This window comes from Perna viridis, chromosome 8 (genome assembly GCF_037379345.1).
Source record: "Perna viridis isolate PV_CMFRI_1.1 ecotype Kerala chromosome 8, ASM3737934v1, whole genome shotgun sequence".
Classification (NCBI taxonomy): domain Eukaryota; kingdom Metazoa; phylum Mollusca; class Bivalvia; order Mytilida; family Mytilidae; genus Perna; species Perna viridis.
The window spans coordinates 18,824,368-18,876,907 of record NC_142452.1 but is presented as its reverse complement, the minus strand read 5'-3'; the positions used below and the strand labels follow the sequence as shown (position 1 = coordinate 18,876,907).

Genomic DNA, 52,540 nt, shown 5'->3' with positions numbered 1-52,540 from the left:
ATATGGTATACAGTTATCAGTATTTTTTTTTTAGATTGTAGTCTTTTGCATCATAAACAACAACTCTGGAAGCTTTTGAATGGGAATCAGGGACCTGTGGCATTTTTGGGAATTCACTGGGTCATGTGATGAGACTATAAGCCCTATTGTCTTGCTTCATCACACTCCAAACTGTTCTATTTAATAGTGTCTATACCAGGCTTTTTTAACCAACAATTACAACCTATTTTAAATCAATTTTCCAACTGGCTTTAAGTTTCTTCTTTCTCAAATGTACATCCAACTGTCTTTAGGAATGAATTATGTCTCCCCTCCCCAGTAGTTACTGCATATAACCGGAAATTGATGATTCACTGAATTCTGTGTGAGTTATACTCCCTTGAACTTTTGAAGAGGAGGGAGAGGGAGACGTGCCTTTTTGTAAACAAAAACCAACTTAGATTTCCCTTCAGTTAGTCATTGTTTGTTCCAATATTTTACTTCACAGTGTAAATATATTATGAAAGAACAAGTGTTTGTTCGTCAAGTATAACTAAGTTCTTAATGTTAAATATAGAACTGCAGTGGCAACACAATTATAACAGAATGAGTACTGAAAAATGAATAAAGTTAAATATAGAACTGCAGTAGCAACACAATTATAACAGAATGAATACTGAAAAAGGAATATAGTAGATCTGTAGTTTAGTTTGGTTTTCTTCAAATTAAGTCCATATACCTACAAAAAATTTTAAATTAAATCTTAACTTCTGAATACTAAAGGCAAACAAACAAGGGCCTATAAACAATAAAAAAGATTCATTGAAAACCACAAACAAAACAAACCCTCTTTTTTATATTATAACTTTTATTCAGAGTCCAATATTGATGTTAAAGCTAATACAGGAAATTACTATCATTCAGAACAAAAATCTAACAATTCTAAGTACACAGGTTTTTCATATGTTTGGGATCACCATAAAAAACACTGGTTTCTTATAACAATTCATGTAAAATAATTAAATAAAAATCATATGGTATTTATATATTATCAAAAAGGATTTCAAAGCATATGATTTTCATATTATTTTCAAAAACATGACTTCATGTATAGAAGCACAAATGCTTTATTTTTCCATAATGGTCCTAAACATGTTCCCATATCTTTTAAAACATATAAATATGTATGTTTCAATTTTTCCTGTGTATCATTCAGTTTTTCACAGTAATAAATCTTGCTAGTTCTGCCACAGTGCTATCACCGATCAGAGCATTAAATACAAGAATGTTTTTGTGCATGGTTGTTTTAAACTTACATAAGCATTAATTGATGTTTTTATTTGGAGTCAGTGGTAGTTCTTCCAAGTCATTACGAATTTATACAGGAATGACAAAAAAAAAAACTCCCAAATGATGATGGTTATAAAGAAGCCCATTGATTGTGACCATTTTAAGAATCGTGTTGACTAAGGAAATGAATGGTTGTATAAACAAATGATTTCAGCTCCCTTGGGTGTTTTAAGCCACATAAGGAGACAGATTCCTCATTTCAGAAGTCATTAGAATTGATTTTCCATATCAACTTTGGGTGGCATTTATTAAGTAGTAAACTATTGTCAAATGGGAGATCATCTTACCGAATTTACAAAGTAATAAAAAAAGGTAGAGGTATTTTGCAGTAAAAAGAAACGTTATGGGGGTCTTATGGTTGTATGCTTGTCACTAGTGAAGGAAATCCTAGGTTTGATCCTTGACAAAGTCATACCAGACTTTAAATCTGGTAGTCACTGATTCTCTGCCAACCACACAGCACAAATGAGATAAAATGTCCTTGGTCTGTTGTCATTGAATGTGTTACTTCCATGAGCTAGCATAATTAAAGGCCACGTCAGCATGTTGGTTTAGTACGAAGGAGGGTAAGTACAATTGATAAAAATGTCTCATCCTGAAATGCCAGTCACAGAAAATTTGATACTGGGTATTAAAAAAAATCCTGAATACCCTTACCAACAGGTACTGTACCAGTACTTAGCTTTTCTGGTAAATAAAAATCCAATTTGGTTTCACCATGCCCAAGCATTTATTAACATGTCTGTACTTTGAAACAGTCAAAATAGTTCTTATATATAATCTGTTCAACTGATTTTTATTACACCTTTTTTTAAAGAGGAGATAATCCATTTTAAGATTTTTTTTTCTACATATTAGATGGTAAGCAAAATGTTTTTATTGTATTATTAATCAGATGTTGACAAAGGAAGATAATCCTACTTTGTGGTTTACTGAGTAGTGATTTGAAGAGGAAGCGATATGTTCATTCTTATTAAATTACTCAAAGTATTTCCAGTATGTAGTATTAACAGGCTGATTTCATTTGCATAAAGGAAGATAACTGTTATTGGAGTCTTACAAAATGGTAAATGGACTTGTCCTACTTGCTTATAGGATTTCTGTTTCATTAAATGGCAGCTTTGAAGCATTTTCAATGAAGGTTCAAGATTTTACTTTACAGTGCAGGCTGCCATGTGTTTATTAAATTGGTATTGATTACATTTTTTAGTATTTCTTGACATATTGGTGAAATAATTAAAGATTAATCTGAATTTTATTAAAATAGTGTCAACACATGCTATAGTTATTACTTAACTTGAAATGATTTGCAGATAATTGCTGTTTAAGAGAAAATAAATGCCAGGATATGCCCCTGAGAAAAGGACCAATATAAAAGTGACATTTTTCAATTAGGACCCGCCTACTCTATCAAATGTTAGGAGCATTGGCTTAACCTTGAATTGTTATAAAGATTTCTTGTCAGCACAAAATTAAATTCCCATTAACACCTGTAAGATCAAGATATCAAGTCTACAGTGTTTTGTGTGAATGGTATTTAAATGTGACATGCTCGAGACTTTTTTTTAATATCCCAGCGATATTAGCATTTAATTGATTTCAATTGAAACTTCTGACCAATTACTTGAAGTCTAGGTTTTTCTTCAAACAATATTATTACGCAAGTTAAGTAATTCTGAACTGACATTTGTAGATGACTGTACATAAATAGCACTTATGGTTATAATTTGAGGAAAAGTAGGGGGGGTCAATACTGTAGCTATTAATGTTGCTTCACTGTCTCATTTAACCTCTTCCAGGTCAAAATATCAACCTTCTATGTAGTACCAAAACCCATTGAACTTAGGTAATATCATTGTAAGTCTTGTCTACCGGGTCATCAGATATAATTAAAATACAGTGGATAAATAACATAATTTTCATTGGATACAAAGGATTTTTAGTGTTTAATGTACTAAAGCCAATTCTAAATATAACTTCTAAAACTTGTTATGAAATGTGAAGTTTAGACATCCCTGTTTTCCCACCTCTACTCCTAGAAGATCTATATCTCTGTAACTTACAGAGAAACTAAAATAATGTGGTGTTAGTCTCCATTGGAAGTCTTGGTGGTGTATAAACCAGTAAACAGGGTAAGGGCTGGAGTCAAATGTAGACTTCCAAGGATACCAAGATCATAGAATTTTTGTCAATATCCATGCTTCAGCCTAATACATGTACCACTGTTCATAATTAGCTTCATGATAGATTTGACCACCTTCATTTCCATGTCTTTTTCTTCTGTTGACTGGTAAAATTGTTTGATCTTGATGTACAACCCCATTATTCTACTTATATAAACAGGGGCCATATTGGCTGGGTACTACCACCTCCAACATGTAATACCAACTATCATAACACTTCTGTAACCAATTGTTACAATACTGGAAAGTGACAAGATCAGATGCAGTTATTTTTCCAAGTCTGTCTTTCATTTTTTAACCGAAAATGTATTTTGAGCAAAGCTTGAGTCATTTAATGTTGACTAGCTTCTTTTCTGTTTTTACTTTGAAAAGATCTCTTCTTCGTGTTTTTATGTTGATGACAGATGATTACTTCTATCATGGCATTCTCACCACCCACTTTTTCACAGAAAAAAAAAACATTAAAATAAACAAAACAGAAGTCAAGTGAAAACAAATTTTATTTCCTATTGATCCCAAAAATGTGAGTAATTACTACAGTTTGATATATCAAAGGAAACAAGCTGGTATTAGCAACCCATACCGACGTGATTACTACGCTTTGTCGAAAATATTGCACACGATTAATACACAATGAATAAATGACAGAGTACACACTAATTAGGTACTTATATATCTGTAAAGTTTATATACCGTCTATTGGAAAGAAAACTCATAATACAAATACAACTTAGAGAGTTAAAAGCAAAATACCAACCTAAGACCAAATTTATACTCTACTAGTGGGAAATTCTATGGTTCTCAAAAATTTTACATAACAGTACTAGACTAACTCAAAAAGAAAATGCAAATTAAAATCCTTTTTTCAATCTTCAAGGTGCAGAGTTTTATTTATATTACTATCACAATACCCCCTTATCAACTATATTGTACTTGCAATGTATTAAAATTCGTACTTAAAACATGTTTTTATAAGTTAAGAATCCATTTTAATTTTTCACCAGCAGTGTTCTTAATACGCAATGTCATTCCCCAAAAATTTTAAAGCAAGAACAATTCTTAAAACTTTTTGCTAAAAATACAGAATAATTTAGACTTATACCACTCAAAAATGCTCTTGTGTGGGATCATTTCACAAGCACTTCTAAATATAATGCTGATCACAAAATGAGGGTAACGAGACAATCAAAACTACAAACCCGCAGGGAAATGACTACAATTACGATTATGGCGAATCACATGATATAAGGGAGTAAGTAGCGTGAAACCGATCAAACAACTGACTAGACGATTATTACCAATAAAATCCATTAAAAATATTAATATAAGATTAAAATAATGATAAAATGTGCTCCCATCATTGGCTACACTCTGGGTTTCAAATCCATGAAATACATAAAATGCTTCACTATTATGATAATGCCTCAATGAAAAATAAGTATGGCAGTGAACTGTTTAGAATTATGTTAATGTCTCTTAAAATCATTGACGATACTAAAAAGAAAAAAGATGGCCAAAACACTGTAAATGTCACAAGAATGTTGAACTTTATCAAGATAAGTTTAAGAGAAATTTCAAAACATGCAATCACAAACAATATTACAATCTGAAAAATTTAACTAATTTTTTTTAGTTGCTTTATTTATAATGAAAAGTTTTGATTTTCTCAATTCTTGAGTATACATAACAGTTAAACAACTTGAATACAACAACAAACTTAGCTGCCTTTATTGGCAGGGGTTCACACTACAACTGAATACTAAACACTCTCAATCTGAACCCCTCAAATACAAATGATTCCTTATTACCTCATCTGCTTAAAATTCTTATCATTTGCAAGAAAGAACATTAAATATTTCCTCAGGATTTCATACTACAATTACTATATGTTCCCTATCATTTTTTCTATCAGTTTATGTTTTATCTAAATGAAAATAATAAATCCAGTTCATAATTTCCTGTATTTCCCAATCTCAATATGAATATTTCATTTTTATGTACACCACTCCCTCCCAACTATATTACAAATACCCTAAGTTATTCAAATCACTCAAGGGGACTAAGAGGTCTTTTAAGTGAATAAAAATGTGCAGAATACAAAAAGCACTAGACATGGAATGTTAAAAAGCCATTTTGAAAGACATCCAGAGTGTGCCTCATCAAACAATGTAGTCCTATTGTGAATATTCTGAGGAATATAATGGATACATATCTAACAGGACAGTGATTAACCTGGTCAGTTACTGGAAAACACAAAGCTTCACAGAGTTATCTTTCTTACTTCAATCCTATAAATAAGACATTGATAAAATAATGGGTCATTTTGGAGACCAAAGAACATCTAAAAAAATAACTTTAATATTTGCCTTTTGATCAAATTAGTTTTACTTTGATAAAGCCTCAAAATAAGACAAAATGACATGCAGCTTTCACATGTACATTAAAAAAAATTTCTACAGTAGTTGCTCCAACATTTCACTATAAACACCCTAAATAAATAAAAAATTGGAACTTAACAATGTGACATTCTAATAACTGACCAACCCAACTACCGACTCAATTCTACTTATAAATGATAATATCTAAAATGACAAAAGCCTATACAATGTTTAGTAATGAGATCGTTCTCAGAATAACAAAAGCTAAATAACACACACAAAAATATCACACATGCTCACATGAAATCTACAAGCTTTAATGGGTACCAAAATATGTTAAAAATAAAACAACTAATAGGTTAACTGAACACAAAACTTCATTCCAATAAAATTGTTAAAATGCCATCAACACTGCATAATAAATCAAGGCTAAAAGTTACTAATAATTTCTCATCAAGTTCATGAACAGATTGGACCCTCAATTTATCTACTTTCCACCCGCCTATTCCATATAAGATTTATTAAGATTCAAAGTTTACTAATTACGCTAGTATATCATAAATATACACATTAAAGTAAAGAGAATCATTAGTTTTTGTATTGCATGTACATGTAGTACTATGAACAACCTAAGCTATTTTCTTCCATAGTTAAAAGACCATTTAATACCCCTTCTCCTAATTTGTTTTCCAGTAAAACTTTATAAAACATTTGTATGCATGAACATTATATACTTTTTGAGACTAAGTCATAAAATCAATTTTGTTGTATCTATAATAAACTACCGCAACACCTGTTCAAGATATATGATGAGATATTATTATTAACTAAACAAATCTAACTTGTATATTGGTGTACTATACAACATAAACTGAGGAATATCTAATACAAGAGTGTGCTAAAACTATATAAACTTGATTACATTGACTAAGTGCAAAAATCTAAAATAATCAAATATATAACTCTAATACTTTCTATATAATCTCAACTTCCACATTAAAGACCATTGTACAATAAGTTTGTTCCAATGTATAATCCTCTGTCATTTTCAATCCATTGCTTAGTGTGAGTCTGGCTACGTGAAATTCAATATCTGAGACAGCTAAGAAGAGACTGAACATCTCCAGATGATATGAAAGATACTTAAAATCTAGATTAAATACAAGTCCAATACAAAGTGGCAGCAAAAGGCACAGAAATTGATTCTTACATCCTCTATAATTATCTCCACCTTACCTCAAAGTAAAACATCCTAACCTGTATAACTATCTCCATCCTACCTCAAAGTAAAACAAGGGTAACTAATGAAAAAGGGGGGACAAATAAAAAAAATCCTCTACACAAAATGAAAAGCAAAATGCATGGACAAATTTTGATTATATCATGAGCAAGCACTTATCAAAATATTTTCACCAAGGATTTAACATTTTATTACAAATAGAAATTTAAAAAAAAAAAACCAAAAATGCTGAACAACAATTTCCAAATAACTATCTCCAAACACATTCAACTTACAACTTATCTTAGGCCACCTTTCTGAAGTCATCCTCCACAATTCTACAAAACTACCCTGAGTAATAAATCTACTGCTTAAGCAAACACTAATGGTCTGAATATAAACATCATAACCCAAAACACCTATTGCCAAATTCATAACTGCTTATGATTTCCAAGAAAACACCAAAAAAAACTATTTAACTACATGCACAAGAAACCGTTCACCACACACAAAAATATTATGAATTTTAGAAATTCACAAACACATGAAATAAAACTGGAATAAATACCACTGAACTATTAATATTAAATATGTGCTAAGATTAAATAGATTAAAAACTAAAATAGTTTAAAACTTTCTGTTCAAAAATTTGTTATTTCATATAAACCATGTCAATTATTGAGATCTAATGTTTCAAATAAAGTGACTGCCTATAAATATTCTGTATACATTAAACAAAGACTGCAGATGAAATAGAAACTGAACTTAAATTTTCTTAAAGGACAAAAATAGATAAACATACTGATCTTTCCCAGTTAGGCCCTTGGTATCTTGTTATAAAGCTACACAATATAATGACACATCAATCTAGAACTACAATGACTGATAAGCTCTAGTGAAAATGAGAAAAAAACAAATTCCTTTTAAAAAGCAGTTATGATTTTCCTTAAAAGACAATGATATGTAGTCTTAGCACCAGTTGACTATTAATTACAATTAAACAGAAAGTTTTAAACCTGACTATAACAATATAAAAGGTAACAAGTGCACCAGCTTAATCTACATTTAATGCTAAATATACAAGGCATGGACACATGATGAAATGGATACAGCTAACCTGATAAAGCAAGAATTCTTTACATCAGCATGTTTGGGCACTGAATTATATGGCCATCCATTCTCAGTTTATTTCATTTCTCTAAATAAATGACATTTTTAGCTGATGTGACAATCATAAGTCTTGTTTTGATGTCATAATGTTGAGATGTTGGGGAAACCACGTTAGATTGAACCACCACTTCAATTTATCATTTAAAATAACAATTTAGTAAATTAATTTACTATAAATTTTTTTTTCATTTCTTCACAATAAAAAAAAATCTGATGGTGATTTAAAAAAAAAGCCTTTGATTTCTGATGGCCATTCTCTGTCTTAAAGAATCTTGCTTTTATTTAGTCTTATGAAGATTAAAATATACAACGTTAATGATTTGAAAGACACTATATAAATACTGGCAACATGTGATGGTGAAGTATGAAGGATGATCATGAAGAATGCCATGCAGGCCGACTACAACTTGCATATAGGATAGCTAAATACAGTTTCTGCCATATCCAGATGGAAAATATACATTATTTTTATAAATTTTATAGCATGTTCCTTCTTGAAAGACATATATCTCTATATATATTATTTACAAGGATGGTCAGTACACATATGCTTAGTTTTCTTAAAAAGAAATTTGATTGTTATTTAGTTAAGATTTTTAATTGCCATTTACTTTTTTTTTCAAATTATAATAAATTCCTGCAAAACTTTTCAACCTTTAAGATCTATGACTTATTTTACTGTCAGGATTACATTACCATATTATCTTAAAAGTCAAAGCTTTTTCTTAAACATGAGTTACTCTTAATACATGACAAAATCATGAGGGTTAGCAACTGGAATTAATACCTATATAGTATAGTAGCTCTGCTGACACAAACAATTTGTGATGTTACAATGAATTTCTTGAGTATCACAATACTTGGTGCATAAAACAACAAATCTTCTATTGGATGTTATTCTAAGGTAACTACACACAATTAAAATACATCGATCATTACAAAATATTTCTTCTTTACACACTATAAATATACAATTAATATGAGTTATGTACAAGGAGACATGTGACTAAAATACAGCTTATATGACTTGACTATTGCTGCAAACAGCTATAGTACAATGAAAAGGATTCTACTGATGAGTTTTATATCTAACAAAAATATATATAGATTTATGCAACTCTTGCTATACAATTAAATGGGGAATAAATGGCACCATATAAAACACTCTATACATGATTACATCTATAATTACACACACAACATGTACAAATTTGTAACCTTATCGTTCTGATTAAATAAGTGCACCAAATCTTAACTATTTCTGTATGTACATGAATAATAAAAATCTATTTACATCTCAATCCTAGTTTGCATTCAAACTTTACAATTTCATTCTATAGAAAAATATTCTTTCTTCATCTTTTCAATAGAAAATATGTTGTTTTGACAAATTCAAGCCCTGGCAACAGGATCTTTGGCAAAAATCACAGATAAAAAGATGCCCAAGGGCTGACACGAGAAAATTAAATCAACTACTTACAAAAACAGTTATCATATTGCTGTGGAATTCAGTCACTTAATTTTTAAACAAAACATAATGTCATTTACTTCTACCATAAATTTCTCTATTCAGTATCTTGATATCTACTATTTCTAACATGAAGTCATCAACTGTTGATTTTCTACACTTGACTACATCAATTTAACACCCCTACATATATTCTAACAGCAGTATCATATCATAAAATCTTAGCCAGACTCTCGTGTCTCCATAGCCTACAAAAAGTATCGAAATATGACAGATGTTCTTACAAAAAGTATGGAGACTAAATAATTGAAGGCACTTCCATTGGTGAGCAAGCCTTTGATAATTCAATACGTCAATCCCTAGCACCTGCTTAAAATTACAATCTTCTTTAACTCAATTTAATCAAATTCCTAATACACAAGGCGTGGAACCCCATTAACGGATGTGCCCAGAAAATAAAGAATCAATTTTCATAACAATTAATTGTATTATCATTTAATCTTATAGCCCAATACATGTCATATATCTAGAAGTCATTTCAAGTAAACATCTGCAACATGTATATATCTAATCTAAGACTTGTTCAGTTCAAATGTCCACAGCAATAAGAAGTTATCTCCCTTATGAGATGACACATTAAGACAACAGAACATAGTTGTCAGGTTATAATCAGTTAAAATATCCATCTAGGAACGTAAACAAGAAAACAAACTCAACAGAATAAGTCTAAATACATTAAATGCAACACTGAGGAAACAAGCAACAGCACAATAAAAATGCTTCAATAATAACAAAGTGTGAGTGTCATGATAAAAACTTCATTAAAATGTTCCAGACTAAAACACCAAAAATTTCACACGTAAAACTAAAACACTATGGATAATTTGGTGCACTACAGATTAGCACACTGGTTGTAAGCTACCACACCTATATATCTAATTTGTCATCTAAAATGATCTTAATGAAATCATGTTATCCACTGAAACTATTGATGAGTCATCATGTGACTAATTAACTATTTAATATTTAATTAAAAAGCATTTAATTGATCAATTCTGAAGAATGTGTGACTTGTGAAGTAATAAAATTCTACCAAGCAATACTGATAAAATCATTCAAAAATGAGTGAGCAGGAAATTGAAAATGATATACATGTTTCTTTGATAAATACTGACAATTTTTATAAGAAAAATTTCCCAACAGCAACTAATGGAAGAATAAGGGTCAATAAAATGGCAAGGAAAACAATTCTTAAGGTATTCTATCTAATATAACTACTTACAACCAGTGGTTAGGGCCACATCTATAAAATATTCACTTGGAATTTCCTTTAAAATTTACAACATTAACAAATAAACACATCACACTATTGAATAATTAACCATATAAAAGCATCAGATTAAATAAAAAAAAATCCAAGCACTCTGTGCCGCCCTAAGGAATGATAGAGTTGCCACTTAGCACCAATGAGAAACTACAAAAAAGTTTTTATGACAAAAATTCACATCATGCAAAATACTGAAAAGGTCGGCCCTTGTTTGGGCTGAGAGGATATGTAGCGTATAGTCCTGCCGATGTTGGGTTTAGGCTTCCCAGACCACCATACTGAGATGCAAGTTGCGGCTGATACTGTACAGCTGGTAATGTGGAACTCTGCAGTACAGGGTGAACATGTGCAGGCAGTGGATGGGTTGTGTACTGTACATGTCTTGGACTCTGGTGAGCTGGGGGTGGAGCAACTGTAGGGGAAAATGGGGCATATTGGCCCATTCCTGCCGGGATAGCCACTTGTGGCTGTTGGTGTGCTGGTAACAAATAATGATGAATTGGACTCCCTTGTAAAGCTGGCTGTCTTCTGTAATCCCTGAAAATAAAAATCAGGATAGATAACAGGATATATTATTTTATACAAGCCATGTCTAGAAGTCCCTGACCATGTGTTACAAATACCAATATCATGAATAAAATGTACCTATTTCTGTGAAAGTTTTAAAAAATGCAACATATTGTTCAGAACAAAATTCCCTTTGTACTTAAACGTTTTAACAACCCCTCATGAGTAGACATTATGGATTATCACATTAAAATTGTCAAGTAGAAAATCATTTATTCATTTTTATGTATTAGCACATAATTTGGATATGGTCAGACAAACTCATATAGTAACCACAACAAGTTTTCTTGTCTAATATTGCTTCCCAATTAGGCTTTAAATAACACAAAAGCACTTTGTGTACAAAATATTGACGGACTGATTACATATGAATATTAAAGAAGTACAGTTTTTAAAGAGGAGAGTTGTAATCATGCCAAAGTACTTTAACCTAGCCGCATTTTTGGGCCTATCCCAAGTCAGGAATTTCTTGCCTCTGTATGTTATTTCATTTTCACCTTTAGTTAACTTTTTGTTACTTGAATATATAGGAGCAACTCTTTCAATGTACCTGTGTATAATGATGTTTTGGAGCCAGCTGCAAGCCTGCCGTGGTGTGAGGATTTCCTCATCGTTGATTGAAGACCAATGGGTGGCCTATGGCTGACATTTTCATCCCGGTGGGGTTGTTGTCTCTATGACAATTACACCATAACTATCCTCGTTATATTATAAGATAACACACCACTATCTAATTAGATCTATTAAGTTTAGTTACATAAGTCTTACCTATGAACCTCTAACTGTGGTCCAGCATTAAGAATAACTGGTTGTCCAAAGGCTATGCCAGCTTGAACTGGTGATAGCTGACTTGTTCCTCCAGATGCAAAGTTCAAATTACTTGGCTTGTGTTTCTGTCCAAACAACGAACTACTGTATATTGTATTGGGTGCTGATAACTTGATTTGAGGATTGGGAGCAGACCTCACTGTAGGAGACACATACGCCATCTTTCCATGTGTAGTTGTATGTGGCATGTCAAGTTCCAATGGAGGCAGTTTAACCTCGGGCTTCGGACTCCTCACACCTCGAAATCTGTCAAAACTGGACATTGAAGATGATGATGGGAGAGTCTCCTGTTTTGGAATGCTCACCATGTAGGGTGAAACTTTTGCCTGTTCCCTATGTTTCTTGCTTGTATCAAAACCACCAGCTATTTCTGGCGGAATCAGAGATGCAGTGTTAGGTAGCTGGATACTGCTGGAGTATGGGAAAGACCTAAAATCTTGTTGTGCTTCATTCAGTATAGTTCGCTCCAGGTCCTCATGTTTGATAGGGGTAATTTGTTTCTTGAAATCAAGGTTACTGTCCTCAAGGTCAGAGTCTTGTATATCAGAGACTAAAAGATGACTCATTCTGTTATCTCTTGGTGATTCTGCAATGACGGTTCACATTTTTTTTAAAATAAATACTGTTGATATATACCACACTAACTTGAATAGGAAAATTAATATTCTCATTCCATTGAAAAGGTAACATGACAATGTTGTATAATTCTCTCAAAAACATGATGAGAAGGACAAATGGGTATGAATTTTCTTTCCAAGGTTTCAATTATTATAAACTTAATTTGTATCAGGTAAAATTTTACCATTCAAAAGGATCAATAAATATTCTTGGTTAACATTCCTGTTGAATATTCTGCTGGTCCAATCACTATATGTACATTTTTTTAATCTGCTAAGGAGGAAAATGCACTTTAAGTTCATAACAAAATGCAAACAAAATGACAATCCTTATAAGCATTGCTAACAAGTATTTAATGAACTGGTCAAATTTAATTTACTTTTAACCTTCACCAATGCATACAGGAGATAATCATTTAAATACCAATATAAGTGTTAAAGACCTCCCTAAATCCTCTTATCTACTCACATTAACGTATTTGTCATTGACATTTACAATACTGATTTTTCATTCAATCATAATATCAAAAATATAATCACCTGGCAATCCCACAGATCCAAACAAGTTTCCATTCAATGATTTGGTCTCAAGATAGCTGCTTCTGTTCTGATGGTGGTGACCCCTGCAAATATATAATACAATGTCATTACATAGTCCTAAAAATGTTAAAAATTATAACAAGTTTTTTTACTTACTAGAGTTCTCTTTTCTATATATGCATTAAGATGTTGGAAAAGTAGTATTTAGGTTACATCTGATTTTCTTTCCATTGTATATTTCATATAATTAGACAAATCAAATACATTTACAGCTGAAGTATTATTGTTTGGAAGAACTAGGTTTCACCAAAGATTTCCTCAATGACCTTTTCAAAATTATTAAGTACATATACAAAAGGGGGGTGTAACTTCCTACCTCCTATGATTTCCATCCCCATCATCTTCACTGTCAGAACTAATAGTAATGATACTATGTGCAGGGCTGGGAGTGTCAGCTATCACTATCGTCTGTCTTTCCCTTCGGTGTATACTGTTGCCATTTGTCCAGTCACATAAGAGAGCAGCTTCCTGTTGTAACAAGCTATCAGGTGGGGTATTCTCCTTCACCCTTTTCTTCACTGGTGAAAGGTGTGTTGATGTTGGTTCTTTAACATAACTTCGACTACAGATAGAACAATAAATGCTTGTTTACAATCAGGGTTCGAAATTACTATTGGTCCGCTAGCCAGTGTCTAGCAAAATGTTTTATTGTACCGGTCCGGTGGTCTAGAATAATTTTCCGGAAATGTACCCATAATAAGTAATTTCATAATTCTAGTCTTTCAATGCTTAAGGAATTATAGAGGCATATTTCAAACATACATCAGTATTGATCAATGCCAAGGTAAACCAAATCAGAACTTCTTAGCCTTTCTCACAACACAAAGGTAGGTATTAGAAGTTTGGGAAATTAACCGAATAGTTCCGAAAGAAAGTAAACAAGCGGCAACACTTTGAAGACGTATCGTAACCTACCCCTCAAAAACAATCCTCCAATGGGGAACAAAATAAAGTGAATGACTTGACAAAGAAGGGCCTAACATTTCAGGCTTCGATACAAATCGGAAAAGGAATAAATGTATTGTAAATATTGTTGTGATAATGTTAGTAGGGACAGTGGCGGCAAACTTATAAACGAAACAAAAAACTCAAAATAGGATACACTTGACTGGCACAAGAAGACTAAACAATTCATAAAGGCTAGTGATATCCACCATGCCATGAAAGCTTCCAGCTGGACCCTGATGATAAATAAAATTGTGTTCACTGTTGCAATTAAAATTGTTGTGTTATAGCAAGTTAATCAATTGAAAGTTTGCAGCCTTTCAAGTTGTAAGATAATATTTTATGTTGTCTTCTAAGTTCTAATGCCCATTTGCTGGCATCATTTCTTTACATTCATTTTAAAAATTACCTTCTTCAAAGATCCAGACTTCAAAGCAATTAAAAAAACACAACAAAAATGAATGAAATGCCCCTTTTATAAAAAAAAACAATCAACTTGTGTTATTCAGTTCAGGATTTGATCAAAGCAATGAAATCAGGTCTAGTGGCTTGTTTTCAAGTTCAGGTATTTTTCTTTTTGTCTACGAGACCTGTGGTCTAGACAAATATCTAGACTAATTTCGATCCCTGATAATTATGATTCTTTGGAAAAAATTGACTTGTATTAAATATGGACATATTCACTTAAGCTAACAATAAAGCTATTATAGGCATTGAGCTATACTGTTGTTTTGATAGAGATTTTTTTATCTGTTAATGATGATATAGCAGAATGAAGTTGAATTGTTCCTTGATATGAAAAGTTCATTCAGAGACATGTTTAGGGCCATAAGAAGCCAACATTGTATTTGAATTACAGTACTTACTAGAGCCATTGTAAATATATTATCTTCAACTCTAAAAATTACATGTATAGAAAGGTAAGTATAGAAACCATCAACCTTTTCACTTTTCATACATGTACACAATAAAATTCAATAGAAAATATTATTTATAACCTATTGTGAAAGACCTAATATTACCTCACATGAGATTTTACTGATTACCTATCAGTTATTTATCAATGAAAACAAATTTTTTATCAAACCCACACAATGTATTGTTTACAATGGACTACTGAGAGATTATCAAAGGAAACACCAACAATGCACCTATCATGATTACTGATTATATCCCAAGGATTGTTTTATCAAAATACAAAGACAATTATTTAAACACCTATCAAATTAAAGAACTTTTCTAATGGAAAACTGAGCAGAATAAACACAATGTTTTAGTACAGGTCTTGAGAAATCCTTTTTTCACATACATGTAAGGATAATTTGAAAACACTTCAAAATAGCAGTCAAAGATAAGATTACCCTTCTTATTTAAATCATGTTGACAATACCTTTGTTTCCTCTGTTTGTTGTCATTTCTGTTGGAAGGATTTGACATCATTTGTAAATGTTGATTCTGGGCAGCCTGGTGAAAATATATGAATTTCAAGATGTTTTCATCAAATCAAAGTCAATTTACATTTACTCTCATAACAGTATCTACTTTACCATTCTGCAAGCAATGGAAGACAAATCCCTATAATAATTTAGTTCTGCTTCATACAAATTTGCTATTGTTGTAAAACTATTTCATAAAATGGGTTTAAAGTCAGGAAAGTACCATGAATATCAAGCTTTCCCTTAGAATAGTTTCTCGTGGTTAATGAGAAAATGTAATATCAGTAAAACTGACTAAATTTATTACCTAACCTTTTCTTGTTAAAAAAAAAAAAAGTTCTATACAAGTAAACATACCTGAGAAAATACTACTTACCGTTTCACTCAACAAAGAGGCCAGTGGACCATGTTCAAAGCCATCAAGGACCAAAGACTGTCTCCAACTATCCTGTAAGGACTGAGAGGTCAGATTGTCAGCTAGCAGCGGCTGCTGAACTGATCTCTGCTGTGGGAGACCTAATTGTTGCCAAGATCCTACCAAGACTGGCTGTCCTCCAGGCCAAGAATTACCAGGTGCAGTCTATACATGTAAATGTATTGATAGTTAGGCCAAAGATAAAATAAATCTTGTTCTTTGTTACCAACAAACAAATCAGGTGGGTAGGTAGAAAAATTATTTTATTTTCAAAAACATTTTACATTTATGATTATGTACAGTATGAAATCTATTTCTCATTGAACTGACAATTTGGGTTTAAAAAAAAGCTAGAATGAGATAAAAACATTTGATAATCTCTCCCTACTAAAATTCATGAAAGATAATTAGCTGACCAAGGCTCATTCAATAATTTGTCTAAATTAAATTACTCAGGGTGACATCAAGCATTAAATAATATTAATCACAATATGAAACAACTAAAATCAACTCCAAGGAAGACCATGAAAAAAACATGTTTATCGTTATTATGCTCACCAAAGCCCAAACTGTAAAGATTGTACTACACTTATCCAGTGGATGAACTGTACAGATTGGACTACTTTTCCAGTGAATAAACTGATTAGATTGCACTACACTAATTCAGCGAATAAATCGTACAGATTGAATTACAGTTATTCAGTGAGTAAATTTTGTCCTTATGCATATGAACTTTTGAACAACAACTGGATCCAAATATCTATGGCATCTTTAAACTTCACAGCATGAGAACTTTTTAGGAATACCAGATTAATGGTTGATTAATCAAACTTTAAACAAACCTGTGCAATCAACTGTGGCTGTAGCTGTAAAGCAGGAGCTTGTGTTACCATAGGTATAGGATTGTATCTGGTTGGTGAACTTAATCCTGAAAATATATTACTTTTGTCTAAAAATTCCAATATAACTCCTTCTCTTATTAAGTTCACAAACGTTGATATCTCAGAATAATTTTTAAGGAAGTTTACGCAAAAGAAACCAGTAGGCGCATGTGTTAAACTGACTACATCTGTGAGACATACTCTGATGATTGTTTTGACTTTGCAAGCTGGAAATTATAATTTTTTAAATATTTATCTTTACAGGGAATGACTTGAAAATATCAATTTAAATAACTATTCAATGCAAGATTTTCATTTCATAACCCAAACCCAACAGGCTAGTGGCTAACTTCAAGGATTTCATAAAGAACTTAACATCCATATATTAACATCAACTTAAACAACTGGCACAATATCAGCACTGCAACGGAGGGCATCAATATCCTGCAATAAAGCTTGCACCAGTTTTAAATATCTGGCAGTGTAATTTACCTCCAGCATTGGTTAGGAACCTACCCTGTATACCTGGTACCACTATAGATGATACATGTATAAAGGGGTCAGTTCTATTGAATTGGTTACTGTTACGTGGCAGCTGGGGATTCAATGGTTGCTGAGTTGGCTGATATGGGATGTAAGGGCGAGACTGTAAGGGGTATGGCAAGTATTGTAATTCAGTTCCCTGATGTTGGGCTGCAGTCATCTGAAATAGAATATATATATATATGGCTTCAAAGGACAATGATTATGTAAACACTAAGATAAACCAGTAAAATTATGTTCCTAGATAAGACAAATAACTTTACACTTTATATGCTAAGATATGTATAGAGTATTATGAATTCAACTAAAGATATGTACAGCAGGGTATGAAATTTGACATCTTATGAACCTTGTCCTATCAAACAAGTTGATGACAATTCTACTTGCCCAAATTGAAATTTAGGTTGCCCTTTCATACCCTGTACAGTGTATCATAAGGGCAAGAAGTGAATTTTGCATTCACCAATGTTCTTTTATTTATTTCAAATTTCAAGGTTAACTAAAAAAATGAGAAACATACAAATAACCACAGTTTTGAAGTTGAGACAGAAAATATCACTAGTGACCCATCAGAGTGGTGGGTGGTTTTATGACCTATGTTATTCTGTTCATCAGTGATACGAAAGTTTATTTGATGTAAAACAATTATTTTGATCACAGGACTAGCCTTAGATAAAAAATATCAGAAGTAACAACAATGAAAAAACTGTCAAGTTGCTGATAACATACAAATGTATGTTCGATACACAAGACTAGAGAACTTTTCCAACATATGTCAGAAATACCTGTGAATGAAGTGCATTAATCTGGTTGTTAAATGTGACTGTTAGACTGTTACTTGAAGCTGGCACTAAGTTTGACATAAGCCCAGAATTCTGATTTACATCAAAAAGGTTCTTCACAGACTTCCTACATATCTCCATGGCTGACACACTCTGTTTTACTCTGTGAGAAACAATAGTACATCAGTTTTCAACAAATAAAGGAAACATTTCATGCTCCTTAAATACAATTCTAAAATGTGTCAAGTGCTATTGTTTTAATGTTGTGTGTGTATTACACCAAATCATACATGTTATATATGTAAGTAAATATGGTCAAATTAACAATTGATAAAAAGATACATTTTCAGGATATTACAATGTTCATATGTGAACTTAATGCACATCTCAATGCCTTGATCAGACTTTGCTTCCAACATAAGAACAGATTATACTTATTTTTTATTCCAATTCTTTGATACTTACTTGCTGCTATGAGCGTATTCGATCAGATGTGCCATAGTGATAAAAGGATGATTTAATGCCTCTCCGGGAGTGATTCTTCTGTCCTGGTCCAATGTCAACATTCTCTTCAACAAATCAATGAATTCCTTTCTGTCTATCTTCTCAGCTAACAACTCACTTCCTTCCAAATCGGTGGGGACATTTATCTGTATCATGTCATCTAGGCAGTTGAATATGTACTTTCTGGCTTCTTTGGATTTTATGTTTGTTTCTTTTTCATGTTCTTCAGGAGTCTGAAAAAAATAAACATGCAACATGAAATATACAAATGCTTTGAATTCAACAACCCTGACAAAAAATACTTGTACACCATGAATTAATAGGTTAAAAAATCGTCAAATATTCTATGCCACTGATTTTGGCTGGCTTTCAACATCCAAAACGACATGAATGGAATATGCTCTAAAATCAGGTGACTTCCACTAGAATCTTGGTTCCCTTGATATGATAACTCTTTCGAAACTAGGTAATGGTCAATGTTAATTGATTGTGTAAGCTTCCCATTCTCATATAACCAAAAAAACACACGTAGAACACATGTATATGATTTTTAAGAGGTAAATTCTGATCTCATATGAAGCTAGAACTATGAAGCTATGACGGTACAACAAGGCATCGATCAGCAGCTTAATGTGAAGCAGTCATATATAATTATGCAAATCATATGCGAATGCAAACTGCTGAAATTACGATTGCAAGAAGTCACTAACAATATTAGCAACTTTAAAAGGAGGCTATTTTCAGCCCTTCTTATTACTTCATGTATAAAAACATGAAGGCTAATAAAAGGGTTAAAATTATAGGTCTGATATTGTGACACACCAATATTTTCTATTGAAAAGGATCATTATAGATAAGGATTATAGGCCCATGGCTTTCCTTCATTAACAGACATTTTAATTTCACTTGGTAGACCTTTCCCTTTAAATCTCAACCAATCTTAGACCCTTATTTTATTCCTCTTCTGGCTCCAAGTTGCTAAAATTTAAGGGCCAAGTTCAATACGTTTTTATTTCCGATCTTCTGGGACTTAGTGGAAAGCATGGCTTATTTCGTAATCATAACTTCATCTCGAAATGTTGAACCACTTAATACCTCACATATGCGAAATGGCCTGATTCAACTTTGTTTCATTTTTAAAAATTTCCTTAATTTTTTTTTAACTTAAAATCAGGCTCATCACCTGCCAAACATTTGTATTATGTAATGTTTAGTGATGTATGAAATGATTTCTATACAACATCCTGTCTCTTGATGAGTATATGTAGCTATTTATAGCCCATCACTAACAACCTATAATCAGTTAATTAAAGCTTAACAGTCCACAGTACTTATACTTGACCTACAATACAAGCAAGTAAACAAGGACAGCATGAGAACTTCCATGAACAAGTCAGGTTTACATCTTAATCAGGAAATTAGACATTGTTAAGGTTACATAATTAAAATAATCACTACTAAGCAATGAAGACATCTGCAAATTTTATGAATTATTAATCCATTAACCTATGAGCTTTATTTATATTCAACCAATGTAAATTTGTTTTTACTTTCAGCATCTTTTTCTGGTTTGAAAAAAATTAGCCTTTGATTTCTAATTTCCAAATTATTCCTGAACAAACTCCCTGCACACAACAAATGTCACTTTAAGCTGACAATGTGTAACTCCTACTTATTCCACAACATTCAATAATCAGCTTGTCAGTTAAGACTGATGTAAATCAATACAACATTCACACTGTCTGTCTTGTACATTCCTAATCCTTTCTCTAGTTACACTTTGTTCACACCAGGAAAATGTTGGCAAACATTTCACAGGCAAAATTTCTAAGGCTGACTCGAGTTTCAAGGAGAGCAAACATGACTGGATATTAATGGAAAATTCAAAACATTATTGACCAGTACAAAATTTATCATGAACTTTCAAAAGTTTCTGTATACATCATGGTCAATAACATGTACATGTATGCCAAAGAAAAAGAAGGTACATTTGTCTATATGAAATCTGATAAACTGTCAAAGCAAACACATACATGTACACAAGTTTATCATTTGTCAGTTTTAACTTGAACAATAATTATTTCCTAATAATTTAAGGTTCTTGAATCCTTGCCATAGTAAATCAATTTTCTTAGCTTCCAGCATGTTTAAAGAGAATCTTTGAGAAGTACCTTATGAAAATGAAAGCCATCACGAAGACAATAAGACAAAATTGATTTTTATGTAATAATATCTTTAGTTGAGCATACAATTTGTACCAGCCAATCCCACAAGTGGCCCTTACAGTTTTATTACAAAGTGATGGATATCAACAAACTCACTATCACATTCTTGTAATGTACATGTATGTTCTGCAACACATTTATTGTTCCTTTAATTAGACTGAGACTGCAGGCTATATATCTAATAATTTAATAATAAATCTAGTCATCAAAATGTAGGTATTGATTTTCAGCCTTTTGTAAATATTTTTTGTAATAATGAAATAAATGAGGCTAATGTGTAAATGTCACCAGGACATTTCAAAGTCTTTTCATGTCCAACAGTTTTATGGCAGTCATTACTTCAGAGAAATGTTGAGCTTTGGAGTTCAGATTTACATTACCAATGCTAATTTAGCTAAGCAGGAAACTTCTAGTGTTAGTAACACTGTTTAATCTATGCATAGCAACAATCATCTACTCATTCACTAAGACAAAAACAAAGCCTACATTCCAACAATGAAAATCATTAGTTGATAAAATAAGAATTGGGTTTACATTTAACACATATGCAAATGTTTCATAAAAATGTATTGTACCTGCATGTACACGTACATATTCAAATATAATTTAAACATGATTTGTCAAAAACAATATCAACTATGAACTACGACAAAATGCACCTACAAGTATAAGCTTAGATATTCTATAAGATGTATTAATTAAGTTGGGCGATTTAATAACTAATTCACCACTGTTCAACATTGATGTGAACAACTTAGGGTCATTTAACCCAAAATCTTGTTCACCATGTGAATTCCTTTATACTGGTCACATGTTTTAACAAATTCTTAAAACTTTGAAATTCGTGTTTTTTTTTCCGTGCCTTTCTGTATCTATCCAAAACTTAAGATGTGAAATCACACCAACCTCCTGGATGTGCTTTATAGTCATAACATGTAAAATTGTATATGTATGCACAATAAGGTAAAACAGGTAACATAATGTGAAAACACTTCAGACATTTTCTTTAATAAAAAATGCAACACATGCTCCAACCTCCTTTTCCATAATTTATTGAAAAATAAAACAGAACCATCAGGCGTTCACTTTCATAACATGCAACTTTGGTAAATTTTCAAACATTCTCTGTTTTAAACAACACTGAACTATCAAGCTAATAAATGAGCTCCACCATATGTTATATATAAACAAATTCACCAGATATATGGGAAATATACTTGGTTAAGTTATGTGGTTGTTGTATAATAAGTAGTTACTGGTCTCAATGAGCTTAGCTTCTCAACACTATAGATCATATTAGAGATATACAAAAAAAGAACCTACATGTGTAGCCACTATCTTGTATACTATGCAGGGTTCGACACTTCAAGTAGTCTGGTAGTCCTTTAGGCTACACTATTTCCTAAAATTTTATTAGTTCTAAGAACTTACTGCAAAATAACTTGAAGGATTAACTAATTTATCTACATTTGCATCAGAAAGTCCTGTGGGCTACCTAGCGAGAAAAGTTAGTGTCAAACCTGCAATGTTTGAAAAGGATAATTATGCCCATGAACATTAAGGATATGTATGCACTGGTATGGTAATGAGATAAGAGTGCAGTGATCTGGGAAGAAAATTTCAAGAAGGAGCTATTTTTATGTTTTTGAAGAGATTTCTAAATTTGAAGGGGCCATTTGTTAACAAACCATTTGAATTTCTTTAATAACAGGGGCAAATGGCCCATGCCTTCCCAACCTCTGGGAGTGGATCAAACCACTACAGGACCAAGGCACAGAATTTGAAGGGAGAAGTCAGGAAGAAGAAATAAATATTGTTAAATCCTTGTCATACCTTCAACCTCCAAAATGGGTAATTGCTATCAGTCTGCTCTCGAATAAAGAATCTAGTTGTTTTCGTAGCTGCTGTCAGCATATGTTCAGCTGGTAATCCCTGTGTCTGTGAGATGTAGCGAATCTGTAAACATGATGAAAAGATTACAAAATTTAATCCAGGCCTTGGTATGAATATAATGGTTTCATGCTGCTAACTTTTTATTGACAAACTTGTGATTAAAAGAATGCCTAAATTTAAAAACAATTGAATCATTTCCAAAGTGTTCAGTCTTTGACCTGCAAGTAACCTTTGTACAAGAATTTTATCAGAAAATTGTAAATTAACATGTAACATTCTGTCATTTGCTGAAACCTTTCAAACATTTTTATCTTTGGCAAAATATATGCACTTGACTGGTTTGAGAGCAAGATACAAACCTTTCACATTGCGCATCAAAGCAAGAAAAACAAAGAATCATGTATTTCATTGTCATCTCTCTCCTGTATTAGTCCACATTTAATAAGGCCAAAAAATGTCTGTTTAAGGTTACATTAGATGAATAATCGGGTACATGTACATAAAACATCTTTTTTTAATTACATCATATCAACACTTATGGGATGATCAGTGGACATTAACAGCGCTCAATTTATGATAGTATAGCTGCATTTAATGAAAAATACCAATAAAAGGTGCTAGGGTGGGCAGAAAAAATAAGGTAGGTATAAAATGTAGGTAGGGTAACCTGAGTTTTTTTCCCTGGCCTTAGTAGTTTTATTATTAAACGTCCTCTACTGAGAATTTCTTTACCACTACATGAACACTGACCTGATCATATTCTGAAGACCCTGGATAGAGTGGCCAACCTAGAAATAATTCAGCTATCACACATCCTAGTGACCACATATCAATCGCTTCACAAAATGGTAGACCCAATAAAATTTCTGGTGCCCTGTAAACATAAAATGAACATTCAACATGTACACCAGGTACCATTGTTTCTTTACCTTGAAATTAAAATCATTTACATAATCATTTTTGAGTTTTGAGCATTTAAAATATCTATTATTCTATTCAATGTACATGTACACATGTACATTATTCGTATGCACAAAATGAAAATTAAAAGGTCAATTGTTCAAGAACAATTATAAGGTCTTTCCCATCCATTTCCTAACTATTCTGCAATAAAGGAGATGACCAAGTGCCATAAGCCTCTTAACAAAGAGTATCATGACCAGGTTACTATAAAAGTATGTGACGGGATAAGAGATATGAGATGAGATGACTTATTTCATGCATATATTCTAAACAGTAAGGTTTCTGACAATTATTCAATATACAAAATAATTTTCAAAGTAAAAAAAAAACAGTAATTTAGTAGTAATATTAGAAACGTTGAATTTTTCTTTGTTTATTTCACCAAAGCTGTCATTAATAATAATATCAAATGATTATTTTCGTTTAAAATAGAAGAAATGAAAGGGACGTACATGTAATTATAAATTATCCAAAGTAAAGGTCCCAATTATCACTTAATGGTCAAATGGCCATCCCTCTATGTAGTACTAAAAACACACACTGAAAGTAGATCTATGCAATGGAAATTGATAATCTGTGTGTGTGATATTCAAAAGTAGTCAAAATAAATCACAGGATGTGTACTTTCAAATCATAATTGTAATTTATTAGATAAGAGTATGAATAGTATTAAAACGTGCGAGTAATTTGCCTCCACTATGTCAGTTGACACAACGATGTTGAAACAATGTGGAATTTCAGTACAACAGTATGACTGATGGTTTTAAAGTTAAGCGGCCAACCGAATTGTAAGTCGCGAAATCGCGTAACCAGGGAAACCTAAATTTTTTTCAAAACATTGTCAAATAGTACTCTGATTCTGAACACTTTGGAACTCTCTGCTACTGTGTACCTATAACGGTTGAAGAAATTTTTACTAAATCAAGTTTTTCTGCTACAGGGCAGATAACTCTGGAATGACAAATGATTACATCTCACAGGATGAATTCCGAAGTCTTATCTCAGATTGCAAGAGATGGTCAAAATCTTGTCGCAATACAATTTTATCAAAAACAGGGAAATTGGGCAGCAGAAAAAAAAAAGAAGAATAATCAGAAGAAATACAAGGTTTTCACAATGAAATGGGAAAGACTTTAATTAAGTTAATTCAGGAGTTAACTATTACATTGAAGAATGATGAAGTAAGCATTTGATCCCTGTACTATGAACAAATCAGTTATATCTTACAAGTACGTGTATGTGGCTATGTGAACATGTACATATAAGACTATGAAATTTAGATTTTATCTTGACATATGTTATACAGCATGTACACAGATGTAAATATCCTCAGCTTAAGTGTAACTTATTTAAATGTAAATAATTTTAAGTGCATGGGAAGATGACAAGTAACAAGAAAGGTCTCTGCACTAGTCTGCAGCTTAAATTTTATAACAAATCATGAAACTATTTAGGTCTCCTTCTTTTTCTTTTTTTTTTTTTTTGATCAAAATTGTATAGACAAAATATCAGGCATAAAACTAAAAAAAATTTTCTATACTTAGAAGTTGACAAATGGCAATTTAAACCCTTCAGGCCAAATTTGAATGACTGATTCTATCATTATACTCCTAAACAAAACACAGTGACCTTGATATATCAAACTGTACAAGATAGTGATTTATCACCACTGAGATTTAATACCAAGATACATGTAAGCCAGAAAAACAATAAGGAGTTACCAACCATCGAAAGATATATTATAATTTTCACAAACCGAAACTATTAACTACATGTAAGTACAATGTGAAGAAAGTTAATGATCAGAACTGTGACGTATAGATTACCAAAATTAAATGGCTAAGAGCATGATGTTAGTAAACTGTCATGAACCTGAACAAGTCTGGTAATGGTCTATGTTTACATTTACAATCTTTCTAAACATTATAAATCTAAAGAAATCCTATATACAAATGTAAAGTAAAAATGAAACACTTTTTTGTGTAGTGAACAGAGAATGGCTTTAGTGTTTTCCATTCAACTTAAGACCTCTTTATATTTTACATGTATTTACTAATTTACAATGTATATATTTGTATTTTATAATGAGTTGGGGTGGACAAGACAGCATACATCTTAGTAGACACATGTATTTGTACAGTATGGAAAAAAAATCAATGGCATTAGTTGTATGAAATTTAACATTCAAGTTAGCTGTTGACCCTGTGCTCTATCATTCAAAACAAAAAAGGTAATTTTTACTCAGTAATTTTTGTGAGACAAATTGTCTTGCACTAAATCTTAAGTGCAAATAACTGTGACAAACAAAACCAGTAGATCAAAGAAAAAAAAGAATATAACAAACTAACTCATATATACATGTAGATGAACTGATCAATTTCTGGTTTCTTGACCCTCTTTTCTTATTATTAAATGTAAAATGTCCCCTTACAGTTCACATGCAAAAATATCTGTCTATTTACCAATGAACATTCATGATCATGTTTCAATGCTATGCACTGAAGTCAAAATCCACAAGGCTTTATTTTCTTCTTATAATACATTGTAGCTCAACTTCGTGAATACATGTAGTTCAGGGCCTTTCATAGCGGTATTGTGTTGATTTACAATAGGGTTTGGACCCAGGTTGAAAATTAAATGGCCCTTGAAAATAATCAATTCTTTATTAATTTAAATTCATCTGTTGACATGAAGAATGAATGATTTTATAGACCAGTAAAATTATTTGTTTTTAAATTGGAAAACATACATTTGTACCATAACAACTTGCCTCCCCTATATAACAATATGCACATTCAATTTTAATTATTCAGTGTTCAGAACCTGAAAGGCATAGTTAATATTGCACACAAAGGCAAATTGACAAAGCTTAATACTGGCTTCAAGACATAATATTTATGACAGCTCTGGCACTATTCACTATGCATTTAAATAAATTGCATGTAATATAAACAAGACAAGAGGAGACAAAGCAAATCCATGTACATGTACACTAGTGTAAATTTCTGGAATAGCATGCACAAAAAAGCTAATGGTCTATCCTATTTTAAAAACGAAAAACCATGGAAGGAAATAACAAGTACTATCTTTAAAAAAAGATATTCATCGCAGCAAAATCTGTTCTTTTTACCCATAATTTTCTTCAGGAAATAAGACATGGCAGGCAATTTCAACTTCTGATACAGTTTTTTCCCCAATGCCACTAAGTTTTCAGTATTTCGCCAATCAGGAAACCAAATTTTTATCAGGTGATGTGCGTTTCTATGGAAGAGCGTCTTTAAAGTCAAAGGGTAAAAAGTGGAACTATACCGACTGCGTTGAAAAAAAAAAAATACATGTATCCAATGCATTTTGTAGACTGTTTGACTTTGCTTTCAAGAAAATGAACCTTTTAAGAAAAAAGTTCACATTACAAGAAATACGTGGATGTGCACTATAGTTTCAGGGTAGTAATTTACATGTATGTCATATAAATGGAAAATATCAAATGGATGACTGAAGTAAAAAAACTTGCCTTAACAGTCTAGGGACAAATTTCTCAAAATGTTAGATTTCTGGTGCCCCCCCCCACCCACCCACCCAAAAAAAAATAAAAATAAAAAAATGATCCAAATATCATGCTAGAGTGAAACATTATTACATGTACTGTATATGAAAAATTGTGACATTTTACTGTACACTGTACAAATGTGCTTCAGTTTATAAAATGCCTAAACAATGTCAAGCAAGTCTTTAAATAAATGCTAATATACAAAATTATAAGAAAAGTTCACTTTTAATGACAATGGATCTTTGATTTTTGTTTCTTTTAAAAAGCAGTTAATGAGAAATTTTTCCTTAAAAAAAAACATTGAAGTCATGCTCTTCTGTTTACATTGACTGTAATTCCTTGGCACTATGTGTACAGTGTACAGGAACAAGTCTTAAGAACATTTAGTTGAAAAAGTTATTACATGTATTTCCATAGTATCTTTACTTTTAGTTCACATTTTCTCCTGCTGATCTCAGTGCTTCACACAAATGAGCTTACAAGTTGAAATTCATTATTTCTAAAATGTGTCTTTTTTTATCTCTGATGTTCAGTTGAACATTTCATATTTCAGCAAGTTTCTTACAATATAAACCAGTGCCTACATTTCCATTTTTGTATTATCTGATACAGTGTATTTAATAACCTTCAGCCAATCATACTGATCTCTTCTCTGAACAACAACAAAACACACATGTATTCAGCCACAAGAACAAAAATGTACATGCATACTAACCTGTAATATCTGGACTGAAGATATGTTGAACACACTGCCTTAGAAACATGACTTGCCGAACCAAAGTCTATCACCTTGACACGGTAAGGAAATTGAACAGGGTCTACCAACATAATGTTTTCAGGCTTAAGATCTGCATGAATTAGATGAAGACTCTTTAGTTTAAGAAGAGCTGTTAGAACTTGCTGTGTGACAGGACGGATGTACTTCAGTGGCAGTGGCTGAAATTTATTCTGTTTCAGGAAATCATACAAGTTCTGTTCCAACATCTCAAACACCAAGCAAGTATGATTCTTGTGCTGAAAGCACTCATATGCTCGTACGAAATTAAATTCATCAGCATTTTCATGACTGAGTCGTGTCAATATACTCACTTCAATTTGGCCTTGTCGAGCATATGATGGGTGATTCTTCAATATTTTAATGGCAACTATTTCGTTAGTACCTTTTTTCCAGCATTTCACAACTTGACCAAATGTTCCACGACCAAGAAATTCTAGCACTTCATATGCATTGTGACTGGTCATTGAATATAAAACCTCATGCTGGACCAGCTGATAATCCCCCTCATTATTTGATGAGGAGGTATTTTTTGAGGTAGTGGTGGTCGTGGCAACATTTGCTCCTTTATCATCATCACTGGAAACCTGTGAAGTCTCTTGGACTTGGAGCTGCATGGGTAAGTCAATATCGTCACTCTTTCTTTTAATACCACATCTCTGATAAGAATTTAACAGTTTAATTGTTGACGCACGGATATAATTCTGAGTCTGATTATCAATGTCCTTTAAGACATTACGATTCTGTGGTAAAACATATGCAGTGTTATGTTGGTATATTAATGGGCTGTTTATATCGTGTCGCACAAAATTATTCACATCCTGGAGTTCCGGTTCCAACTTAATCCTCTTAAAGTTACTAAATGCACTTGGTTTCAAACTGTACTTATGAAAGTCTTCTTGCATCAGTAACTTTTAGTCTGGAAAGAATGACAAAACAAGTAATGAAAAGGACTTTTATTATGAAAGTGAAACAACATGTACACATGTACATGTAGACAAAAGTTAATATGAAGAAACTAAAAAACCATTGGGAAGACTTAAAGATTTGAATTAGGAAAATATTTCCATTTTGTATATCATAAAATACAATGTAGTCAGCATAAAGTGGCTTACATGGTAATGTGACAATTTTGTACACGATGAGTAACAAAATGCTGTCTTAAGTGATAAATCCAAAACAGTAATTGGCCACTGACAACCAGTATATACTTGTATGTTACTTTTTTAAATGTATTTTATACATGTACATATAAATAATGGGTAGTACATGTACAGTATATCCAGACTCACACTAACTTTTTGACCTACATGTACAGAAAATCCAGTACTATAAATCTAAAGCCTTCAAAATTACAAATAAAATAAATGAGGTACTTGTACATTTAAAAAATAAAATTCAGACAATGATTCAGAAAAAGTGTGTCAGTCATTTTTCACGACAAGAACAATCTTAAGGAAGAAAACTAGTGTTTCTACAGAAGAATGTACTGCAGCAATTTTCCCCCTTTTTTGTATTTATCATGTAATCTAGGGCATCTAAAGTTTTCAGTTTGCATTTTTAGAATACAGACACTTAAAAAAACTCAAAGAAGAGAACAGTGATACTCTTATAAGTTAGAAATAAAAAAAATATGTATATACACATGAACATATAGGGAAACACTTCAATATTTGATGATCAAAGCAACACCAGGCAAAATATACATTGTACATGTATGATGTAACATCCAATTACACCAGACTTTCATATGCAACCACAGGGTTCCTTTTCCAAGTAAATAGATTGTAAAGATGTAAAGTTCATGCAGCACACTTATGAACTGGTCAATAAAATGAATTGATACATCCACAGAGATTGAACCCTGAATGGTTTGGACGAATATGGACGCAAAATTCAGGCTTGATACAGCTCTGATTTTTTATTGTGATTAAATACATTTATTTGACGAAAAAATATATAAAAACCAAACAAATAATTTAATTTTCATAAAAACTGTTTATGATTAAGGCCCCATAACATGAAATTCTAAAATAAGAAATTTGCAAAAAAATTTTAAAAAGCATTAAAAATAAACAATTCAACAAAGTTTTATTGACTTGAAAAAAGTCAAGGATTTTATGGTTTTACATTGCAGTCCAAAAACATAAATCATATCATTTTTGTATGAATGAAGTCCCATCTCAAAAAAAAAAAAAAAAAAAAAAAAAACAATTAAATTTATAAAAATCAAAAAGGAGCTCACATCAATAGAATTAATCTAAATTTGACAAAAAGTGGTGGTAGCATTTTTGAGTTATTGTGTGCAGTGTGAACAATAGAGGGCATCTGATATTCAAATGAACATAGTACATACCGTACATGTACCATAAAAGTGCATCAAAAAGTACATGTGTAGTTTTCATCAGCAAGTACATGTATATGTCATGTACAAATGTAAGTATTACTGACAGCATATTTCATTTCCTAAGAAAAAGCAGCTTGAGCAAATGAAACATTTCAAACATACATGCAGACAGTTGAGGCCAGGTGGCTCTGTAATAAAAATGCTGGACTTATAACCATGAGGCCATACCACTATGGCATCGAGACATCTACATGCCAAGGGTTCCCTACACCTTCATCTGTACATGTTAAATGTACACTGTATCTACATGAGGGGCTTCAACTGTATTCTAGCATAAAATATAGGATTTTCTTCCTCTAAAAGCCAGACCAATCAAAACTCCTCTGACCTGACACCAGTTCACCCTTGTGTGCATATACATTTTGTACACAATAACTACATTGTATACTGGTTCCATACAGATACAAATACCAAAATCATCAGGGTTCAACATCAACAGTGGACCAATAGTCGTGTGCCTACCTAATTTTAGAGAGGACTACATTGACATCGTGCTAATGTGGCCTATTCAACACTTTACCAGTGCCGTTCCTGGCATACGGCCAAGCAACTGTCATATGTTCAGACTAATAATACAATGCTTATAAAAGATGATAATGATCATAGGAAAATAGCTGCAAAACACAGCTCAAACTTTTTTTTTTGTGATCTTAACGTTAGATCACAAAAACAGAAAAAAATCAAGAGCTACGATTTAGCAGGAAATGGGGAAATGGACAGTGGTGATGAATTTGACTTTGAGCAGACTGAAGCAGAACACTTTTCATGGATTAAAAAATATGCTGTTAAAGAATGATTATGTTAAAATAAAACTATTGATATTCAGATACTTATAATGATACAAACTAAAGTTACTAAACTAATCACATGCAAAATGGGAAATAAATAAACCTGTATTAATTGCCATTTCTGAAAACAGATTGAGAAAAAACTCCACAACTAAGTCAATACAACAAAATGAAAAGCAACTTGGCATACCATAAAGTCATTAAAGAATTTTAATTTGCTAACAGTAAATTTACGAAAATGAGTGGGACTGGCTAAATATCTGAGGGACTGACTGGACAATCTAACCAGCCAGTCCCATGACTGACTTTCTTTTACATTCTTTGCTAGTATGGGAATTAGTGCTACAATACGTTGTAGAATTCAAACTCATTTCGTTTTTAAAACAATACCTAATTTTTCAAAACCTACATGTACATGTATCCGAAGTCTTAAAGTGAAGTTTTAACCTTCAAATGTTTTAAGAAAAAACATAAAATTCGGATTGGAAAGTGAGAAATGGTTAATAATTGTTTTGTACGGTAACTTCTGGTTACACATTTTAGGACTTTTGAAAACATGAAACTGACTGATTTTGAAAAGTTTTTAATTAGTTTTAACTTCAATTGATTCAAAACATCATTCATAACTATAGAGCATTTTCTGTATAAAATTCCTATTAATAATACAAAAAATGACAATACAGTGATTTTGGTAAGGGGACTTTGGTATCGGTATGGATTACGCATTTCTGGGTGAACGCTATATATAAATGTACATGTACACATAGGTTTGAATAGAAACTGAAACATATACATGTTTGTTAAGTGCAGTACCATCCTAAATGATTAATAGTACAATGAAACTGATGCATTAATGCTGTGTAAACTCCATAGAGAAATTTAAGGAAATGCAGAACATACAATTCTTGCATAGTATATTATTTTTCTTTACAAAAACATTGAATTTTATAATGTTCAAATTATATTTCGTTAAAAAAAGATAAAACTGTAGTTTGAAATCATTAAAACTGTTGTTTGTTTATCGTATGTTAAGCCTCAGACAGGTTACCATTAACGTAAACATGACGAATGTAACCTTGACTTGTAATGTGACCCCGATAAACAAGGCGGAAACTAACCGCACATTTTCCATGTTTTTCTTGCCATATGTTCCTTGATGACCGAGGAAATGAACAACAACGATACGAAAACTATTTCTTACCTTCCCTTATCATAAAATCCAGTAACTCGAGCACTAGATGATATACGTGCTCAGTACTGTCAGTGACTTCAACAAAGAAGATCAGATTGTTGTTGTCGATACATTGATATCGAACGTGTTTATTAATCCTTTAGAAGCAGAAAGTATGCCTTTGATCACAAAAATAATCAGTCTATAAGTTTCCCCCTTGTCATAAAAAGTTAAAAAGTAAAATCGTGTAGTTCTCTTCCCCGAAAATATGTCTCAATGTAGCCATTTTCATTAATTCATTCCGTCGTGCTTTCGGGGGATCAAGTCGAATTCATGTTGATGAGACGTGAGGGCAAAATATATGACTTCCGACAAAATGATTTAAGCTTTAGTGCTTTCTTGGACGATAATCTACGCTTATTTTTTTAAGGAACATTGTTCCTAATACAGTAACTATTGATTATACGTTCTAATTAATTACATACCTTCTTATCTAAATCTACAATACAAACGATAAAACAGAATTCGAAACTGTGTATTCGGATTCAGTATAAATATTTTATTTACGGTTCTCAATCCATGACGTCATAGAAACCTGTGTAGTAAATCGGCCAAAATATCATCCAATGAAAGCCCATGACTATTAAAGGAATTTGCATTTTGCGCCAAACAATCATGTTAGAGTTTTTACCCATCCCAAATTGACCGGTTTAGCGACTATTGCTGTTAGTGATTGATGTTATCCCAGTTCATCATATCTGATAAAAAAAAAACGCGTTTCTAACGGGTTTCTGTATGTATATATTAACATGTCTTGGTTGACCTGCGTACGAATACGGAAAGTTAATTTAGCTTCGGTACAGAGAATATCAGACAAGATATTAGATATTAAAGCTGATGAACTTTTAACCGAATGAACATATATATCACATGCACAATACATACAAAGCATAGAGACTGCACATACAAAACAGGCATAGTCAGTAAATTAAGTTATCAAGTTGTCACATTTTGACATTGATGGATCCAGTTTTAGATAAGGGGGGGGGGGGTCAAAAAAAATTCTGGATAGGATCATCAGTGAGCATCACGAATTTGCTAGTGGAGTTTGGGGACATGCTCCCCAAGAAAAGTTTGAAATATTAAACCTCAAATCTTGCATTCTGAGGATATCTTGAACAATTTGTCAACAATTTTTAAAAATTGCAATTTTCTAAAGGGGGCCGCCCCCTGGATCCGCCACTGTTTAATAACCACAGTACCGAAGTCCTAGTTTATGAACGAAAGAATACATGGAATAATTGAGCAAGCGATTAAGTTCGACTGTCACTCGATCCAGGAAACCTGTCTATATAGGTCATCTTGCTGACATTATATTCGAATCATTAATTGATGCTTGATTTGGTGTGTATGCGTTTTTTTTTTTTTTTTTTTTTTTTTTTTTTTACCAATTTCACATAATAGCACAATAGTCACGTGAAATACATTTTGTATATTGCTTTAAACTAATTTATTAATAGCATGATTTATTATTATTAATGCACATATAACGCATTGCCGGTTTAACAAGAAAATTAAAATAATATACTGGATATAAATATTTGCATATTATTACATTAGCTAGCCTTCGACTCGGTCAAGGATTTTTAAAGTGCCTAAACTGCACTATAAAAAAAACAAAACAAAACAAAACAAAACCAAGAAAAAAACATGGTTCGAACAACACACACGAAACTCATGATACACTGGTCAGTCTTTCCAGTAGCGAATAAAAAAAAAGTTCTGTTGAACTGGTTCTAAATAGGGTTTGTAAGTCTCGTCCTAGTTTCATTTTCAATTTCGGAATTTCCGGTGTATAACGTATCGAAATCCCACGACCGATCTGCATCTTATTGTTTACTTCCGGGTTCTCAAAACGCTGCATTACAATGCAAGATCTTCTATTTTCTGCTTTTCTTAACATTTTTTATAGTGTAAAACTGTAATTGAATGGTAGACTAGGACCCAATCTCGTAAAACAACGGAGTCACGTGACGAGACTTACATACCCTGCTTTTGACATGAAATTTTGGACAAAACCATACAAGACACATGGTATACACCTATAATACGAAAAATCCCTTATAGGTTACAGACCACCAATTCAACCAATGAGCATTTGGAACGTACGCAAAAATAGTCCTACGCAGAAATTACCCCTGTTCCTCATAGTGCTGTGAAAAAAGTTCTCATCTTATTTAAAAAAATTAAACAGTTTCTGAAAGGAAAAACATTTCTGTACATTTTATAGGTGCATTTTGCTTCTTGTGATGTGAAGCCTAATCTCCATAATGATTTTTAAATATACCCCTATCTTGTGAAAACACTGGGATTTCCCATGCTATTTATAGACACTTCACTTCCGGTGACCAGTACTGCACTGCAAGTCTGCTAACCCCACATGCCATTCTGAGGATTGTGAGCTGACATATGTAGAATCATGCTGATATATAGTCCTCTGCAGGTTAAAGTTAAGGTAAAGTCCAGAGAAGCCATTGAATATTGTGAAATTAGCATAGAAGCCTATGGAAAGTGGAATTAGTGGTTTTTAGCCTATAATCGTGTTTGAGTAAATATGAGAAATTTTCTTTCGTATGAAATATCTCGAAAAAAATATACTGAAGCATCAAAATGGAAGACACCAAAATACGTTATTTTGACCTTAAATGACCGTTATATCAAGGTACCAATATCAGACATAACTAGCAACTTGATGAATATATATATATATATGATAATTCCGAACTTACCTACCTAGTACCTACCTACCTACCTACCTACCAATCAAGTACACCTACTTGTACTAATAGGCGTTCCTAGAGGACACTTAATGGCGTAGCTAAAAACAAAAAATCTACACGCCCCCCCCCCCCCCACCATCTCCCCGAATATCTTTTTTTGAACTTTAAAACACCATTTGATGTGTCTAGATACACTGTAGGTATAATTTAAATATAAATATACCTGAACCTTGGTTCCCTTGATTACTCTTAGACCAATAGACTGATCAACTACTGAATGATTTCCTTGGAATAACTGAAAGCAAACTTGAAAATAGTATTTATGATTCTGAAATCAAGATTAAAGGTTATAGGATTTAACGACCGACGAGACAGAAATAGGCATGGTGTTCTTCTCTACATTCAAGAAAAGTGGACTGTGTAAAATGTAACATATATTACACCATAATTTGGAATTACTATCGCTTGATATCAAACAACTTAATTCACCAACTATTCAACTTGGAGTTGTCTACAGACCATCAGACTCAACCATTCAATGGTATTATGAGTTCGAAAGTTTTGCCGAAGAACTGGCAACCAGAATAGATATACTATCATAATTGGGGACTTCAACGTTGATCAATTGAAGGATAGCAAAATGAATAGCATAATGAACCAATCGTGCGCATTAATAGTATGTATGTAACGAATGAAGGAAACTTCTATACTGGTGTTATATCACTTGGCATCAGTGACCACCATTTAACTTGACTCCAGCAACGCTATAGTTCTCTTGCAAGCCATTTTCTGACTTGGTAGGGGTATGGAGGAACGGAATTCAAACCTTTTACGTTGTAGGATTGCATCTAACTTATGTTATTCGTAAAAAAATGAAATGCGACCCCATGCAGAAAACAAAAAAAAAAGTATAAAGTATAGAGACTACAAACATCTAAATGCAGCTTTAGTTATTGAGGATATTCTTTATGTAATCTGGGAATCCATAAAGCTATAAATTATGTCTATCACACGTGGTCAACATTTAAGGATAAATTTATTGTTATGGTACAGATAAGCATTTACCATACAAGGAGAGAAGTATTAATGTCGACTTAGAGAACTGGATTAATAATGACATTTTCTCAGCTACATGTGTATGCATCAACGAGACTACTTACATGCCAAAGCATTGAATTAAATCGAACTCGGATGTTGATTGAGCATTATATAAGAGAGCATGTAACATTGTTGTATCCAAAGTCAGGGAAGCGAAAAGGACATTTATGGACGAAACCATTGACCAATCATCATTGAAACCAAAATATGTGGAATCGATTAAAACAATTTATACCATCAAAATCAAAATTTGTTAGTTCTTCTTACTTGGAATTAAATGGTAAATGATGAAACTACAAATGTTTTTAATGAGTAATTTTGTAACATTGGTCAATAATGTTGGGATAAACTTTGGTAAATCTCTGCCTGATGTAAAGCAACTTATGGAACCAAACTCGTTTGTTACTCTAAGTATGTCTGAAACTCTTGTGAATAAAGAAATACATAGTAGGTCTACATCAAAAGCTACTGGTTTACATAATATTTCTGTCAAATTACCGAAAATGCCAAGTGAATTTTTCAATAGAAAGTTGTATTGTTGAAAAGGACTGGAAGATAGCAAGGATAAATCCTATTTTTAAATCTGGAGATGAGCACATTGTATATAACTTCCGACCAGTCTCAATCAGCTGTTATCAGTAAAATAAATAGAAAGACATGTATTCAATACTTTTTATGAATATTTATCTAATAAACTAATAAATCAATTAGAAATTGTCAATCTGGTCTTAGAACGAAGCACTCATATGAGACTCTTTTAAACAGTTAAATTGATTGTTGACTTAAAAATACAGAAGTGTTCAAATTTTATTTATAGACCTGAGTGAAGCGTTTGATACGGTTAACCATATTGTATTGTTGCATAAAGTTTAAATGTTTGGTGTTTGTGAAAATAGTTTGAAATGTTTTGATACATATTTGTCTGACAGAGCAATGTGTTGGGTGGAATGGTGTTTTATCAGAGCCAAGATGTAATACTATATGTGTTCCTCAAGGATCTATCCTTGGACCGTTGTTGTTTTATATTATTTATCAGCGATTATTTCATTCACATGCAACTATGTATGTTGTTGACACATCGAAAGATGTTGCTGATAAATGTGTAAATGTAATTGAGAGAAAATTGAAATAAGATATTATAAAGTCTATTAATGGATGGAGTATAACAAACTTACAATGAATCTAAAGAAGGCTGAGAGCATGCTTATAGGCACTAAGCAGAAGCTATCTAAATGTAGAAAAATATGTATTAACATAGATAATATTCTACTAGAAACTGTCGAAAATTCTAAACTTTCCGGTGTTTATATTTATTGTAATTTATCTGGATTTTATCATATTGATATTTTTACTAATAAAATTTTAAAGATAATTGGTTTATGTTAATGGTCTTAGAAGTTTTATGTCTTCCGAAGCTCTACTTAAAGTATACAACTCTATTGTTTTCCCACATTTTAGTTATTGTCCAATTCAAAAAGTGTAAACAATGTAAATAAATTATTTATATTACAAAAGGCTGCTTGTATCAGTTATATTTTAAACGATAGTTCATCATATCAGGTAGATTATTATGGAACAATATGCAAACAAATATTAGAAATTGTATAACAGTTACTGATAGTTTCAAAAACATATCTAGAAAATTATTTTAGAAATGTTACTAATATCTAATATATTATAATGTGTAGTTATTTTGTCATTTATTTTATTGTGTTACTTTTAATTACATTTTATTTTTTATGTTGTATACTATGTACATATATATATACAGGACCATATTGTAAACTAGTCCACGGACTAAATATGCTGTTTAAATAAAAGAGAATTTTATTATTATTATTATTATTATTATTATTATTATTGTATACTATATTATATAGATACGTTTCTTTGCCGAATTGATAGTGGTAAATAATCTGTGTAAATTCAACAAGCTTCTCCGAAATTTTTATATTACCGAATTAACTGAATAATTATAAACAACGTCCATTCCTTGCAAAAAATGGGAACAATTTTGTTCCTGTTTCATTCGTTATGTGGACCGCTTCAGTGTGGTAGACTTTAAATGTTCAAACGTCATTTTTTTACAAATAAATTATCTTTGGGCAATGAGTATCTTTATAAAGATAAGGGACATTCTCATCATAAATAGAGCTTAATTGCTATGAAAGCTCTTACCCCTACAACGTAAGAGAAATACGATCCTCAATGGCGCCAAGTAAGAAAATAGCTTGCCAGACAACCACTAGCATTGCTGGAGTATGAAAGCACCGAGTCATGTCAATTAAAATGGGGGTTACTTCTCTTTGAATAAGATTTTAACTGTAAGATTTTTAAACACGCCACGAATATATAACTACTAAACAACCAATAACATTATTTCAGCATAAAGTCCGCACTGAAACAGCGTAGCCAAACCATAAGATACATGTATGTGTACTTAACAAATTATATCATTCGTGTTTATAAAAAAATAAACAAATACAAACCAAAAAAGAAAAAAAAAGAAAGAAAGAAAGGTGGGACAAGAAAAAAATATTCTTATCAATACACCCAATGGGAACGATTTCATCGCATTTGGTATCGTAAATTTTCATTTCTATTTTTTGTTAGATATTCCATCAAATTTGACGGCATCTCATTACAGAAATAAACGAGACGATTTTGATTTTAAAATCATAAATTTCCCTTTCTTATGCAGTAATAACCAGCTTCCCCTGTATATGATGTTTATATTTCTCAGTTGTAAAGGAAATAGTAGCCACTGTACTGAATTCTTTATGCGCCGTGGTTGCCTGAGAGACAGGCTTTTGGACTAAGGTTATTAAAAATACGCGGCATAAAAAGTTTTATTTCCGATATCCAGATCTTATTGATTTCTGTTTCTGACTAACAGACAATAGACGGTGGATTTTCAAAATATTTTACCCTGTATCTTTTTACTTTCATCTTGAACTTGACGCAGTTGTTTTTTAGTTAGAGTCTTCTTCGTTTTATGTGTATTTAATTCCTTTCATTTTCACTATCTTCTGTATTGTTTTACTACTGATTAACCAATTTCGTTTTATCTACACCATTCTTTCTAATGGACACCAATAAAAATGGCTACCACTGTACTGAAATTTCAGGACATTTGAACATTAATACATAAATACATAATACGGCATAGTCGGAAAAGTTGTGTTTAGCTACCATTGACAGTATTTAAAAGTGAATGGGCAATACGCCGTGAATATGGTCGAAAAATCACTGCAATAACATTTCAAAATGCTCAAAACATAGTAAAATATATATAAATATTAGGAGAAATTAATGTTTTGTGTTTCCACAATTATAGGTAATTTAACCAAAAACTGCTGAGAATTTTGTCTTGTTCGGTAACACTAAGTTCGCACTGATTGTGTAGAAAAACGTCATTGATCATGATGTTGTCACCCTTCTTGTGAAATTGATTATTTAATGCACCTTCTCCATTATGATATTGAGTAATTTTGAATTTATGGGAGCACAATTAATAAATTAATGAAATATCAAACCATCTTATCTTCTTTGTGGAATTTTAATTTTGAAATATAAATACATTCATATTGAGAAATAAGTGTTATGCCATGAAAACAAAAACACCCACAAAACACCACGACTTCGGAAATCGCCAACCTAGATCATTAAAATAACTATTGGAAAAAAGCTGAGAGGAACTCTCAATAAATTAATACCAGCTATCAAACTTGATAACAGGCACATTTTAACAAATTGGTTTGAAAAAAGAGAGAGAGAGAGAGAACCAAATGCACAAAAACATCGAAATCAATTAGATTTGAAAAGATAGTTGCCTGCAGCAGCCTTCAAATTTTGCAACGGTACTCATGTAGTAACTAATGCATCTAAGGCTTCCTGAGGAACGCTGACTATGTTCATGCCAGAGAGTAAATTTATAGAAACCTGCACTAGCTCTGGATTGTAAATCGCAAAGACAGGATACAGAGGGTCGGCCATATCGGACATCACCAAATTCTTAAAATGAAAAATGACCTTCTTTGTCTTCAAATCTACGATTATCCAATGGCGTTTTGTCGTATCTAGAAGGAATCCAAAATGCTGTCGGACTACTGAACTTGGAGAAGTTGCAATGCGTTTTGAAAGTGGGTAATGGGTCATAAGTTGACTATTATGCCATGTCTGAAGACAAACTTTTCCACAATTATCACAGCCTCTGGCACTTATTGCCCACGCGTAAGGGTATCTATCTACAGTATGATGTTTGTCGATATACTCAAACCTAGCCAACCCCATTTCAAATAACATTGTCTGGCGAATAAACGACAAAATTCTGTACTGAACTACTGCTTCCCAGTAGATTAGTCCAGTCTTGTTAAACGACTTTGTAGCAATTGTTCCTTTGTAGTTCTTGAATGTTCGGACTCTAGGGTCCAGTTCCCGGACGCTAAAATCATTGCCTTGGCGATTGGGCTTCATCTTCATCATTTTACCATCCGGAGATATCTCTATAAAGGCATGCGCAATAGAAGCATCAAATGAAATGTCGACACCTGTAAAGAGGCATAGGAAGATGGCGGTTAAAACAACTGACTAGATAATTTTGTGACACTGTTCATGTCATGCTTTTTTGGCCAAAGCCCATGCGATAACATATAGAACGCATGCGATTTGAACTGAAATCAGTTGATATTTATAGATTAAATTATTGATTTTCCTTATCTCCCCGTGTATCAACACGATACTTCAATGCATGTCAAGCCGAAAGAAATCTGCTCGAGAGTTGATATGGGCGGGGAGTTGATACAAGGACTGATATGGAACAATGCAATGTCATAATCTTTTATCATATGTTTGAATCATTACAAGAAATCTAGGTTGAACTACCAGGGTTCCAGCTTATTGTTTGCCAATTTTTGCCCTGATTTTAAGCAAACTTTTTTTCTCAACAAGGAGTAGTGGTCCAATCCCCAGAACCCTTTCCCTGGAACAATGACTGTACCAAGGACTCAAACATGTTTAACTTTCCTACAATGCCCATGTGAACCCACATTATATATGAATGGGCGCGCCAAAAATAAAACCACATACATTGTGTAAGACAATGTGAACTTACAGTTAACATCGCCATGCGTGATGTCCCTTGGAGCTTGTGTTCCGGCAATTGTTACATCTACAAGAAATTGTATCAAACACAATCTTATAAATCATTAAAGGTATAACACATAGTGTCGAATTAGCGTTACAGAGACCGCCGTGATAGCAGCTACCATTCTGGTTGAATACATATATCTCATTTTCGAAAAAAAACGAATTCAAGGTATAGTTTTCTATGCAATGATGGCACCATCGCTCTGACGATAGGTACAGAAGCACAACACACTAAGCGCTTGATTTAATACTAGGGTTTTAGAAATGGCATTATTTTCAACTGAATTATACGATTCTTTTGAAAAATGTAATGAAATACATGTATGGAATCAGGTTGACCAATAACACAAGTTCTTGATGTTTTCTAAGGACAACACATGTACTTCTCCACTGTTGAAGTGTTCGATGAGTCTTTGTAAGAAGTGACATCTTAACAACAAGCCCTTGAATCTTTTATGGCCATTTAATTACACTCAAAAAGCAGGGTTTTTTGTACATCTAATGCAGATAGAATTTCTTTTCCCAAAGTACAACTTAATTAATGAATTAGCTCATATAAACAGTTTCTTAGCACTGATGTATGTAAACATATTGTCCTTAATACTAAGTCTCGAACCGAGTCTTGGATCTTATCAAATACAATAACTATGACGGACACTGTAGAAAGTACAAAACCAAAGAAAGGCGTCATGTGGAGGATACCTACTATAAATAACCGAATGTTTACTGCTACCGCGCGATTTAACGTCGAATCGATATCCCTCTGCATTTATGCTTTCACTATTGACCAAGATAGTGGCCTTCTGACCCCCTAGGTTTGGAGACTTGAAGTAGGTTTTATAACACTCCTGTTTGTTGTCGTAGGCCTCAACTGCTGGACGGTGCACCTTTCCGTCTTGATCTTGTATTTCTACTTGAATGCCAGTGTCACCTGTAAAATATATAGTCTTTAAGTGTTGACTGTGTGTGTGTTAGTTTAAACATATTTTATTGTTCATAAACAAGGATGGATGAACAATAAAATATGTTCAAACAAAGTTTCCGTTGGGTTTCTGTTAAGATCTATCAAAATGCTAATTTAATAAACACACTCATGTACTTAATTAAGTGTAAATTAGAGCAATAAAATGAATGAATAATATTGTTCTCCTTCATATAAGTAACACAGTTAAAGGTTTAAGTGAAGCTAATCATAGGGCTTGAATACCTTCTTTTTGACCGTTCTCAATATTATAAAGATGAATAGCCATTGGAACATTCTCTAGATTGGTTGGAACATTTGGTGATGACGCCCGAATCTTTCCAATATTATCCGAAAAATGTTCGAAGTCTTCGTCCATGTTGTTTCGTTGCAGCTGAAATGAGATATATCTAGCTTGAGTGAAACAAAGAATGGAAAGTTTTGACGAATAAAATACGGAGTTCAAATTCAATTATTTTAGTCATTTATATTTATATCTTGTATTATACATGCTCTTACTTATCTGCATAGTTTATGTGTTAAAACTCGATTCCAATATTAGTGGGTGACAGAAATATAATTTGAATATTAAATCTCCAAGATAAAATAAAAATAAATTATTTCTTCCTTCGAGTATTTTTTCGAAATTTTATGAGTTCAAATTTCTGCAAACCTATATTTTCAACCGATATCATATATAACAGTTTTTTTGTATATGCATGAGAAGCGATCCTTGTTTAAACCCTATATTTTTACCCTTAATCACACCCTTATAACTATATAGCATATCCTATATCACACCCTTATACCAATATAGCATACTCTATATGGCACTCTTTCTCGGAACACAATTGAAGTATAGTTGAAATAGTTGATATAATGAACAAGGCAAAATCTGTATCACATGCTAAATCAATTCTCGATCTATATCATCACTCTGGTCGGTGGCAATTGGGGTGATATGAGGAGTCTCAGGACGAGTTGGCATATGATACTGGTCATTTTTGCATGTAATATTCAGTATGTATTGTTTAAACTCTTGTTACCTCCACATCAGCATTGTCATGTGGATTTGTATCAACCTGTTGATAATTAAGGTCCTCCAATCTCTCAATAATTTGGTCCTTAAGATTCATGAACTCTGAAGGTGATGCATAAGTAGACGAACAAGCAACATATTCGCTTGAATCTTCCAGATTTCTTTTAAGGACGTTCAAAACATTCATTTGATCCTGAAGTCGCTTCTTCTTCATACTAATGACATCTAGCAATTCATTCTTGATTTCTTCTCTACGTTTGTCTATCTTCTTTTGGCATCTGTCGAAGGCGATATCAATATCTTCAGTCAACTTCTCCTGTACAATGTCAAGTTTCGATATGATATTCTCGACGATTGTTAGTGTATCGTCTGCTGTTAATTGTTTATGTTTTAGTTGCGACACTAGATAATCAACATTTCTTTTAGTTTCAGTATAAGCATCTGTAAGTTTCTGTAACTTGTGATTTTTAGATTCGGGGTGAAATTCTACAGCACAGAGAGGGCAAACTGGCTTGTTACACGAGTCGGAGATACAATAGTATGCGTATGCGTGATCTTCGTGTCCTGCTACTGTACAGCATTGCACGGACAAAAATTCCTCAACAGCGCATTCTTTTAGATCTTTAACAGTGGTGATTTCGTGCTTCTTGGTAACCTTTGTCCTCCTGTGTGCATCTGTACAGTCTTTACAGAGAAACTGGGAGCACTCTTTACAACGATGAGTTCCTTTTTTTCTTTTAGTACATTCGTCACATGTAATTGCTGAATCGTCGGTCTGAACATTAAGATACTTGATGAGATGTTCCCGACAGCCGTCTTTTTGAAAAAAATTTATGTTACCATTTGGTATAGAGTGTGATTCATTGCACTCTTGACAATCGACAGAATCTTGCGTTTTTATTTTCTCGAGACATTCTTCACAAACGCAGTGAAGACATGGAAGAATTCGCGGAATATGGTCATAGTCGTCAAAGTTTTCTTTACAGACGTAACATTCTAAAAACTTTTGTTGGACCAGATCATGTTGCTGGTTGATCGATGTCTTACTTGATATCCGCAAAGTTTCTGTCTGCGGCTTTCGTTCTCGGACAGGTTCCGTTTGTTGGTTAGCTGAAGCCTGGCTTTCAGCTCGGAGAGGTTCTGTTTGCTGGTTTACCGAAGTCTGACTCAGTGCTCCGACAGTTTCTGTCATTACAGAATGGTAAGTTGCCGTACTCATGTTGATAGTATGCTCTAAAAAAATGCAATATATATCATTAACGCTTTTTCTCACATTTTTTCCTCGAACGCTATGCAGGTGAACTTAGAAATGACGATAATTAAGATTAAAAGATAAAAAAATCAAGCTGATTTCTTTAGCGATAGCTTAATCTAATAGTGCAATCGAACTCATCTTTTTGTTATAAGTACGACGGCTTAAGTCATGTTTGATAAACCCATAGATATATTGACTGGAAGACAAATAAGAGGACGCAGACCCATCCGCAGAGCACAAACAGATTGAAGCGATGCAAGAGCATGTAAAATACAACATTAAGCCAGAACCAAAGTGAGACTTTAAGACAGGGTATATAAAAATATCTAAACTGAAATGTCGAAATTCCTGATTGAATTTTCGATTATCATTTTTTCGCAGAATACATAATCGAAAGTTTTACTTACATATCTACGTCAAAACTGAGAATAAATAGAACTCTGTGTATTCAAACGATTTCATGTTAGCAACGGTGTTGCATTTCAAACACTTCAAATTAGATAGGCAAAACCTTGTCGAGCATACATATTAGGGTAAAATTACATATAGCAGTATTAATGCTTTAGAAATGTTTAAAAAACCACCAACTGCATACACATGGATTGTGAACCACAATAAACTTGAAAAAAAACAAGTGATATCACCTTTCATTTAACGATTGTAGATCATTCGTATGTAAACAATCAGGTTTCAAATATCTTAATAACTTTTCACTACATGTCTTTATAAATGAAGAATTCGTTTTTATTATTTTTTCCTCCGTTTTCCTGAATGATTTTTCTTAAGATTACATGTTATTGAGAAGGGTTATTTGTTGATTTATTTTTTGTATACCTTAATTTTCCATATATGAATATGTATTTTTAAGTATTCAGCTATTGCGGGGGAAATTTTTAAATGCTATTGTTTTAAAGGTACTTCTTTTCTAAAACTTCCTTATTCGAAGCAAGAGTATGGAACGCCTTTAACTCTCCTTTCAATTAAATACAGACAAGAAAAAAAATTGTTAACCATTATCAAAATATTAGTCGACCTTCCACTCGTCGAGGCAGTACATTATATTTCTATGGAAGGAATCGTCAATATGAACTATTCCATCGTCACTAAGTTTGAATTTCGAGTAATCACGAGGAACTTCTGGAACGTATGAGTCAAATAACAATAAAATGCTCTGTGATAATGCTTAAGTCGTTTCCCATCATACTTTCAAATAGCGAATCTATGTAAAATTGTCACAAGTTTAGAAACTTTTTTTTTGGAAATAAGAAGACTAGATTTCTATGGATTTCACAATGCTCTGTGTGTGCATTTACAGTTTCCTGAGAAAGCGTAGATTGCAACATTACAACACAATGCATAATTGATAAATTGGTGACCAAAAGTTTTTAATCGTTTTAACTACTAGTAGGCCCTAAATTGATGGGCGGGAAATAGTCAAGTAATTGTTTAAAATATTCAAACATGTCGCATGCTTTGGTGTGTTTCTTTACGATAAAAAAAAACACGCTTCCTTGCTACTTAATCTCCAATTCCTCGTCTACAAAGTCCGGCACTATCGCGATTAAAGCACATCTTAAGTTGGTGCATATTGACTGATGGCGTGCATAATGTTACATCAACAAGTTCATGAAAATTAAGGAACAGTGGACTGTCACAGATAACGCGCAATTTTCTTTTCCAATAGATTTTTTTTTTTTCGAAATTGCATACATGATTGAAACAGACTTTTTTCATCTCAACATGACATTGTCAGTAGCAAATGAATTATTTTTTAGTGAGTAGCCGAAGAACAGCAATGTTGTGTCCTACTGCATGGCAGATAACCTTTGTTCCATCTTCCTTGCAACATTTTATCAAAGTTCAAAAGAACTTTATTTATTTCAACAGAAAAAGTTATTTACTAGATTTTCGCATTGTAGGAACCTATACTCGAAATTAGAAGGGCATACACATGGGCAATAAACCTGGATAGCGCCTAACTTTGTTGGATAGGCTGATTTTCACAAAAAAAATGTCAAGGGTGCTCTATTCTGGTATAGGGACTTGAAATAAAATTTTCTAAAGAGCGCGTATACTCTTAATTATTTTCTCGTTTTCAATTGGTTTATTTTTTATTGGTAAGAACTTTTTGTTCTTTTCTTTTCTGCAATTTTAATTCTTTGTTCAGTCGAATTCATTCCGATAACTTTGGACTCGCCTGTTGAAAAATCTATATATGGGAGAAATCTGAAGAAAGCGATGTATTAAAACATTTTTATTGTTACAAGTTTCACGATACTATTTAAAGCTTTCTGTCTGCTATTTTCATATTCAATGGATATTAATATTGATAACATAATGAGTTGTGGAATAAAATAACTAATACAAAATGTACTTGCTCTTTTATCAAAAACGAAATGTTCTGTTTCAAAAATATTTTTAACACGAGTTCACCAAGCTACTTGGTACAGCACAATTTACAGCTGTCGTCAACTTTGTGCGCGGCGTCTAAGCACACTTTACAGTTGTTGTCAACTTTGTACGTGACGTCACATGAACTTTTACAATCCCTTATGCTTTATTTCGACCTCTTTGGTTCTGAGATACTACCTTAAAAAGTTTATTGAATTAATCATGCAGGAGAATACTATACTTCCGTTTGTTGTTGTTGTTGTGGATGTGCAGATGACCACTGATATCTACTTTTTTTTGCGTTCATGCAGAACAGGTTGATACAGATGTTATATGAACCAAACAAAGCTCATTGTCAATAAGTTATGTGCATTAACATTAGCATATGTATACAGAAGCCCAACGGGGAAATATAAAAAAAACAATATATCGTTATCTCGATTTAATTATATGGTAATATTGATATATTTTTCATATGTCATGCCTCTGCGATGTGAATGTTTACTTACTGGAGGATAATTTTATTTGTTTGCTTATTCACACATTAAAAAAAGACCTCCCAGCTTTTAATGGAGTCCGGGTTGCTCGTTTTCTGTCGTCTGTTTGTATGGTTTTTTTCGTGTTATTTCATGTTTTTGTTTCGTGTCTGTTTTCCATCTAGTCTAGTCTTTTTCCTTGGAATATTTTCTATTAATTTCCGCTGGGATCTTGGTTCCTTTAATTACTCTTTGACTCTAGAACAACCAGACTCAATTAATCTGATTCCAGGTTATACTAAATATATCAAGAGAATGCAATGAGAAATACTGAGCGTCTATATCACTGTTTTACATGTGTCACAAAATTCAATTTTATAAGACAAAATTGAATTTTGTCACAAAAGTCAATTTTGTATGCAAATTAATTTACAGAATCCTTTGAATATGCATCACGATTTTGTAAGAATGTTGCTCATTAGATAGAGTAAACGCAGGTTTCCGATTACTTCGAGCAACGCAGGACGGTCAAGGCCGTATTAAGTGATATTAAAAAAAAATCTTTTAAGTTGCATCCTACAGTAAAACTATTTTGAAATAAATAAAATTGCTATTATACGTTTTCAATGAGATATTTGTTTGATAAAATCAGATTTTAAAATACGCGATTTTTCTTCTTTCGATTTATTGGTATTTCTCCTGGTGAATCACGTGATCATTTCCTGACATTTTTCAACTCAACTATAAAATGCCTTCCCGACCTGTTAATCGCAACCAAATTTGTTAAAATTTGACAAAATAATTTGTATTAATGTATTTGTCCCAAATTTTGCTGAAAAAAAATGAAATGTCAGACTAGCCAAGAATATCATATCAGAAATGTGTTGTGCGGTGAAATTTGTTAATCTGTCGAAGTCTGCGAAAGATTAGATTGTTCCATTATCCAACACGATTTTTTTGCCAGACACAGATAAATTCCTTATTTCATTCCGATTCTGTTGATGTATGACAAGAAATTCGGTTGAGTGGAACAGGTCGGGCGAGATGAAAATCCGAAATAGAACGTGTCTATTGAATTGACTTTTGTGACACAGATTTGAATTTTGTGACACAGATTTGAATTTTGTCTCACTAAATTGGATTTTATTTCACAAAATTGAATTTTGTGACACAGAATTGACTTTTGTGATCCAAAACTGATTTTGATTACAAAAAGATCAAGTCCCATTCGGCGCCCCGTATTACATGACGACGAATTTGTATATAAGTGTTTTTATTTTTGTATAGTTTACCGCTTTTTGTATACGTGTATCATACTGGTGCGTCTGGTCCATTCTTTAAGTTTTGAGCGTAATCACTGTTGCTCATTTTTTTCTATATGCTTGTTATTTTGGTTATTATTTCATCTGTTCGTCAGTTTTCTTGGTCTAGCCGTCATCTCAGTATATTTCTTGTTTTGATTGCCCATATAATCCTGGCCCAGGCGCCACAAAAGTTAAAAAAATACTTAAGATATAAAATGCTATCGTAGTTTTTTTTATTACAAAATATAACTGTCACTGAAAGCAGCTCTTTATCTTGAAATGAAATCTGAAAATATACTTCTTCATGTTTTGCATTGTGATACAGTCCAATGATATTTTTTTTCAGTTTTCGTGGAAGTTTAAACTATTATCCGTCTTTAACAACACAATTTTAAGTCTATTTGATGAAACCGGGTATGAAGATGTAGTTGTTACAATACTGAAAATACACACGTTACATGACAAATGTGTTTATGATGTTGTTACACACAAACCAAACACTAAGTCAAAATGATTACAACACTAAATAACCAATGAAATAAGTTTTCACATGAATACCGACGAACAGATGTTATATAGAGAGTTTCTATATAACATCTGTTCATGGGCTGAAGATGCAACCCGAATCTAAAATGTAATGAGAATCTCATGTAATATTAATGAATATACTAATATACATATTCATAAGGCAAGTAACGATTCAACTGGTTCAGTCGATAGAAGTTTTTTCTTTGCTTTCTTCAGACAACGTTGTAATCAGATGGTGGTAAAAAATTTATAGAACACCATCAAAGTTATCATATTTATATTTCATACATACATGTATGCAAAGTTGGACTTTTTTTATAGCTTTCACTTCTTATTGACTTCGTATTTTGACAATGCTTATGTTAGAACCAAAGCGTCCAATGCTTCCTCGGGCACACTGGCTATGTTCATACCAGAGAGTAGTTCCATAGAAACCTGTACCTGTTCTGGATTGTAAATGGCAAATACAGGGAACAGAGGGTCGGACATTTCTGACATAACCAAATTCTTAAAGTGAAAAATGACCTTCTTTGTTTTCAGATCTACAATTATCCAATGGCGTTTAGTTGCATCTAGGAGGAATCCGTAATGAAGTCTTACGACAATATTTGGTGGCGTCACAGTGCGATTGGACAGTGGGTTATGGGTCATTAGCTGACCATTGTGCCATGTTTGTAGACAGACTTTGCCGCAAATATGACATCCCCTGGCACTTATTGCCCATGCGTAGGGATATCCATCAACAGTGTAGTGTTTGTCAACATACTCATGTCTGGCCAAGCCCATTTCAAATAGCATGGTCTGACGTATAAGACGCAGAACTTTGTACTGAACCACACATTCCCAGTATATCAGACCGGCCTTGTTAAACGACTTCGTAGCAATCGTTCCTTTGTAGTTCTTTAACCTTCGACCTCTGGCCTCTGATTCCCGGAATCTTAAATCGTTGCGTTGACGCAGGGGTCTCATCTTCATAAGCTTGCCATCCGGAGATATGTCGACACTGGCATGCGCAATAGACGCATCAAATGACATGTCAACACCTATTGAAATTCAAAATATCTGCAGATATGTTTACTTTTTTTAGAAATGCAATTTTGAATCTAGATTTGTAATTCAAAATTATTATGTATGATGCTGTCCCAATACAAAATATTCAAATGTTATATAGCTCTTGCCCACATAATAATCAATATTACTTTTATCCACGCTTCATTTTTGTATATCATTTTTAAAACTGTTCACACAATCGATTTTGAAAGAACTATTTTCTTTAAAAATAACATAGTTGCAAATAAATATGACAACAACTATAAAAGTTTAAAATCGTCTTTACAAATTAGCCTTGATAACGTTGTGCACTTATGGAATGACATAATAATAAGTACCAAACTCTCATACAGGAAGAGGAACATTTCAACACAATGGAGTTTACTTACAGTTGACATCACCATGCATAATATCTCTCGGAGTTATTCGTCCAACGATTGTTACATCTACAATGCACGTATATCTAATATTTTGTTTGTATTTCTTTGGTAAAACCTAGCCGTGAATCATTTATAAGAAAATGATGTTTAAACCAAAGGATTGAAATGTTATTATTGGTCAACGCAAATTGCTTATATTTTAATTCAGGCTAATATCTAAGCACAGTGTGCATATGGTATTCATATATTCCAATCAGTAATGCATCGCAATATATATAGAATTTGTCTGGTGTTTTTATCAAAACATCAGTTTTAAAATTGAATTTCAATGGTAGGATTAGAAGAACATTTTCCATTATATGATTGATACAGTGGCATGTAAAACCTCAATTGTTTTTACCTTGATTGTAATTATGTAAATATATTATTTATTCTACCTGAATTAGTCGGAGATATTGCAATCCCGTGTGTCACATTAGGTGGCGAATGAACTCGTGTTGGCCCTTAAAAGCAATATAGGTATTAATCCTGGAATTCCTGGTAGAATAAGTGATATGAAACATCATGCATACACTCACTTGGTTTCTTATTTATACAGGAATAATTTCATAGCAATTAATAAAATTAATGTAGTAATTTTCCCCGTCAACGTAGAGAAAATTTTCGTATATTTGAAAATAGCAATGATGTATGTACAAAAGTTTGGAAATAAAACTAGTTCGTTTTTCTTTAATAGCGGCCATTTACCAATTTTTTTTCTAGATGGTGATTGGCTACATGTTAATGTTTACCTATGCTGACAATTCTTCACACGACACTAAGATGTTCCGAAGTGTTATAAAAAAAATAAAAATAAAATAAACGGCTCACATTTTTCATAGACAGTCGTTTCTGTATGTACTTTCTAAAAATACGTTTGTGTTGTGTATGACCACTTTGTCTTATTGTTCTAGGCTGTGGTTTGTTTGCGGATTTCTATTGTTTGACGATATGTATGCTAATTATTCATTCTCAAAATTTGTCAAACAAAAAGCTACGGCAAACCTAAACCATAGTCAAATGACTAAGTGAATTGAAAATGTGTTATATGAATGTATCATAACAATAGGAACAAGATGTTTGACAAAGAGCTTCTAATAAAACTTACTGTGAGTAGCCGACTGTCT

The 52,540-nt window shown here is 32.5% G+C and overlaps 3 protein-coding genes across 4 annotated transcripts in view; all 3 read right to left on the bottom strand.

Annotated features, from left to right (window-relative positions):
• Positions 1-8,158: 8,158 nt before the first annotated feature.
• Positions 8,159-33,302, bottom strand: LOC148609646 (homeodomain-interacting protein kinase 2-like). 2 transcript variants are annotated; one of them, XM_088540625.1, is made up of 14 exons: positions 32,995-33,302; positions 28,539-29,517; positions 24,061-24,184; positions 23,251-23,373; positions 19,154-19,425; positions 18,692-18,851; positions 17,856-18,066; positions 17,325-17,410; positions 16,444-16,647; positions 16,022-16,095; positions 14,003-14,248; positions 13,627-13,709; positions 12,410-13,055; positions 8,159-11,611 (listed from the first exon to the last, which is right to left on the bottom strand). In XM_088540625.1, the coding sequence occupies exons 2-14, from the start codon at positions 29,501-29,503 to the stop codon at positions 11,254-11,256; spliced, it is 3,552 nt and encodes a 1,183-aa protein (XP_088396751.1). In that variant the 5' UTR covers positions 29,504-29,517; positions 32,995-33,302; the 3' UTR covers positions 8,159-11,253. The 2 variants fall into 2 exon arrangements, with proteins under 2 accessions (XP_088396751.1, XP_088396752.1); XM_088540626.1 differs by having other exon boundaries at positions 17,880-18,066.
• Positions 33,303-40,382: 7,080 nt separating this feature from the next.
• LOC148609645 (E3 ubiquitin-protein ligase TRIM45-like) lies at positions 40,383-45,742 on the bottom strand. The gene is made up of 6 exons (XM_088541448.1): positions 45,653-45,742; positions 43,998-45,223; positions 43,198-43,345; positions 42,697-42,921; positions 41,956-42,012; positions 40,383-41,392 (listed from the first exon to the last, which is right to left on the bottom strand). Exons 2-6 carry the CDS (start codon positions 45,207-45,209, stop codon positions 40,707-40,709), a joined length of 2,328 nt encoding a protein of 775 aa, XP_088397574.1. The 5' UTR covers positions 45,210-45,223; positions 45,653-45,742; the 3' UTR covers positions 40,383-40,706.
• A 3,885-nt stretch (positions 45,743-49,627) lies between these two features.
• LOC148609644 (E3 ubiquitin-protein ligase TRIM45-like) overlaps positions 49,628-52,540 on the bottom strand; it is a 5,545-nt gene continuing 2,632 nt past the window's right edge. Inside the window, exons 4-7 of the mRNA XM_088540622.1 lie at positions 52,522-52,540; positions 51,812-51,877; positions 51,384-51,440; positions 49,628-50,987 (exon numbers count right to left, since the gene is read on the bottom strand). The exon at positions 52,522-52,540 is cut by the window's right edge and continues 206 nt beyond it. Coding sequence (XP_088396748.1) covers positions 50,302-50,987; positions 51,384-51,440; positions 51,812-51,877; positions 52,522-52,540 — 828 coding nt within the window. The 3' untranslated portion in view covers positions 49,628-50,301. The remainder of the gene's footprint in view (positions 50,988-51,383; positions 51,441-51,811; positions 51,878-52,521) is intronic.

What these genes read in the sequence shown, in the direction of transcription:
- LOC148609646 (XM_088540625.1), bottom strand. Translation starts at nt 29,503, where the DNA reads ATGCAAGAAGACTTTCATAAGTACAGTTTGAAACCAAGTGCATTTAGT. An exon ending in ACCCATTTTGGAGGTTGAAG is followed by an intron (nt 19,426 to 23,250) that starts GTATGACAAGGA and finishes TATTTTTTTCAG; the next exon opens with ACTCCTGAAGAACATGAAAA. An exon ending in CCACAGTTAGAGGTTCATAG is followed by an intron (nt 11,612 to 12,409) that starts GTAAGACTTATG and finishes TTTTATTTTCAG; the next exon opens with GGATTACAGAAGACAGCCAG.
- LOC148609645 (XM_088541448.1), bottom strand. Translation starts at nt 45,209, where the DNA reads ATGAGTACGGCAACTTACCATTCTGTAATGACAGAAACTGTCGGAGCA. An exon ending in TAAACATTCGGTTATTTATA is followed by an intron (nt 42,013 to 42,696) that starts GTAGGTATCCTC and finishes AATTTCTTGTAG; the next exon opens with ATGTAACAATTGCCGGAACA. An exon ending in CACGCATGGCGATGTTAACT is followed by an intron (nt 41,393 to 41,955) that starts GTAAGTTCACAT and finishes GCCTCTTTACAG; the next exon opens with GTGTCGACATTTCATTTGAT.